The sequence below is a fragment of the Sinohyriopsis cumingii genome, chromosome 9 (assembly GCF_028554795.1).
Source record: "Sinohyriopsis cumingii isolate HCF-2022 chromosome 9, ASM2855479v2, whole genome shotgun sequence".
Lineage (NCBI taxonomy): Eukaryota > Metazoa > Mollusca > Bivalvia > Unionida > Unionidae > Sinohyriopsis > Sinohyriopsis cumingii.
In genome coordinates, this window is record NC_142969.1 from 32279906 (window position 1) to 32351994 (window position 72089).

At 35.3% G+C, this 72089-nt stretch overlaps 1 protein-coding gene across 2 annotated transcripts; it reads left to right on the plus strand.

The window, feature by feature from the left end:
- Positions 1-12009: 12009 nt before the first annotated feature.
- LOC149791505 (uncharacterized) lies at positions 12010-38710 on the plus strand. Of its 2 annotated transcripts, XM_089970030.1 has the most exons (14): positions 12010-12460; positions 13856-14386; positions 16797-17117; positions 22078-22113; positions 23476-23588; positions 25287-25351; positions 26904-27064; positions 28047-28161; positions 29415-29431; positions 29824-29956; positions 30642-30841; positions 32327-32379; positions 33426-33476; positions 38066-38710. In XM_089970030.1, the coding sequence occupies exons 1-14, from the start codon at positions 12250-12252 to the stop codon at positions 38081-38083; spliced, it is 2025 nt and encodes a 674-aa protein (XP_089826156.1). In that variant the 5' UTR covers positions 12010-12249; the 3' UTR covers positions 38084-38710. The 2 variants fall into 2 exon arrangements, with proteins under 2 accessions (XP_089826156.1, XP_089826157.1); XM_089970031.1 differs by lacking the exon at positions 13856-14386 and having other exon boundaries at positions 12012-12460.
- The last annotated feature ends 33379 nt before the right edge of the window (positions 38711-72089 follow it).

The following is a 72089-nucleotide window of genomic DNA, read 5'->3' on the forward strand; positions in this document are numbered from 1 at the left end:
TAATGTGCGCAATTATGCTTGACTTGCGTCTATATTTGGTTTAAATGTCCTATCGTTACATGAAGTTGGAATTAAGTGGAACGTTAATTTGTAATGATGTATGTGATATTCGAAATTTTGCAAATCGTTCCCATTAGTAGAAACAAATGGGTATTTATTGTCGTAAGCTTCTACATTCGGTTTTTCAGCTAATTAAATTAGCAATAAATATGTATTGGATAATGTTCTTGTGAAGTAAATGTGGTGGTAGATAAGTGCCAACTGACCGTCTCTTTTACAGCTTCTACAAGTACAGCAACGACAACGACCATCCAAAGCAGTTCTACACCAATAATGGGGCAAGACACTTCAAGTACGAGCGAGATATCTACCTTAACATTGTCAACCACGTCTTTCTCTACAACGATCAGTACCAGTCCAGTAAGTGTATCGGTTGAGGCCACCGGCACTTCTATCGCACAAGCTAGTAGCACTTTGGCGGCAACATCTAGTGCAACTTCCACCACTGTTGATTCGACAACAACGATACCTGTAGGTACCATTTCAGGGTCTATAACGCCAACCATTACACCTACTTTGGAATCCACAACAAGCTTGATGTATAGCTCATCTCCAGCATTAACGATATCTGAGAGTCAGACAACAATCTTGATTTCAAGTTCAAGTGTGTTACAGACTGCAAGTACATTTGCGACAGCCACTGCATCTGTTACCCCTGCAATACTAACAGAAACATTGATCCGTAGTTCCGAGGCAACATCGTCGACTCAAGGGACTCCAACTAAGACTGCAGACATTTCCTCAACAGGTAGGTTAATTCGTTTTTATCCCACAGACCTTTAAGTGCAATGTACACTATTTTATACTATCACTATGAGAGGTATTTACTATGTCAATTCTAATCATTTTTTTAACATATGATGGAAAAGTCGTTTTGTCAATACACGAGATTTCTGCGGTCTCATGTAATGGCGATAAATCTACTTGAGCGATTGCGTAAAGACCTACTCAAGTCTTACGAGTTGAAGAAAACTATTGCAAGCACACAAAGCAATAACAGGATTTGAAACTTTCTCAGCCAGCAAATTAGTTGTGTGTGTAAGGTAAGACGTGGGAAAGGATAATTCTCAGAGCAAATGTACTTAGACTGAATCATACTTTTGCGGCGCACTCGGTTTATTATTTTTGTCCCATGCCATTGGTCACGGAGGCATGAAAATATATATATTTTTGATGGCAATATTCACTAAGGGCTTCTACATCTACATTTGCAGATATAAACATAGAATGAATCTCCTGAATATTTTGTAGGAAAACTATATTATCAAATAGAATGTTGATATCGTAGGACCTGAAATTGGTTTGCAATATTGGTCAAATGCAGGTGAAGAAATTATTCTAGTTGAAAAATACACTAGTACAACCTTACGTCGTACTCGTGTATAAAGTGTTCGAAATCTAACAATCGTTCTGATACTTATATATGAAATGAAAAAGTATTCAGAACCTACACATGTACATGAGACGAACGTTTCCTCTCTTCTTCTTCATACCCTAGAGGACCGCTCGGTTGGCTTAGTGGTTTGAGCGTCAGTCTCTGATTCGGCAGGTCGTGGGTTCGATCGCCATCCGTGTCATTAAAAAGGCTTACAGAAATCCTACTAACAACTGCCGTCTTTGGCGCTCATCAGTAAGAGCTTAGTGCTCGGAGTGGTGGGCCTTGTGTAAGAATGATGTCACTGTGTGGGACATTCTTCTACGAGCCTGTGGCGTGATGGCCCATTTCTAGAGATTACAATATACTGCCACACTGGCGACATCGTAGCGATATGACTAAAAATTGTCAAAGTTACGTTCAAGATCCAACTCACACAGACAAGCACTCATAAACTGGAGAATAGAGTTCATTATTTGCCCGAGAGAAGTCAGAAAGATCGTTAAATAATGTGCGCAATTATGCTTGACTTGCGTCTATATTTGGTTTAAATGTCCTATCGTTACATGAAGTTGGAATTAAGTGGAACGTTAATTTATAATGATGTATGTGATATTCGAAATTTTGCAAATCGTTCCCACTAGTAGAAACAAATGGGTATTTATTGTCGTAAGCTTCTACATTCGGTTTTTCAGCTAATTAAATTAGCAATAAATATGTATTGGAGAATGTTCTTGTGAAGTAAATGTGGTGGTAGATAAGTGCCAACTGACCGTCTCTTTTACAGCTTCTACAAGTACAGCAACGACAACGACCATCCAAAGCAGTTCTACACCAATAATGGGGCAAGACACTTCAAGTACGGGCGAGACATCTACCTTAACATTGTCAACCACGTCTTTCTCTACAACGATCAGTACCAGTCCAGTAAGTGTATCGGTTGAGGCCACCGGCACTTCTATCGCACAAGCTAGTAGCACTTTGGCGGCAACATCTAGTGCAACTTCTACCACTGCTGATTCGACAACAACGATACCTGTAGGTACCATTTCAGGGTCTATAACGCCAACCATTACACCTACTTTGGAATCCACAACAAGCTTGATGTATAGCTCATCTCCAGCATTAACGATATCTGAGAGTCAGACAACAATCTTGATTTCAAGTTCAAGTGTGTTACAGACTGCAAGTACATTTGCGACAGCCACTGCATCTGTTACCTCTGCAATACTAACAGAAACATTGATCCGTAGTTCCGAGGCAACATCGTCGACTCAAGGGACTCCAATTACTACTGCAGACATTTCCTCAACAGGTAGGTTAATTCTTTTTTATCCCACAGACCTTTAAGTGCAATGTACACTATTTTATACTATCACTATGAGAGGCATTTATTATGTCAATTCTAATCATTTTTTTAACATATGATGGAAAAGTCGTTTTGTCAATACACGAGATTTCTGCGGTCTCATGTAATGGCGATAAATCTACTTGAGCGATTGCGTAAAGACCTACTCAAGTCTTACGAGTTGAAGAAAACTATTGCAAGCACACAAAGCAATAACAGGATTTGAAACTTTCTCAGCCAGCAAATTAGTTGTGTGTGTAAGGTAAGACGTGGGAAAGGATAATTCTCAGAGCAAATGTACTTAGACTGAATCATACTTTTGAGGCGCACTCTGTTTATTATTTTTGTCCCATGCCATTGGTCACGGAGCCATGAAAATATATATATTCGTGATGGTAATATTAACTAAGGGTATCTACATCTACATTTGCAGATATAAACATAGAATGAATCTCCTGAATATTTTGTAGGAAAACTATATTATAAGATAGAATGTTGATATCGTAGGACCCGAAATTGGTTTGCAAATTGGTCAAATGCAGGAGAAGAAATTATTCTAGTTGAAAAATGCACTAGTACAACCTTACGTCGTACTCGTGTATAAAGTATTCGAAATCTAACAATTGTTCTGATACTTATATATGAAACGAAAAAGTATTCAGAACCTACACATGTACATGAGACGAACGTTTCCTCTCTTCTTCTTCATACCCTAGAGGACCACTCGGTTGGCTTAGTGGTTTGAGCGTCAGTCTCTGATTCGGCAGGTCGTGGGTTCGATCGCCATCCGTGTCATAAAAAAGGCTTATAGAAATCCTACTAACAACTGCCGTGTTTGGCGCTCATCAGTAAGAGCTTAGTGCTCGGAGTGGTGGGCCTTGTGTAAGAATGATGTCACTGTGTGGGACATTCTTCTACAAGCCTGTGGCGTGATGGCCCATTTCTAGAGATTACAATATACTGCCACACTGGCGACATCGTAGCGATATGACTAAAAATTGTCAAAGTTACGTTAAAGATCCAACTCACACAGACAAACACTCATAAACTGGAGAATAGAGTTCATTATTTGCCCGAGAGAAGTCAGAAAGATCGTTATATAATGTGCGCAATTATGCTTGACTTGCGTCTATATTTGGTTTAAATGTCCTATCGTTACATGAAGTTGGAATTAAGTGGAACGTTAATTTGTAATGAAGTATGTGAGATTCAAAATTTTGCAAATCGTTCCAACTGGTAGAAACAAATGGGTTTTTATTGTCGTAAGCTTCTACATTCGGTTTTTCAGCTAATTAAATTAGCAATAAATATGTATTGGATAATGTTCTTGTGAAGTAAATGTGGTGGTAGATAAGTGCCAACTGACCGTCTGTTTTACAGCTTCTACAAGTACAGCAACGACAACGACCATCCAAAGCAGTTCTACACCAATAATGGGGCAAGACACTTCAAGTACGAGCGAGACATCTACCCTGACATTGTCAACCACATCTTTCTCTACAACGATCAGTACCAGTCCAGTAAGTGTATCGGTTGAGGCCACCGGCACTTCTATCGCACAAGCTAGTAGCACTTTGGCGGCAACATCTAGTGCAACTTCTGCCACTGCTGATTCGACAACAACGATACCTGTAGGTACCATTTCAGGGTCTATAACGCCAACCATTACACCTACTTTGGAATCCACAACAAGCTTGATGTATAGCTCATCTCCAGCATTAACGATATCTGAGAGTCAGACAACAATCTTGCCTTCAAGTTCAAGTGTGTTACAGACTGCAAGTACATTTGCGACAGCCACTGCATCTGTTACCTCTGCAATACTAACAGAAACATTGATCCGTAGTTCCGAGGCCACATCGTCGACTCAAGGGACTCCAATTACTACTGCAGACATTTCCTCAACAGGTAGGTTAATTCGTTTTTATCCCACAGACCTTTAAGTGCAATGTACACTATTTTATACTATCACTATGAGAGGCATTTATTATGCCAATTCTAATCATTTTTTTTAACATATGATGGAAAAGTCGTTTTGTCAATACACGAGATTTCTGCGGTCTCATGTAATGGCGATAAATCTACTTGAGCGATTGCGTAAAGACCTACTCAAGTCTTACGAGTTGAAGAAAACTATAGCAAGCACACAAAGCAATAACAGGATTTGAAACTTTCTCAGCCAGCAAATTAGTTGTGTGTGTAAGATAACACGTGGGAAAGATAATTCTCAGAGCAAATGTACTTAGACTGAATCATACTTTTGAGGCGCACTCGGTTTATTATTTTTGTCCCATGCCATTGGTCACGGAGCCATGAAAATATATATATATTCGTGATGGTAATATTAACTAACGGCTTCTACATCTACATTTGCAGATATAAACATAGAATGAATCTCCTGAATATTTTGTAGGAAAACTATATGATAAGATAGAATGTTGATATCGTAAGACCCGAAATTGGTTTGTAATATTGTTCAAATGCAGGAGAAGAAATTATTCTAGTTGAAAAATACACTAGTACAACCTTACGTCGTACGCGTGTATAAAATTGTTCGAAATCTAACAATCGTTCTGATACTTATATATGAAATGAAAAAGTATTCAGAACCTACACATGTAAATTAGACGAACGTTTCCTCTCTTCTTCTTCATACCCTAGAGGACCGCTCGGTTGGCTTAGTGGTTTGAGCGTCAGTCTCTGATTCGGCAGGTCGTGGGTTCCATCGCCATCCGTGTCATAAAAAAGGCTTACAGAAATCCTACTAACAACTGCCGTGTTTGGCGCTCATCAGTAAGAGCTTAGTGCTCGGAGTGGTGGGCCTTGTGTAAGAATGATGTCACTGTGTGGGACATTCTTCTACGAGCCTGTGGCGTGATGGCCCATTTCTCGAGATTACAATATACTGCCACACTGGCGACATCGTAGCGATATGACTAAAAATTGTCAAAGTTACGTTCAAGATCCAACTCACACAGACAAACACTCATAAACTGGAGAATAGAGTACATTATTTGCCCGAGAGAAGTCAGAAAGATCGTTAAATAATGTGCGCAATTATTCTTGACTTGCGTCTATATTTGGTTTAAATGTCCTATCGTTACATGAAGTTGGAATTAAGTGGAACGTTAATTTGTAATGATGTATGTGATATTCGAAATTTTGCAAATCGTTCCCACTAGTAGAAACAAATGGGTCTTTATTGTCGTAAGCTTCTACATTCGGTTTTTCAGCTAATTAAATTAGCAATAAATATGTATTGGATAATGTTCTTGTGAAGTAAATGTGGTGGTAGATAAGTGCCAACTGACCGTCTCTTTTACAGCTTCTACAAGTACAGCAACGACAACGACCATCCAAAGCAGTTCTACACCAATAATGGGGCAAGACACTTCAAGTACGAGCGAGACATCTACCTTAACATTGTCAACCACGTCTTTCTCTACAACGATCAGTACCAGTCCAGTAAGTGTATCGGTTGAGGCCACCGGCACTTCTATCGCACAAGCTAGTAGCACTTTGGCGGAAACATCTAGTGCAAATTCTACCACTGCTGATTCGACAACAACGATACCTGTAGGTACCATTTCAGGGTCTATAACGCCAACCATTACACCTACTTTGGAATCCACAACAAGCTTGATGTATAGCTCATCTCCAGCATTAACGATATCTGAGAGTCAGACAACAATCTTGATTTCAAGTTCAAGTGTGTTACAGACTGCAAGTAGATTTGCGACAGCCACTGCATCTGTTACCTCTGCAATACTAACAGAAACATTGATCCGTAGTTCCGAGGCAACATCGTCGACTCAAGGGACTCCAATTACTACTGCAGACATTTCCTCAACAGGTAGGTTAATTCTTTTTTATCCCACAGACCTTTAAGTGCAACGTACACTATTTTATACTATCACTATGAGAGGTATTTATTATGTCAATTCTAATCATTTTTTTAACATATGATGGAAAAGTCGTTTTGTCAATACACGAGATTTCTGCGGTCTCATGTAATGGCGATAAATCTACTTGAGCGATTGCGTAAAGACCTACTCAAGTCTTACGAGTTGAAGAAAACTATTGCAAGCACACAAAGCAATAACAGGATTTGAAACTTTCTCAGCCAGCAAATTAGTTGTGTGTGTAAGGTAAGACGTGGGAAAGGATAATTCTCAGAGCAAATGTACTTAGACTGAATCATACTTTTGAAGCGCACTCGGTTTATTATTTTTGTCCCATGCCATTGGTCACGGAGCCATGAAAATATATATATTCGTGATGGTAATATTAACTAAGGGTATCTACATCTACATTTGCAGATATAAACATAGAATGAATCTCCTGAATATTTTGTAGGAAAACTATATTATAAGATAGAATGTTGATATCGTAGGACCCGAAATTGGTTTGCAAATTGGTCAAATGCAGGAGAAGAAATTATTCTAGTTGAAAAATGCACTAGTACAACCTTACGTCGTACTCGTGTATAAAGTATTCGAAATCTAACAATTGTTCTGATACTTATATATGAAACGAAAAAGTATTCAGAACCTACACATGTACATGAGACGAACGTTTCCTCTCTTCTTCTTCATACCCTAGAGGACCGCTCGGTTGGCTTAGTGGTTTGAGCGTCAGTCTCGGATTCGGCAGGTCGTGGGTTCGATCGCCATCCGTGTCATAAAAAAGGCTTACAGAAATCCTACTGACAACTGCCGTGTTTGGCGCTCATCAGTAAGAGCTTAGTGCTCGGAGTGGTGGGCCTTGTGTAAGAATGATGTCACTGTGTGGGACATTCTTCTACAAGCCTGTGGCGTGATGGCCCATTTCTAGAGATTACAATATACTGCCACACTGGCGACATCGTAGCGATATGACTAAAAATTGTCAAAGTTACGTTCAAGATCCAACTCACACAGACAAACACTCATAAACTGGAGAATAGAGTTCATTATTTGCCCGAGAGAAGTCAGAAAGATCGTTAAATAATGTGCGCAATTATGCTTGACTTGCGTCTATATTTGGTTTAAATGTCCTATCGTTACATGAAATTGGAATTAAGTGGAACGTTAATTTGTAATGATGTATGTGAGATTCGAAATTTTGCAAATCGTTCCAACTGGTAGAAACAAATGGGTTTTTATTGTCGTAAGCTTCTACATTCGGTTTTTCAGCTAATTAAATTAGCAATAAATATGTATTGGATAATGTTCTTGTGAAGTAAATGTGGTGGTAGATAAGTGCCAACTGACCGTCTGTTTTACAGCTTCTACAAGTACAGCAACGACAACGACCATCCAAAGCAGTTCTACACCAATAATGGGGCAAGACACTTCAAGTACGAGCGAGACATCTACCTTAACATTGTCAACCACGTCTTTCTCTACAACGATCAGTACCAGTCCAGTAAGTGTATCGGTTGAGGCCACCGGCACTTCTATCGCACAAGCTAGTAGCACTTTGGCGGAAACATCTAGTGCAAATTCTACCACTGCTGATTCGACAACAACGATACCTGTAGGTACCATTTCAGGGTCTATAACGCCAACCATTACACCTACTTTGGAATCCACAACAAGCTTGATGTATAGCTCATCTCCAGCATTAACGATATCTGAGAGTCAGACAAGAATCTTGATTTCAAGTTCAAGTGTGTTACAGACTGCAAGTACATTTGCGACAGCCACTGCATCTGTTACCTCTGCAATACTAACAGAAACATTGATCCGTAGTTCCGAGGCCACATCGTCGACTCAAGGGACTCCAATTACTACTGCAGACATTTCCTCAACAGGTAGGTTAATTCGTTTTTATCCCACAGACCTTTAAGTGCAATGTACACTATTTTATACTATCACTATGAGAGGTATTTATTATGCCAATTCTAATCATTTTTTAACATATGATGGAAAAGTCGTTTTGTCAATACACGAGATTTCTGCGGTCTCATGTAATGGCGATAAATCTACTTGAGCGATTGCGTAAAGACCTACTCAAGTCTTACGAGTTGAAGAAAACTATAGCAAGCACACAAAGCAATAACAGGATTTGAAACTTTCTCAGCCAGCAAATTAGTTGCGTGTGTAAGGTAAGACGTGGGAAAGGATAATTCTCAGAGCAAATGTACTTAGACTGAATCATACTTTTGAGGCGCACTCGGTTTATTTTTTTTTTGTCCCATGCCATTGGTCACGGAGGAATGAAAATATATATTCGTGATGGTAATATTAACTAAGGGCTTCTACATCTACATTTGCAGATATAAACATAGAATGAATATCCTGAATATTTTGTAGGAAAACTATATTATAAGATAGAATGTTGATATCTTAGGACCCGAAATTGGTTTGCAATATTGGTCAAATGCAGGAGAAGAAATTGGTCTAGTTGAAAAATACACTAGTACAACCTTACGTCGTACTCGTGTATAAAGTGTTCGAAATCTAACAATTGCTCTGATACTTATATATGAAATGAAAAAGTATTCAGAACCTACACATGTACATGAGACGAACGTTTCCTCTCTTCTTCTTCATACCCTAGAGGACCGCTCGGTTGGCTTAGTGGTTTGAGCGTCAGTCTCGGATTCGGCAGGTCGTGGGTTCGATCGCCATCCGTGTCATAAAAAAGGCTTACAAAAATCCTACTAACAACTGCCGTCTTTGGCGCTATTCATTAAGAGCTTAGTGCTCAGAGTGGTGGGCCTTGTGTAAGAATGATGTCACTGTGTGGGACATTCTTTTACAAGCCTGTGGCGTGATGCCCCATTTCTAGAGATTACAATATACTGCCACACTGGCGACATCGTAGCGATATGACTAAAAATTGTCAAAGTTACGTTAAACATCCAACTCACACAGACAAACACTCATAAACTGGAGAATAGAGTTCATTATTTGTCCGAGATAATCAGAAAGATCGTTAAATGATATGCGCAATTATGCTTGAATTGCGTCTATATTTGGTTTAAATGTTCTATCGTTACATGAAGTTGGAATTAAGTCGAACGCTGATTTGTAATGATGTATGTGATATTCGAAATTTTGCAAATCGTTCCCACTAGTAGAAACAAATGGGTATTTATCGTCGTAAGCTTCTACATTCGATTTTTCAGCTAATTAAATTAGCAATAAATATGTACTGGATAATGTTCTTGTGAAGTAAATGTGGTGGTAGATAAGTGCCAACTGACCGTCTCTTTTACAGCTTCTACAAGTACAGCAACGACAACGACCATCCAAGGCAGTTCTACACCAATAATGGGGCAAGAAACTTCAAGTACGAGCGAGACATCTACCTTAACATTGTCAACCACATCTTTCTCTACAACTATCAGTACCAGTCCAGTAAGTGTATCGCTTGAGGCCACCGGCACTTCTATCGCACAAGCTAGTAGCACTTTGGCGGCAACATCTAGTGCAACTTCTACCACTGCTGATTCGACAACAACGATACCTGTAGCTACCATTTCAAGGTCTATAACGCCAACCATTACACCTACTTTGGAATCCACAACAAGCTTGATGTATAGCTCATCTCCAGCATTAACGATATATGAGAGTCAGACAACAATTGTGCCTTCAAGTCCAAGTGTGCTACAGACTGCAAGTACATTTGCGACAGCCACTGCATCTGGTACGTCTGCAATACTAACAGAAACATTGATCCGTAGTTCCGAGGCCACATCGTCGACTCAAGGGACTCCAATTACTACTGCAGACATTTCCTCAACAGGTAGGTTAATTCGTTTTTATCCCACAGACCTTCAAGTGCAATGTACACTATTTTATACGATCACTATGAGAGGTATGTATTATGCCCATTCTCATCATTTTTTTAACATATGATGGAAAAGTCGTTTTGTCAATACACGAGATTTCTGCGGACTCATGTAATGGCGATAAAACTACTTGAGCGATTGCGTAAAGACCTACTCAAGTCTTACGAGTTGAAGGAAACTATTGCAAACACACAAAACATTAACAGGATTTGAAACTTCGTCAGCCAGCAAATTAGTTGTGTGTGTAAGGTAAGACGTGGGAAAGGATAATTTTCAGAGCAAATGTATTCAGACTGAATCATACTTTCGAGGCGCACTCGGTTTATTATTTTTGTCCCATGCCATTGGTCACGGAGGAATGAAAATATATATATTCGTGTTAGCAATATTAACACAGGGCTTCTACATCTACATTTGCAGATATAAACATAGAATGAATATCTTGAATATTTTGTAGGAAAACTATATTATAAGATAGAATGTTGATATCGTAGGACCCGAAATTGGTTTGCAATATTGGTCAAATGCAGGAGAAGAAATTGGTCTAATTGAAAAATACACTGGTACAACCTTACGTCGTACTCGTGTATAAAGTGTTCGAAATCTAACAATTGCTCTTATACTTATATATGAAATGAAAAATTACTCAGTACCTACACATGTACATGAGACGAACGTTTCCTCTCTTCTTCTTCATACCCTAGAGGACCGCTCGGTTGGCTTAGTGGTTTGAGCGTCAACCTCGGATTGGGCAGGTCGTGGGTTCGAACGCCATCCGTGTCATAAAAAAGGCTTACAAAAATCCTACTAACAACTGCCGTCTTTGGCCCTCATCAGTAAGAGCTTAGTTCTCGGAGTGGTGGGCCTTGTGTAAGAATGATGTCACTGTGTGGGACATTCTTCTACAAGCCTGTGGCGTGATGGCCCATTTCTAGAGATTACAATATACTGCCACACTGGCGACATCGTAGCGATATGACTAAAAATTGTCAAAGTTACGTTAAAGATCCAACTCACACAGACAAACATTCATAAACTGGAGAATAGAGTTCATTATTTGCCCGAGAGAAGTTAGAAAGATGGTTAAATAATGTGCGCAATTATGCTTGACTTGCCTCTATATTTGGTTTAAATGTCCTATCGTTACATGAAGTTGGAATTAAGTCGAACGTTAATTTGTAATGATGTATGTGATATTCTAAATTTTGCAAATCGCTCCAACTAGTAGAACCAAATGGGTATTTATTGTCGTAAGTTCCTACATTCGGTTTTTTCAACTAATTAAATTAGCAATAAATATGTATTGGATAATGTTCTTGTGAAGTAAATGTGGTGGTAGATAAGTGCCAATTTACGGTCTCTTTTACAGCTTCTACAAGTACAGCAACGACAACGACCATCCAAAGCAGTTCTACACCAATAATGGGGCAAGAAACTTCAAGTACGAGCGAGACATCTACTTTAATATTGTCAACCACATCTTTCTCTACAACGATCAGTACCAGTCCAGTAAGTGTATCGGTTGAGGCCACCGGCACTTCTATCGCACAAGCTAGTAGCACTTTGGCGGCAACATCTAGTGCAACTGCTACCACTGCTGATACGACAAGATCGATACCTGTAGGTACCATTTCAGGGTCTATAACGCCAACCATTACGCCTACTTTGGAATCCACAACAAGCTTGATGTATAGCTCATCTCCAGCATTAACGATATCTGAGAGTCAGACAACAATTGTGCCTTCAAGTCCAAGTGTTCTACAGACTGCAAGTACATTTGCGACAGCCACTACATCTGGTACGTCTGCAATACTAACAGAAACATTGATCCGTAGTTCCGAGGCCACATCGTCGACTCAAGGGACTCCAATTACTACTGCATATATTTCCTCAACAGGTAGGTTAACTCGTTTCTATCCCACAGACATTCAAGTGCAATGTACACTATTTTATACGATCACTATGAGAGGTATGTATTATGCCCATTCAGATCTTCTTTTTAACATATGATGGAAACGCCGTTTTGTCAATAGACGAGATTTCTGCGGTCTCATGTAATGGCGATAAATCTACTTGAGCTACTGAGTAAAGACCTACTCAAGTCTTACGAGTTGAAGAAAACTATTGCAAGCACACAAACATATAACAGGATTTAAAACTTCGTCAGCCAGCAAATTAGTTGTTTGTGTAAGGTAAGACGTGGGAAAGGATAATTCTCAGAGCAAATGTATTCAGATTGAATCAGACTTTAGGGGTACACTCTGTTTATTATTTTTGTCCCATGGCATTGGTCATGGAGCCATGAAAATATATATTCGTGATGGCAATAATAACTTAGGGCTTCTACATCTTGATCAGCAGATATAAACGTAAAATGAATATTCTGAATATTTTGTAGGAAAATTATATTATAAGATAGAATGTTGATATCGTAGGACCCGAAATTGGTTTGCAATATTGGTCACATGCAGGAGAAGAAATTGGTCTGCTTGAAAAATACACTATTACGACCTTAAGTCGTATTCGTCTTAAAGTGTTCGAAATCAGACAACTGTTCTTATACTTATATATCAAATTAAAATTTATTCAGTATTTGCACTTGTACATGAGACGGACGTTTCCTCTCTTCTTCTTCATGCACTTGAGGACGGCTCGGTTGGCCTAGTGGTTTGAGCGTCAGCGTCGTATTTGGTAATGTTTGGGTTCGATCCCCGTCCATGTAAGAAAACTTCTTACATAAATCCTACTTATAGCTGCTTTGTTTGGCGCTCTTAATTAAGAGCTTAGTGTTCGGACTGGTGGGCCTTGTGTAAGAATAATGTGACTGTGTGGGACATTCTTCTGCAAGCCAGCGGGATGATGACCCATTTCTAGAGATTACAATAAACTCCCACACTCCCGACATCGTACCGACATGACTAAAAATTGTCAAAGTTACGTTAAAAATCCAACTCACACAGACAAACACTCATAAACTAGAGAAATTGAGTTCATGATTTGCCCGAGATAAGTCAGAAAGATCGTTACATAAAGTGCGCAATTATGCTTGAATTGCGTCTATATTTGGTTTAAATGTCCTATCGTTTCATGAAGTTCAAATTAAGTCGAACGTTAATTTGTAATGATGTAAGTGCTATTTGAAATTTTGCAAATCTTTCCCACCAGCAGAAACAAATGGGTATTTATTGTCGTACGGTTCTACATTGACTTTTTTGAAACTTGAATTAGCAATATATATTTATAGTAGTAAATGTGATGTTAGATAAGTGCCAATTGACCGTCGCATTTACAGCTTCTACAAGTACAACAACGACATCGACCATCCAAAGCAGTTCTACACCAATAATGGGGCAAGAAACTTCAAGTACGAGCCAGAAATCTTCGTTAACATTGTCAACCACTTCTTTTTCTACAACGATCAGTACCAGTCCAGTAAATATATCGGCTGAGGCCACCGGCACTTCTATCGCACAAGCTAGTAGCACATTGGCGGCAACATCTAGTGCAACCTTTGCTACCACTGCTGATTCTACAACCACGAACTTTTTAGGTACCATTTCAGAGTCTGTGACGGCAACCATTACTCCTACTTTGGGATCCACAACAAGCTTGATGTATAGCTCATCTCCAGCATTAACGATATCTGAGAGTCAGACAACAATCCTGCCTTCAAGTACAAGTGTGCTACAGACTGCAAGTACATTTGCGACAGCCACTGCATCTGGTACGTCTGCAATACTAACAGAAACATCGATCCGTATTTCCGAGTCCACATCGTCGACTCAAGGGACTCCAAGTTCTAATGCAGATATTTCCTCAACAGGTTGGTTTACTTGTTTTTAACCCACAGAACGTCAAGTGCAATGTACAATATTTTATACAATCACTATGAGAGGTATTTATTATGCCCATTCAGATCATTTTTTTAACATATGATGGAAACGTCGTTTTGTCAATACACGAGATTTCTGCGGTCTCATGTAATGGCGATAAATTTACTTGAGCGATTGCGTAAAGACCTACTCAAGTCTTACAAGCTGAAGAAAACTATTGCAAGAACTCAAACCTATAACAGGATATAAAACTTCGTCAGCCAGCAAATTAGTTGTTTGTAGTAAGGTAAGACGTTGGAAATGATAATCACTATAGCAAATGTACCCAGATTGAATCAGACTTCAGGGGCACACTCTGTTTATTTTTGTTTAGCCGTATGGGATTATTCATGGAGCCATCAAAATATATATTCGTGATGGTAATAATAACGTATGGCTTCTACATCTACATCAACAGATATAAACGTAGAATGAATATCCTGAATATTTTGTAGGAAAATTATAAGATAGAATGTTGATATCATTGCTCCCGAAACTGGTTTGCAATATTAGTCAAATGCAGGAGAAGAAATGGGTTTAGTTGAAAGTTACACTATTTTCCTTACATCGTATAAAGTGTTCGAAATCTAACAGTTTTTCTGATACTTATATATGAAATGAAAAAATATTCAGTATCTATACTTGTACGTGAGACGGACGTTTCCTCTCTTCTTCATACACTAGAGGACCGCTCGGTTGGCCTAGTGGTTTGAGCGTCCGCCTCGGATTCTGGAGGTCGTGTGTTCGATCCCCGTCCGTGTCATAAAAATGGCTATCAAAAATCCTACTAACAACTGCTTCCCTTGTGCTCTTCATTAAGAGCTTTGTGTTCGGACTAGCTGGCCTTGTGTAAGAATAATGTGACTGTGTGGGACATTCTTCTACAAGCCTGTGGCGTGATGCCCCATTTCTAGAGATTACTATATACTGCCACACTGGCGACATCGTAGCGATATGACTAAAAATAAGCTAACCAAACCATATGTGCTAGTATGAATTGCGACTGAAAATATAGACACTATTTATTATTTGTTTCGTTGGACATTGCCCATGAGTCCTTGATATCATTGACTCAGATGATTCAATGCACTATTGCAGACATATATTCTACTGGTTAGTTTACCCCTTCGCACGCCATTGATTTTACATTTAGAGTCTTGGGTTTATCTACAGACTTATGATTAGTGCATTTCGTATGTCACATTCAGGATTTTGTTTTAAAATTCACATATTCGTGAGCCACGCTTTTCTTTCCTTTTAGTATTATTTGATTGAATTCGTGAATTTTTCCGGACACGCTCATTAATAATAGTATATTTTGAAAATGGTAATGCTGTCTTTGAATATAGTTTTGATATAAAGATACCTCGTAACGTTGATGTTATGAGTGTTTTGGGATTTTTTATTAAAAGTTTTATTTTAAGTTCCCGTCTGCCTCTGTTCCTATGTGTTGTATATGTTTATAAGTTCCATATATATCTTGCAATTTATTATTATCAGCAATATATATATATATATATATATATATATATATATATATATATATATATATATATATATATATATTATTGAACGTTTTGAACGTTATATATATAATCTTACACACGTGAAGGGTATTTTCTTGAAGGATCTTTAATGTAGTTTTAATGTAAGCTATTTTGTTTTGCATGGCACATTGTAGGTATGAAAAGTACCAATTCATTTGGAAATAAAAATATATTTGTGTCCATGGGTAAAGTGTTAAACTCAAAAGGAAGTTCCTTCACAAATGAATGTTGATATCGCCCTGCCACATTAGCATGAGACAAACACTTTCTTAAAGACCTCTGTGTTGGTATTGTTAATGGTAAACATAAAGTCATGAATGTGTCAGAGAACGAACTTGCACGCTATTTTCATTCTTAAAAGATAATCTTTCAATTACAGCACGCAACAGTCAAAAACGTAACATACCTTGTAAATTAGAAAATTACAATACACGTAGATTACGGAAATATATTACGAGCGTTTGAAAGTTAGGACAATGCACTTAGAAACTCTGAATGTATGTGAAAACAAAGACCAAACAAAACGTTCAATAATTTGTCTTACCTGAAGAAGAAAATCAGATAGTGAAATATCTTATCTGAATTTGTAGATAAGTTACACAGAAGTTTGAAGAAACGTTCAGAAGCGAAAATGTGTGTTCCTTGATATTATTCCTATCTTAAGATCGAAGGAGTCATTTCAGAATTAGGTGTAAGTTTTTAATAATATATTATTGTCAGCAGGCTGTATGAGCTTCGCAGTTTCGGCCTTCGTTTTTATCTACCCAATGTTATCAGTTCATCAATGTTTCTCTTTTTATTGTTCGTCTGACAGAGCCCACAATAGTCAGAAGCACGACCATGTCCTCAAGCACTAATATCTTTGAATCAACGAAAATATCTACTACACCTCTGACAACTGCAAGCACGGTAACAGCGGGATCAACGACAACCAGTTCCACTACCATGACATCCACAAAGCCACAAACAGCAAGCACCACTATGGTATACAATACGTCTACTGTACAACCGACAAACTTTACCATTCCACCCGTTACCCCAAGCAATACCCAAGCAGAGACATCAACAACCAGCAGCGTACAACCTGGCACTACGACCGTTAGCACCACGCAGGGAACTACGAGTGATCCAAAAGGTATTCATGGAGATACTCATATGTCGAAATATTTAATATCTTTAGGACATTTCACACGTGGGTGTGCGTCGGAGGCTTAACTACATCTGTAATATTACAAAACATATAAACGGTATCTTCTGGAATATTTTGAACCTGGCTTCAATGTAGGGTATTTGAAATTGTTCTTCACTTAATGGGATTGAAAAGAGTAAATCTTGTAACAAAAGCAAATAAGGATATACGTGTTGTATAAGGAACTTATCGACTGAATAGGAAGTACCGTGGCAATTCAATGTTTAAATCATCCTGAACTGTTGGTGTCGACAACAACCCTTTGTTACATTCTTCTTTGTAGCCTTTGTAACGGACCTTATCACTTAAGAAATTGAATTCCAAAAAAAGCGTTTTGTGATTAGCAATCGTGCTTGAAAACATTTTTCGAAATAAGCATCATGAAAAATAAAGAAATTGACTTTTGTCAATGAAATTTGAAATAAAGAACACAGAGTATTTGCATGCTATGTTTGTGATAACGTTTGAGAGCTTCTACAAACCCTTGCGATAAATATTAATGCACCGATGTAGTGAAGAAAAATATAATACAAACGTAACCCCTGAAAAGAGAGAAAACAAGCTAACACGAATACTATAAGAAGACTTAAAACCGGGACACAATACTATTGCTTAGAAAACATGGCAGAAGCACAAAGGCTGAAGGTAGACTATCCAATGAATATATGCAAAACTTCACTGGATCATATGATACTGACTTTTCTATGTACAACTAATATAGTTTTGTATTCGCCATAACATGAACATGTTCGTAATATAAAGACACATGTGGTTCATGCAAACACTGCGTTGATAACATGCTAAATTAACAGTTCAAAGTTAAAAAGACATAGTTCAGAATTCGTATTCTTTGAGCGAACTTTTACTTTGGCTCCTCCATCCTAATTCTTATCATGCTAAATATACTGTTTTGATGCCAACTATCATCACATAATGAAATAAGACCTTCAGAACAACAACATTTTCAAGAATGTTATATTTCAATGGTCTTTGGGTAACAAAAACGAGAAAATTTCAATAATTATAACAAACGTCATCAATTAATGTTTTCACTGAATATAAAAGTGAAAATATAATCGGAACTTAACAATATTTTAAATTAAATGCCAAATAAACTCAAAAGTTATAACAAAAGTGCAATATAATATAAATTATTCAGAGAGAATTCCAGTGGTGATCCAAATAAATCCCAATCTTGGATATTTTAGAATAGTTTGGTACAATCCAGAAAATCCTTGAATGAATTCACAACAATTCGAGGATAATGATATAGTCTTGATAGGATCAATAATCGCTTTTGCATTCAATGAATAATTTGCATAAACAAATCCTTTGAAATTATAATTAAAGACAACCGAACGACTGATTCAACTACAGGTTTTAACATAGAAATACATATGTCTTACTCAAGCAAAATTATATAGAAATCCATTTGCCCTGTGTCGCAGTATTCATTTTCTGAAAATATTATGTTAACTTATGGGAAATTCATCCAGACTGTAAATAAGGTCGAGTCTAATTGCTGAGACTGAATAAACCTGACAAACAGCAGATAGGTCATTTATTTTCAAACTGAAAACTAATGTCCTGAACTGAAATCCAAGCAAACTTGTTTACATAAAATTCCATAAGACCGAATCCCTCCCCTCAATTATGGACAAAGATTAATGACACAATAAAAATTAAATATGCATAACAGAATGATAACATTTCCATTTTAGCATGCATCATTCATAGAAGCAACAAACCGTACCAATTTGGAAACTGTACTCAGCAAGAAGGGTTTAGTAATTGGATCCACCGTTTGAAAGAAAATATCTTTAAAATAAGTTCGTATCAGCGAACGTGTGGGAAACTAGTTTTCTTTATATGCATGTGAACTGCTTGCGAATTTATGTCTTCCCTTAAAATGAAAAGATGAGTTGTCAAACCTGCCACTTGCAAGAAGTAATTTATACTGTGCAATTTTCAAGCCATTGAGTCAAAGTATACTCTGTGTAAGTACAATATATATAATGAGACTCAGAGTTGAATTTGTTTAACTCACAATCGTAGTTTTGGAATTTTGTTCATGGTGGAATCCATCATAGCTACAAATAGTTCGGTGTTTTAGAGGGAAATACAATTAACCCATCATGATACATCTGATTGACTTCCGCTGTTGAATTTCATGAACGTGCAGAGGACGTTAGGAACGTCAAGCATTTTCGATTCGGGTCGGGTACTTCACCTAGCGTTGGGAAAAACCTGTAGATATTTGAAAGTTCGGAAACAGCGGCTTGGAAAATGTGATTAGGTAGAAAGAAAGAACATATAATGAGTGCATTAATATTAGTTTGTTTTTCCTCAAAATTAGAAATTGGGATGAAAGCATATGTGCATTTGTAGTATCATTGCCGTGAAGTGTGCAGGAAAGCTCAGACTTTAAACTGACCACTCCTTGAACAAATACCTATGTAAGATATCATAACTCAGTTATTATGAATTTTCAAAGGCTTCAGAGAATGTTGTATGTCTATAGAAAATGTTATTGCCAAGAAGATATATTCATTTCGCAACTTGGAGGCTCTGATAAATGTCAGCAGTTAATAATTTGTAATATTGATTTTGGTCTATCAAAGCCTACAACTACCAATAACACGATGATATTCCAAAGCAATACAATTTTGTTTTAGTGCTGCTAATAATCGCAAGCAAATTAAGGACGTCACAAAAGGCAACCAATTTCAAGATATCCACCGTTATCTGCGCCGATCATTTTATGGAAAAAAAAGCACGTTTTGTTGTTCTCAAGATGCCATTTTAAAGGAGCACGGAAAGCTCGGATCACTGAGGATAAATTGTTTGTATTACCTTTTCATAATTAAAATATGACGTTTCATTATAGCATACAACACTCACTAAGATAGCACACCTTATCAATTGGAATAATTAAATTAGCATTAAGTGTTTAGTGATTTGTTCCCCTGGCTGAAAACACATGCTTTTTATGTAACCATATATCAGGAAAATGTAGAATTCGATAATTGTTTGATAGAGACGCAATAGCTGCGTATGTAAACTGAAAATAGCACGAGATAATTTCATCATTGTAATGTTTTTGTCGTTGCAAATACGAATCCTTGTTTAAGACGAAACATATATTCAGCTTTGAAAACGTGTGACTCTGGTGCATGCCTAAAGGTCAATGCTATCCTTACAGTTCTTTATCGCTTAGAATCATTGGTTGCAATAGACAGGAAATAAAATCAGTCCTCACATATTCGTCTAGATGATCATTTTGTACTTCAAATGTATCCTGATGAATGTAGAAAAATGCGGTTAGGAAGGATGAGAATAGAAAGAAAGAAGACCATAAGTGGATTGGTTTGTGTTAATTCAAAAAAAATAATCTTGCGACAATGGCTTAATGTGCAAAATATTTACACTGAAGTGGGAAGAAAACGCAGAATAATAAGCTCCGTGAATTGATTAATATCTCAAAAACGGAAACAGAGATAGCGATTTATGGATGTTAAGCCTATTTTGTATGTTCTTCCTTATCTGGAAAACACATTAGTACCCAAGCTATATATTTATTTGCGAATTTGGACTTCTATTCATCTCCATTCAGTGTGATATATTTGTCAATATATAAGTCGTATTGTTGGGCAGAGAGAGCCCACATCAACCACGACGATGAGTATAGTCAGAACAACACAAGAGATGACACTTTCCAATAACAACCTTTAAGTGTATTTGCTTTTACAGGTTTTATGGCATTTGTTCAATGTATTTACATTATAGAACAAGATGAAACTGTTTAGTAAAATATTCAAGGGTTGACACAATTTTTAAAGTAATTTCTCCTTCTAGCTGACAAGGAAATTGAACAAGCCTGAAGCAACAGTGACACAAAAATTGAACAAACCCTGGTACAGTCTGAATCAATAATGACGGGAGAATCGAACAAATTTGTTACATTCTGACTCATCAATGACTAATGCGGAATGTGCAATGCTGGAAAAGTTTATATTGTAGAATAGATGCCGAGTTTTACCATTGTTTATCTCTCTTTAGTACATTTAGTTTAGTTATGCATATTTGTCACTATTTGGGAATTATTGTTCCATGAACACATTTTTAAAGTCTTTTCATCTTTGTATAATATGTTTCATTCTATTAAGAAGCAAATAAAGTCTGTTCCATTTATACATACTTGATACCTAGGGAAGGTAGTTTTTAAAACAATATATGCCAGGGTGCTTAGAATTTACAGAGGTCATATTAAAATGATAAAGAAATTCTAAATTAAATCTTAAAGTGAGTACCCCACTTAGAAAATGCGTTTATTTGGTCCCATGTATGTTTTAATGGAACAGACCTAAAATACTAAGCATCTCTTTTTAGTTTTACCAAAATAGTTAAATAATGATAAATTCATCCATCTCCATAAACAGAAACGTTTATGTCCACATTGCTGCGGAAAACATAATGGTTCACATGAATGACTTTTTTGAGCATATACAAGCTTTCTTCAACAAAGTTTGTCCTATTTCAGCTGAGTAGCATGATGACACTTTCCTGTCTTCACTCTCCTTCAGTTTCAAGTGGACAGAGCATTAAGTTCCTAGATAGGCCGAAATATAATATCTTATTCTGCCGTAAATGACTTACATTGCAGATAAATTGTTGCAGACCTTTGTTGAAAATGAAAAGTTTATGGTAACTTATATTACCTTTTTTAATTGCTGTATACTTCTCCATTAAATATAGCACTACATATTTATTTCTGAAGTAAAAAAGATTAAGAAATGCAGAACAGATATTTGTATATCAAAGTTTTGTGGACGGGGAAAAGAGGGATCTATGTATGTATGCAAGCTTAAATAAAAAAAGAGATGTCTAATTTTTTTTTTCTTTTTAGGCCCAACAATCACAACAACACAACAACCTGTTCCAAGTAAGTTTGTCTATTATATAATGTTATAGTAGGTATATTTTCCGTATTACTGATATTTATTAACATTTAAGTACAAGAATATTATTGATAGTTTATCTTGTTTGGTTTGCTGTTAAGCCTATTTTCCCATTAACTTGATTTCGCCTATTAACCTATGCATTATATGCATTCTACTATTTTCAGGTAAGCAGTGTTAAATTATATAACACTGTCTAGTCTGTCTGGTACAAGAAAGTAGGATTTCAGAAGCTGTTGAATTCCACACAGGACTAGCACATAGCTAAGCACTCTCCAGCAAATTAGGGGACATAGTATCTTAATTGATAGAATTGATAGATGTGTGCACTGTAATAAACGGGACACAAGGACACATTGCTTTCCACATGTCCATAAATAACAATCACAAAATGTGTTACTACATCCTGAACAGCCATGGACGTATTTTCAGTAAAGAAATATATATATTATGCATTTTATGCAGAAAGTGTTTATCAAATTCTTTGCTTGAAGATAACAACTATCCAAAGGGAAACCATAGATAAAGTGTCCATGTAAATATGATCTACTTTCCTACTTCACAGCACCTCATAGATCAGATTAAAACGTTAACTTTGTATAGCTAACCTGTCTTAAAGATATATGTTGAATTTGTTTCTACCAGCTCTAGCCAACAGTAAATGGAGGCATTAAAATGATCACTACAAAATTGGCATTCTGTGAGTTTAAACTGAGCTTTTTCATTTACAAGGAAATGAAGAAATGAAAAATGAAAGTTTGAAATTCTTAAATTTAATTCCTTCTTCGTAACAATTTTTATAGTGGTTATTGCCTTCATGCGTGCTAGAGTCATTTGAAAATCTTAGTCAAGCTTTTGGATACTGTTTTTATTTTGGTATTGTCAAATATCATGAATTCTGAGTGTTTTTGTTGTCATATATAGACTGGGGAATTAGGCAGCTTTGCCACTTGAAATCCATTCACCTGTATCCATGCTGTGACCCACAACAAGTTCAAGATCATTTGAAAATCTAGATCAAGTTTTTAGATAGATAAGCGTCTTCATGGATGCAATTTCCAAAACCTGAATGGACATATATAATTGGATGCTTTGATATTGACACAAGGTCAAGGTTGCTTTAAATTCTTTGTTTTCAATTAAGGTCTATGTATTGTCATATGTCCTAAACACAGAATTTGTAGAAAGTACTGCACTTTTTAATTTATGCATTCCTACCTTCCTTCCTTCCTCTTCCAGAACCCTCAAGTCATTATCATGGTATTTAAAACTTAAGATATAAGTATAAGATAAGAATATACCATGCCTTGAAATCTCATATATACATTTTTTCCTTTTTCTTTTAGTTGGCCAAAAGATCATTAAGACAATCATTTCTCTGAATTTTACATTCAGAGTAGCTGAAAATTTGGAAGATTTAGCAACGTATGAGAATTATAGCGTTGCAGCTTTCAATGTTGTAAGTATTGTTGATTACCTGTTTTTTCCATAATGTTTAGATTATCTTGCAGATTTAAATTTGGCACCAAATAACAGGAAATACATTTATCCTTTTCAAGTCAATTGCAATATATAACCTATTTACAAACACATAAACCATCTAGAACATTTTCCAAGCTGATTTTGATTTGTCAGATATTTTCTTGTTGATTAAAGTATTTTAGTAAGCTAATCCAATAGGGTGAATTTTGGAAACTGACAAAATGTTTGTTAATTTAGTTGTCATGTTATTTCACCTTAATCATTATTAATTAATAAATGTGTAAACAGATCAAAATAATTATTTGAAATCAGGGTCAGATGTGCTAGCTTTTGTTGGTGTTAATCGCACACATGTGTTATTGACGATAAAATGCTGAAGAAATGGAGCTAAATGCCTTCATCAAGTACATGCTGTAATAGCTACCTCTGACTAGACTTAGCTGAAATTGAACCCGTGACGCTTTGATTACAAGTCTGATGCTCTACCAACTGAGTTAACAAGCCTCCCTTTATCAGGGCTTAGTTGCTTTCTTCTCTTAGGTAACTAAATACTAGAGTCCTCATTGAATATTGAGATGGTTGGGACTTGAAGGAAAAGAAAAGAGGGTAGAGATAAATTATATATAAATTATATATATATATATATATATATATATATATATATATATATATATATATATATATATATATATATATATATATATTACCTCACCTGTAAACCAGATGCAAGTAACACTACAGTGTTGGTGGTGTAGTTGTAATTATTAGTTTTTAGTCATCAGCCTATTGATTTGCATTTAACTTCATATTATCTTCACTATGTATGGACAAGGATGAACCTTAAGGATAAATTTCTAAAAATGATACTACCTGCATCAGGAAGAGTAAGTAAAATGTATCTTCTTCTCGTATTTCAGGTCTTTTGTTTTGCTTCATCCTCATTTTGGCAAAACATAGTGCAGAGTGACCTAATTACAATCCCCACTGATATATTGTTGATAGATATCTTTCATTTCAGGACTTGTATTCGTTATTATGAAATGTAGAGAGAAGGTACTACCTTTTCATGCTGTATTGATCTTACAAAATACAGGGAAACCCTAGAATAACAGGCTTCATAAAACGTGAATTCAGGGTTAGCATAGTCTTGTCATTGTTTCTGAAACTTTGCAATAATTTATCCAATGTCCTGAAGTTGAAGAAATATTTAGTGCCTCAATATAGCATTTATTAATGTAACACTTTGGCAAGATGATTTATATTTTTGCAGAAACATTACTTCTCTTTTCATTTTGTTTACTTTTGCACCATGTTAGCTCCTTGAAATGATGACATTTTTTAATGAGATCCACTGAGACAAGCAAGATGAAACTTTCTGCAGAATTGTTTGTTTTTTTTGTTACCCCAATATGTCAAGGCTTTTTCATTAAAACAACCATTGGACCCAGGGAAGGTACTTTTAAAGCAGTGTACTCACCCATATGTGCAATTTATAATTTTCTATGATTTGAATATGAATTATGAAATCAACGTACCCTTGCATATATTATAAAAAACAAATGCCTTCCCTGGGTACCATGTATGTTTAACTGGAACAGTCCTCAGGAATGAGATGAGTAGTACAAAAATCCTCACCATAGAATCATTTCTTTTATGTTTCTTTATTTTTCTTTAGTTGACGTCTTACTATAAAGAAAAGCTGGGAGGTAATTTTATTAGAGTCAACATTATAAGAATAAGGTGAGTCGATCTTCATTTTGCTCATTTACTTTGACAAATTTCACCCAAATGTACATTCTTTTAAATATTATAGTTGCATAATGATGGAAGATGATACAATGCATGTAGCAATTATCCTACATTTCTGCTTTATAATTTGGTAACTTTAATGTGATTTATGGTTACAAAAATCAAAAGTATATCAGCAGTAGGTGATTTAAAACACATGTTATTAGAATGAGAGAATAATTACTTAACAAATATCAAGAATTAAGCCGATGAGTTTTTATTTTGATGGTAAGGATATGTTTAATTATTGGGTCTTTAGTGAAATAAACCTTGAACATACATGTAATATTCTAATGTTTATGTGACCTTAAAGTATGGTCATCTGTTTACTTATGCTATTGAATAATGCAGCTTTTATATTTGTTTAACTATACAGTCTAGAGAAATATTTCCCTCAAAAATCTTTTCACCACATAATAGGATAAAAGGAAAATAATACATCAGCAAGAAAATCCAGGAAATGATATCCGGTCCATAATGGGAACATGATTGAATAATATAGACAGTGATTTCCAGCCAAGCGTTTGATCATTAATTACAAAACATGGCCTTAACAACCTTCCTATACACACTGTAGCACATAAAACTGTAACTCTATATTACAAGCTGTCGGTACCCTTGCCTCAGGGAAAAAATCAAGTCTCAGTCAACTGGGTATCATTATAAATAATCCACGCACAAGCCATGTTTTCATATATTGTACTCTAAACAGATTTGGTACACAGTTTTGTAGTGAAGTTTAAAATGCAGAAAAAAGGTGTGAACTTTAGATCGATCAAATGAAAACTATTAAGTTATCAATTCAAGGCATCATGATGCATTGATCCTGCCTACAAACCCCATTCCCAATACATAATATAATACAATGGCATGTGGCAAGTATTACATCTGAACATCGCAAAATGGTGCCACAAGGGCTGTGTAAATAATGGTTACATATTATTATCTGGAAGTTGCTGGAGGGTTTGTAACAGGTACAAGAGTTGATGCCGCATTGGCTGGATTTAAGGGTATTTCTGTTCCTACATGATTATTGGACAGACTTAGCTGTGATGGTGAGAGGCCTCCCTCATTTTGACATCCCAATGGATATAATTATCCCAATGTGTTTAAACATATCTTTCAGCCCTGTAAGCATTTGCACATCCTTTTATCTTCAATTGTGATGATTTTTATTGCTAGGATTCCAGCTGTACCTGTACGTGTGGTTGAAAATCATCTATTTTGATTGAAGATCAGGTATCTATCAATTCAGCTGGCCATGGCCAGATAACATTCCTGATAGACAAATAATAAGCAGTTTCAATGTCATGGAATACTGAAATGATCAAACGTTACAGATATCCTACCACCTAGTGGTCCTTCCATCCACTGGTCTTTCGTCAGATTTTGGGGGGGGGGGGACTGCATCTAGTGAATGACCTGTTACCATGAGGTAGAAACACAAACTGTCAATTTTTACCTCCAAAGACCAGTTTGCTAACAAGTTAGCTTTCATTTCCAGGAAGGGTAGTATCATTATTGACTTCTCCGTGGTGATGAAAGACATAACGGCAGCTGACATAGCATTAGCAAAGGCTAATTTAGCTCTGGCTCAAGGTGAACCAATATTACTGGAAGGACAATATGTTAATACCCAAAATTTGACTGTTGAGGGCAAACAAGGTGAGAGTCAAATACTAATATTAGATGAATATACATCATTCTGCAATAGTTTTATTTCTGTTTCTTCTTCCATAGGCTTGACAAGGAAATGGCAGAAACTTTATCATCCTGTCAGTCCTATATAGTGGCTGCATATATATATATATATATATATATATATATATATATATATCTGTGTATAATCTTGTATATCTGGGTTATGTTATCACAAAAGCTGTTGCAGTTATGATCTGTCCTCATGGGAAGGGCTATACTTTTGGATGATGAAACTGTACGAACAGCTCTTGGGGACACATAAAATAATACTTAATGCAAACTATTGGATTGTGCGTTTTTTGCCATGAAACAGTGTTACAAAGGCAATAATTGTGGTTACTATCGTTCTTGTAGATGCATGAATTATTTAATTGATCCGATTATATATCCTACAATCTGTCAACATATACTTGTCTTTTGCATGAACTTTTTTATTGAGCATTATTTGTCATAATTAAAACAAATATTGTTTACAAATTGTTAATTATCAGTATTGGAAGTTAAGGCTGAAAACGAGGACCAGACTGTTGTCCCTCACGAACAAAATCTTTTTGATTCTTCATATTCATGGTGTGTAGCAGCCATAAAAATTCTCCATCGAATTTTGTGAATCACAACTAAATTTAAATTCATGATTACAGTATATGTCTTCCTAATTATTTGCCTGTTTACTGTGAAATCACTTTTTTACTGGGTACCAATTTCAATTGTTTCAAACAGGGATTGCACCTGGCAAAATGTGACTCATCAGTGATCACTTTGGTAACTTCTGAATCTACCACTAAAATTGACATTTTTATACAATCACACAAACTGTGACCCATATGAGTCAATACAGTAAAAATACTTATGTATCTTCTATGACAGTATATACATTCAGACAATTTAACATGCTTCTATGAAAATAGTTGAATAATCTATCATTCTTTGGTGTTATGCATTTCAGTCCCAGCAGATGCTAATTCTGATGATCAACTGTGCGTATTATACGTCGCCAACATTGGAGGAAGCTGCCCTTCTAATTATGAATGTGTCGTGTCAAGTGCAAAACCAGACTGTCAGTAAGTGGTTGATACTTAATTTTCATTTTTGTTATTGTTGTTGTAGGGTTTAACGCCATTTGTCAGCACACGATAGGCTATACATGGGGGCCAGTATTAATGGTGGAGGAAGAACCCCGGAAAACTCCGGAAAAACCACCGACCCACGAGAAGCTACTAGCAAGCTGTCTCACATACCCACATTAGCCGAATCCGAGACTTGAGCCCACTCAGAGTTGATATGGCAGTGATGCGTAACGGAGAGCGCTTTAGACCACTCGGCCACTCGGGACCCATACCTTAATTTTCATTGTTCATGTTCATATTTATTGTTGAAGTGATTTTTGAGGAAAAAGTGAGAGAATTTGATTCTGTCTGTAAACGAGTTAATTGATATTGTCGTAAGTTTGTTTCGTCATTTAGCTTGGATACTGCTTTAAACAGACTTTAAATGCACTATTTTTATCATCTGTTGTATAATTAAATGTAATTTTGATTTCTTAGCAAATCATTAGTGCCATTAATGCTAAAATTCTGTCTGAAAGTTTTTGAAAGTCTTAAACCTCATAGATTGGTATATAGATAAACTGCATTCTGCAGACCTGTATCTTGTATGAAAATATGTGGGTATGATTTTCTTGGTAACAATGGCAGCAGTAACATAATCATTATTAATTTCAGATGTATTTTTAAAGTTGAACACTGTTTTCTTATTCCTGTAAATCGTGTATATGGAGTACACATTATTGCCTCTGTAGCATTGCTTTCCTGTTCCTGAAAGTCGTGCATAGCAAGTACACAGTATTACATATGCAGCACTGTTTTGTTTACTTGAAATTTGTGCATAGGGAGTAGATACTACTTGCATATGTAACTTGTTTCTGTATTCCACAAAGTTGTGCGTATGGAGTACACATTATTGCATTTGTAGCATTAGACTGGATTGTAATGTATTGTAGAACCAGTGTTACAAATGTTTCTTCTCATCTCTTATAGAGTTTAGATTCATCCACTGGGTTGGTGTAAAACTATCAAGGGGATCATCTAATGTGGTCTTTATGATTTGTTTGACTGTAACAGCATTTTAATATTTTTATTCATATACAAATTTGATGTGTTGAAAATGGATTTTCTAACTGGTGTTTATATGAAGTGGCAGTTTAATTTGCTGTAGCATGTGTGCATTCAGGTGATATCACTTGGAAATGAATTACTGTGATAAGTCAGAAGGCAATTAAAATACAATGATATGGATTTTTTTATTTCTGTTCCAGGCCAAGAAAGACTTCAGGTATGAATCTTATCTTTTATATTTGTTTCTTACTTTAAATGTTACATTATACATAATTCATCACATTTTTTCAAGTGAAAATCAGATTAGGTTTTGTGAAAATATTTTTCTTTCTCAAGTTTCCACTCTTTGCAAGAAATGTAAGGCAGGTTTCCAATGCTCATTTTTAATCTTATGCTGTTATGTTTTCTTGACTGAATGCATTATTTTGTCAGTTAGCTCTTTGATTTATGCATGATTACGTGAACACTATTATTATGGTGTCAGTAGAGTATTTCTATTCTTTTATTATTAGTAGTGTTATCATGATTATTTAAAATATTATTATTATTAAATATTATTATTATTATTATTATTATTATTATTATTATTATTATTATTATTATTTACAGATAATTTTAACCTGGTGGTAGGCCTGGGTGTTGGAATACCACTGTTCTTCCTGTGCTGTCTCATAATAGTTGTCATTATAGTTTATGTCAGGAGAGCCAAAAAATGGAAACCTTCACATGAAGATCTTGAGAGGTTAAATTATTCAGCAAGTTATATATATATATATATATATATATATATATATATATATATATATATATATATATATATATATATATATATATATATATATATAGTTTATGATTTAATGAACATTGTTTATGACAAAATAATTACTGAATAGTTATGCAGCTAGGAATAGAAACTGAAATCACTATCATAGTAAATGAATGCATTTTGAACTTGATATGCATCATATTTATCTAGTTATTATAGGATGTATCCATGACAACAAAATGTACATTTCCATATGATTAGAATCAACATTAAGTAAAATTGTCATGCATTACATCATTCCATTACCATTAGGTACTTGCTAGGACGCGGCAGAATTTACATTCAATCAGTTATGATCACACAAGTATTGTGTATTAAATTATGTCTTATGTTTTCCTTCCATTTCATTATTATTTGTTGATGATACAAATTTGTGTGGATTTTATGGGTCATGTAAATTTTATCACCAAGCACGACTGCCTTTAGCAGAATTTCTGTCTATTAAACAAATCTGTGCAATGATCAAAATGCTGTTTTATTGCTGAACCACAAACGTTGATGCTATTAATAATGAAAAGCATAACAGCAACTCCTTTATCATTCCTTTTTCTGTTGCGAATTATTTCCAAAGTTACATATGAACTTTTATATTGATTTGTAGAACATCAATGAGTCAGGGATTCTTCCCATCTATGATACCTACAAAGATATCAAGTTGGGGACACAGTGGTGGGCCATTCTATGGCCCTCAGGTTTGGGAGGAAGACTCAAGTGCATCTAACTCCAGCAACAACAGCAGACATAAGCATAGTAGAAACATACACCATGACCTTGAAAACATGTACCAGGGAGGAATGAATGGTATGGATATTGGATAATATTTTCCTCATTTATATGATCTTGATCAGATGTGCGTATCACGTTTATGGTAGCAAATGCAGCGGCAGTGTTGTTGCTGTAAGTTGGAGGAGAATCTGGGAAAACCCCAGAAAGAACCACCAACCCACGAGAAGCTACTGGCAAGCGTTCTCACATAACCACATTGCCCAAATCCAATGCTCGAACCTTCGCAGACAGAGGTGAGATGGCATGCATCCGTAACGGGGAGCGTTTTAGACCACTCGGCTGCTCTTCTCCCTATCATTGTTGTCAAAATAATAATATATTTGTGTTAAGGTCTTTGCAAACAGGGTTAAGTCATAAGCATGTTGTCACACAGGCGAGATTAAGGTTAAACACAGGTGAGCTACTACTGAGTGTCATGAAATGCATGTTAAATTTTAACTTTCCTAGACTTAAGTGCTATTTGCTTTTGCAAGATTTTCAATTAAAGTTTTGAAAGTCATATACCTTCTTCAGTGGAATTATATTGATACATGCTTGGGGGGTGCATCCTGGTTTATTATGTATATTTGGCTACGATGGCTGTATTGACAGTAGCAATTACAAAAATATTAATTAATGTTGTCAGAAGTCATATACCTTGTTAGGTTTTTTATTAAGCTGATACCTTTGGTGTAATACTACCATACACCTAATGTTTGTACTGTGGTGTACTTTGAGGTTTCTTTCTTGCCAGCTTAAAAACAATGTTCTCTAATTATAATAGCATTCAGAAGTTAGACATCTTTTTCAACAAAACCGTCGTATAATCATAAGTTATATGCCTTGTTGAAAAAACATTAATTGCCTTACTGTCTACGTCTTGTTAGGGTTGGCAGGTCTACCTTGTTCCATATAATCCTTGTTTACCCATAGGTTTTACACCTTGTTGTACAGAATGCTTGTTAAGACATATGTTTGACACCATGACCACATAACCTTCGTAAGTAACATGCTACGTACACTGTACAATGAAATCCTTGTCTAGATATGTCTCACACTTTGTCCAAAAATCCATTGTTTAAAAACAGGCAAAATACCCTTTCCCATGACATCCTTGTCTAGGCATGGGTTTTATATCTTGTTCTACCGAGCCCTTGTTTAGACACAGTTTAGACACCTTGTTCGTGACATTCTTGTTTATACACAGGTCAGACACATTGTTCCATAAAACCTTTGTTGCTTTAACCTACATACTCTGGAAATTGTTTTATATTTGTATTATGTTCTAAGTCAAATTTTCGCAGCATGATTGATTCATTATCAGCAAATAGTACAGATTTGTCATCATTATTATAAAGTCACGTTTCCAATACAAAATTACAATGGGACTAATATTGTTTAGGAATTCAAAGGTTATTTTATTCTCATACTTAGAATTTAAGATTCTGGTCTTAATTTTTGTACAGACTTTTCATGTGAACAAATATCATACAGTTCCTGTATATTTCTTTTGATTTGTAGCATATGACAATCAGAGAGCATCCAATTTTTCATGGGATTTCATGTATGAAGAGGTGAGTTCTTTCATTACATTAGCAATAATATACAGTACGATTAAAATATTAGGCATATCATTGCATTAATTCCTTGGAATAAATGAAGAAAAGAAACAAATTATATCCAAGCCGTAATAACATTTATTCATAAACTAATAAAAAGAATATCTTTGCATCATCAAACAAAGTTTGTGTCCAAACAACCTTTCTGCACGCAGTTTTCGTATTTTACAATATCCTTAAATTTGGACGTTTTATCATTCATTTTCTATTATCACCTTTGTACAGTTGTTATATTTCATGTCGCAACTTTGCATCCCATAGCATGCATTGCTCATTTATTGTTCAAAATATCGAAATATATACAAACGTTTTCATGCAAGTACTGTCTTTGCATTGCTCTAAGAAGTGGAACAATTTCAGTCGTGAAACTCAGTTACTGTCTAAAGTATAATAAACGTTACTTCTCTTCCTAAATCTTAACACCACATCATCATAGGTCTGAAATTTATTATGTTGCCTTAGAAATCGAGAAAATTCATATTAAATTAGTATTACCTTTGCATATTCAGAAATTAATTTGGATCTAACCATTCTGATGGGTTACAAGCTTTTTGCTGGTGATCTTGGAGATGAGACCGTTATATTTATCAGTTGTTTATATATAAGCCCATTCAAAAATGAGTTCAATAAAGTTTGAACCTTTAAGTGTAGTTGTTTTGCGTATTGATAGGAGCCACTCACAACATAATCTGCATATATATTGATAACATAATTACAGTTTCTCTGTGACCATTGTTGAAAATTTGTTTTATAACATTACAAACTATGCAGAAAAAATAGCTTAACGTTTAGGCTCCACTGCCTATATAAAGCTCATGTTTAACTCATCTCTGTAAAATATTCTGGTTTAATTCAGACAGTTCTCATTCTTTATAATTGTATGTACTTATACATTACTGTTTTATAATTGAATGTGATTTGCTTTACATATTTATTTTGTAAATTAATTGTATTTCTTTCTTCACAACTGCAGTTGAATGTTTTTTCTTTCACGATTTCAGTATAAAATTAAAAGACCACAGCATGACACGAAGCCTAACCCAATGTTTGGGGTATGTATTGAGATAAATACAGCAAACTTTGTTGTTACTCAGTAAAGCTGGCTTTTATAAATATTAGGCATAGTTTGCTGAACATTGGGAAAGTTACCTTGCTGACATTAATTGCTTCTGGAAATATGAAAAAGATCTGTTCATTTCTCTTTACCGGTAATACTCTAGCAAAAGTAACGATATGTTACATATGGCATTTTATTTTGAAAAAAACAAAATCATCATATTTGGTATAGTATAAGTGTATTTGGTACAGTATAAACATCATATTGTTTGCCGTATTAACATCACATATGATATCATATAAATATCATACTTAAACCTCTTGATGCTCATATACAGACTTTTTCGAAGTTGGATCCTGTTGAGACTGGTCAGCTGATGCCAGGATAATGTGACTGGGTGGGACATGATGTTACATGTCTGCGGCATGATGCCCCAGTGTTATATATCACTATAAACTGTCACACTGTAGACATCGTATCGATATTACTGCAAAATTGTTATGCTACGTTACAAATCTAAATCACACACACACACACACACACACACACACACCGTTTTATATGCTCTTATATTTTGTATTTAAGAACTTGATCATGAACTGTTGACCCAATTCTTTGGCTGCACGTCAAGAACATTATGGTGTATACATTATGTCTTTTAAATGCAGAACATAACAATAAATTAAACTTGGTTTTGGACCGCTCCGGTCGACTAGTGGTTAAAACGTTCGCCTCAGATGTGGGAGGTTGCAGGTTTGAATTCCGGTAGAGTCCAATCAAAGTCATATGAAAATGATATTGACAGCTGCTTCGCTAGGCACTAAGCAGTAAAAGGTAAGTATTAGGAATGTAGGGTTGGTCAGCCTGGTGTCAGGATGTGACTGGATGGAACATGACGTCCCAGTGCTAGATATCAGTATAAACTGCCATACTGCAGACTTCATAGCAATACGACTGAGAAATTGTTAGGGTTATGTTAAACGTCCAACACATACATAAGCTTAGTTTGATTTGAAATAAACATAAAAGGAGATATATGAATGAATATACAAGTTACCACTCAGTAATGAATCAGGTTGAGTTGGACTGAAACAGAAGTTGTGAGTGCACTGTATAACTAGTAATGAATCAGGGTGAGCAGGACTGAAACAGAAAGTTCAATTGTACAACAAGTTGTGAGTGCACTGTATAATAAAATATATCAGTGGCATATCCGTGATAACGTCATAACAGGCGTGATTTTTTAATTGACCTGTATAAAGCAGGATATTGGCATTTTAAAACTTATGGTTATGGCCATCTATCCATCAGTTTTGTCTATATTCATCCATCCTTTTGTCTATCTACATGCCTGCATGCATGCATCCTTTGTCTATCTACATATCTGTAAATACATCTGTCCTTTTGTAAATATATGTCTGTATCCATCTGTCCTTGTCTCTATCTATATGTCTATACATCTAGCTGTCCTTTTTTAAATATATAGGCCTGTATCCATTTGTCCTTTTGTCTATATGTCTGTATCGATCGGTCACTTTGTCTATCTATATATATTTATGTATCCATCGATCCTTTTGTATATCGATATGGCTGTATCCATCTGTCCTTTCGTCTATTTATATGTATGGATATCCATTGGTCATTTGTCTATCTTTATGTCTGAATCCATCTGTCATTTTGTCTATGTATATGCCTGTAAATCCATAGGTCCATTGTCTCTCTATTTGTCTGTATATATATCAGTCCTTTGTATATGTATATGTCTGTATCCATCTGTCCTTTGTCTATCTCGAAGTCTGTATATTCATTAGTCCTTTGTCTTTATGACTGTATATCCATTGGTCCTTTGTCTATCTATATGTATCTATCCATCCGTCCTTTTGATTGTCTATATGTCTCTATATCCATCGGTCATGTGTCTATCTGTTTGTCTTTTTATCCATCTACCTATCCTTTTGTATATCAATATGTTCATATATCCATCTGTCATTTTGTCTATTTATATGTATGTATATCAACTGGTCTTTTGTCTATCTATATGTCTGTATCCATCCGTCTTTTTGTCTGTCTATATGTCTCTATATCCATCGGTCATGTGTCTATCTGTTTGGCTTATATCCATCTATCTATCCTTTTGTATATCAATATGTTTCTATATCCATCTGTCATTTTGTCTATTTATATGTCTGTATATCCATCTGAACTTTTATCTATTTATATGTATGTATATCTACTTATATATATATATATATATATATATATATATATATATATATATATATATATATATATATATATATATATATATAATATAGGTAATATTAATATTTTAAAAAAAATGTTGAAACTCCTAAAAATTTCTTTTTTTGTCCTCATTTATAATGAAAGGCAAGGTTTTAATGTGTAGTTTCAATTTAAAACTAAAATTATATATATGATCTGAGCATTGGTTTTCAGGAATTGTATTTTACACTAGTATGGATTTTTGAGAGTTGTTGTATTTTCAAGCGTAGAGTACAATTATTTTCAGACTTTTTTGTCAACAGGGTTCGATAACAAAACAAGCAAACATTCTGAATTTATTCTCCTTTTAAATAACCATTCTGCATTTTATTTACTACATAGATTGTGAAGATGTTTCGTATGAGTCAAAGGGGCGTAACTTTTTGTATTAATTCTATAAATAAAGCCGTTTTAAATATATTACTCGTCACAACGGAAATATTTTGTAATTGAATCCACATCTTTTTAAACTTTGAGTCAGTTGTTATGTACATTTTGTATTTTTGAATCAATTACTATTCAACAGAATGGTTGAGTATTAAGGTAGTTTTGATACAAATTCATCCTGTGGTTGACATTTATAGTTTATATCTTCTTTCGAGGCAAATTATTGTATATATTTACTTTAAAACAAAGATCCTGATCCGTCATATCATGTTGCACCTGCATATCAGTGTCTGTATTGTTTTGTTCTACTGATTGCTCGTAACAAGTCACTTACCCGGCTATGCCGTTACATTATGCGACGGCATACCTAGATATTTGCAGCTTGCAGTTTGATTCGCATTATAAGTGAGCGAATATGGCCGTTCTTGTTGTTTTGTTTTCTCAATCAGTATATACGAAATAAAATGATAATACTTTACAAGCTTTTAACATCCAGAGTACCAACGTTTCAGAAAGTTTATTTATTGTTTAATATTTCTTTTGCACTTCAGAATAATGTACTGATCTGCTTTACTCATAAAGGTGTGATACTGCAATATGATACCATTTCTACAGACATGGGAAATAGGTGGAGATAGAAAAGGGTCTTTCTAATATTCATGTGTTTACTTTGATTATATGAAACTTGAAAAATGTTGTTCCATATTAACAGATTCTTCAGGCATGGCAGACCTGCCACACTAATATGGTTTCTATGTTCTGTTGCAGAAAGTAATCTTTTATATCATGTACATCTGTGGAAAGTTTGCATGGTGTATGTGATTTAAATATGTATTTCTTACCTTGGTATGTCTTGTTGATATGAATAGCTCAATTAGTGAAAGGCAACCATGGAAAGCAAGCATCAATTTTTATTAGACCTAATCATGGTAATAACCTGGCCAAATTCATTGAGATAAGCATGCAATTTAAATGTATTGATATTCTTGATATTTACCAAGGGTGGATACCTGATTGTACAGGTATATTGTTTCTCTTCAAAACATTAGTTAGACACATGGTATTTATTGTAAAGCCAACACTATCTGTTTTAGAAATGTTTACTTGGATAATTTCAGCCAGGTTAAAGCTGGAAAGAATAAATATACCAACATATGCCAAGGTGTGATAAACAGACTGGTCTCTTACGTTCATGTTTACATTCGAGGATTGTTAGCTGCTTTTCCCGTTGTCGAGAACTATGGTTGTTCATTCTCTTTCGCAAACTGATTGTATCGGATAAAAAAGACCTAATATTGATTGTGAGACTTTTTTAACCAACAAAAATTAAGCAATGATTAGAACACATACTTGTGTGCTGATAGGTTCCCATAAAATCATGATCTTTAGAGCCGTGTTAGCAGCTGATGTATCTGATAAAGCATTGATCATCAACCATACGTGGTGGTAGGTTCCAAGAAAATCATGATCAAATGGATTTTAATAATTGATTTGTCTCATAAGGCATGCTGGGATTGAAACAAGTCAGTGCTGTTCGGTTCCCATAAAAGCATGATGTTCAAAGCTGTAATATCAGCTGATTTGTCTCATTAAGCATTGAAGCAGCATCAATGGGTGGCGGTAGGTTCCCAGAAAATCATGACGTTCAAGTTGAGTTTAGTAATCGATTTTTGTTGCGAAGCATGCTGTGATTGAGACATGTGAGATTAAGACAGATACAATTGTTTTTTACCTTTTACCAAAATATTTGTGCACCTATTAATGATGTGCGTGTATGTATTACTTCACGCAGTGATTATTTCCTTTAGGCTGCCATTATACATTAGTTTCTCGTTTCTCGAAACTATGTTTAACATATAATATTAACGTTTCATTTTTAGTCTCATGACAATTTGTTCTTTTATTTTATTACAGAGGGAATCAGCATCCTAGAAGGAAACAATAAGATGTTTCAATTCTTTGCTGCCAAACTCGAACATCTCAAGGATAGTTGCATAAAACAGACTACATGGAATACGTTATGTTTGTCAAAACAGCAGGAAATACAAAGTGTGTCATTCAATCTTGTGTTTAATAAGTGGTTTTTATTATTTTACTTTTGGAGCAAAAGGTATTCAACATTTTCCTTATATAATTCACTTGAAATTTGTCCTTTCATAAAACATGTTCAATGATTTATTTTCTTTTATTTATCTTATAATTTAGTCATGAAATTCCTTAATTTGTGTCTGATTTAACAAGAACAATTTGTACTGTATTTCTTAATTTGTATCTGATTTAACAAACACGATTTATATAGTGGTGCAGTTTATAATGCTGAAAATGTACATGACTTCATTTTAGGGCAACAAATCAACACAATAGATAATGGGGACCATATATTACTGGTCAGTACAATGGATTGTTTAGAGAGATTAAAACATATTTTTTAATTAATATGCCACATCTGCATATATATATATATATATATATATATATATATATATATATATATATATATATATATAGTTATATAGTTATGAAGTTTTATACTTACTTACAAATAAAGTGAGATGTTTATGTATGTTTCTTTTCTTTCAAAATATTTGCACATGGCTGAATATTGTATACATGTAAACCTCATGTTTTCCTCCTAAGATGAAGGGTACCTCTCCTCCCGTATTTCACTAACTGAAATACTGTGCATGCACAATAGTATTAACAACTTTAACTTAAATTATGTTCACACATTGCCGTCTATGTAGTATATTTACGGTAATGATGTGATTGCGTGACTGCATTGGCCTAATATGGCCAGAGAATTTGGTAATTTCAAGCAACATAAAACAATAAACATCGTGTGTGATTTTGTTGGCAGGTTCAGTTGGCATTCATGGGCTCAAGCCCAGAACAACATGAAGACATGCCACCCTTGATTAGTATTGAATTGCACATCAACATTCTTAGAAACCAAAGAGTCAGTGTTCTTCAAAGTTTGAGTGCCCAGACAATAATGAGCAGATTCCTTTTCTGGGGGAGTGTTGGACATGTTCAGGTGGTAACGTTTTCCCAGTATTTTCATTAAGGTGTTTTACCAAGTCAGCATTTTCACCCAAATTATCAAGCCGGGGTTACTCAGTGCATTTAATGTTCTTATCGTTGTTGTTGTAGGTTTAATGCCATTTTTCAGCACAATATGGGCTCTACATGGCAGCCAGTATAAGTGGTGGAGGAAGAAGCCGCGATATCCCAAGAAAGAACCACCAACCCACGAGAAACTACTGTCAAGTATTTGCATGTACCCACGTTAGCCAAGCCTGAGACTCGACCCAACTCACACAGATTTGAGAAGGCAGTGATTCGCAACGGTGAGCCGTTGAGACTACTCGGCTACTTTGCACAATGACAATGCATAATTGGATTGTTGTCATATTACAATCCACATCAGAATATTGTACTCTTCGTAGATTTTCATTGATTCACCAGCCTAAAGCAAATATATGATATTATTGAGCACCAGATATGTGGGTTCGAGTCTTGGGCTTGGACAGCGTTGGTATATGCGAAAGCTAGCCACTAGCTTCCCATTCGTTGGTGGTTCCTCTCTGGATTTTCCCGGTTCTTATACGAGTAAACCCGCCAATGTGTATGGCCACTATGTTCATACATACATACATACATACATACATACATACATACATACATGCATGCATGCATACATACATACATACACAGGCATTACGTAAAAAAGCCGTGTAATGCAATTCATAAGCAGTTCTTTATTACTATATGTGTCTGTCGTAACTTCAAGCTGAAAAATATACGAGTAACAATTCCCGGATTTCAAAGGTAAAAAAGTTGATTCCAATTAATAATTATTAGTGATGAAAAATATAGTGTAATTACAAACATTTTTATAAAACGTGCCACATTGTTTTTAATTTCTCAATTCGGACACATCTACCATAATAAAACCAGACCATCAAACGGGGTCGCGTTTTCATCATCAGTAATGTATCGCGTGTTGCTTCTGGGACTGAAATTCATTCTGATATTTCTTTTTTATTTGTGTATGTTTTTATTTAATATTTTCATTCTTTGACTGATTATGATTATGGTTGATACTTTTGTGCCACTAGTACAATGACGCAAATGACGGAAAAACGTTTCTTTGATAATCGATAAAATATTTCACTCTAGCTTCATTACCACCGAAATAAACTGCTTGGTTTTTGAAACGTGGCGGAAAATTGTATCTACACAGAATAATGAGTGGGTTTCAGGATGTGCGTTTCTTTTCTATGACACTCGTTGTAAACGCACCCATTTCATAAACACATTTGCCAGTCATCGCCCTCATAAAGAAGAATTAAATATACTATTTTATGTAAGCACGTTCAAATAAGTTGAGTAAGGATTTGAGAAAGGCTAACAGTTTTGATAATTTTACATCAAGTTCGAGTCCATCTCAGGAATTAATATAACACTCTCCCTCTGATGCTATGTGTGTTAAGATTCAGAGAGCAAGGATGCGCACACAACAAAGATATAGTTCGTCTTGGATATTAAGATGTTTCGGATGAAACCTGCACTATGTTGTTGAGAAATGATTTTAATTTATAATTATACCAGGCACCCAAACTGATCTACATCATTCTAAAGCTTCAAGACGGCGATTCAAGATAAGTATGATTTTGAAAAATGTCTCAACGACAAGAGATGTTGACTGTCGTGAAGAAAGTCAAATGTAACGATTGGGTAAAGGCAACTAATATTTCTAACACCTACAAAGTCAGTATATGTGCATTCACATCTTATATGGCGTATTTTAAAATATGATTGTCGATTCATGGTTGAAAATAAATACTGGTACAAAATAGAAAGTAATTTTCCCAAAAACCTGCCTAAGGATAAATTGAGCACATTAATACGCATATGAGTAATTCCATTTTTATTATATCGGTTGTCGCCGCACAGGTACTTCTGGAACTAAATTGGTGTGTGTATATGTGTATTTGTGTGTGTGTGTGTGTGTGTGTGTGTGTGTGTGTGTGTGTGTGATTTGGATTTTTGTAATAAACTAAAAGTGGAGATCTCGAGTTGCTGGATTTTTGTAATAAACACAAGCAAGATATTATCTGCCAGCAAAGCGCATTTTATCAATTTTATCATTTTTAATGGGTATTGATGAATAGAACATGCATACGATGTAGGTGAGATTTATCGTTCTTATCTCAATAGTATACTATAACGATACGGTGTATGGGATTTTTGAATTAGTTGTTTGTGCTCTATGTAACAGCTTTAGATATACCGATAGTTCAACCGGCAGAAATTTTAAAATAATTTCCTCGATAGCTAAAAGCGAAAGATAGCTATCTTAAGTGCAAACTAATTCAAACAGTACATGTTATTCTAAATTTAGGATGTTTAAAACTGAAATATGTGTGGATATAAAGAGTAACCTTCGCTGTTTCGAAAGGATGTCATTATACCCATCTATTTTGATGAAACCATATTTACTTACTTATCACATTTGCACGCCTTTATTAAAGTATATATGGCACATAAGCCATTCAACTTTTTACATGTTAACATGGCATTCCATCATTACATATAAAGTATATATTTCGTCGTAATTTCTGCGTGTTTTACCTCATTATAAGTATATATATATATGCGTGGGTATGTGTGTAAATAAGTGTGTTTATACATACTTTCGTGTTCACATACTGCATGATACATAATAGATGCTATTTGTAAGGAAGTTAATTTGTTAGGACAGTTGACGGGTGGGTACTATATCTTTGAAACAGGATCTTATATGAACGCTATTTTGGTGGTTGAACTCCAACAAACGTGTTTATTTTCAGTTTTATTTTGACTTGAATGATGTAACCTTCAATGTGTGATCAGTTCAATTTAGTGATTGCAACATAAACAACATGGTTTGTGGTGCTTAAGTAGTTACGCATGAATGTACCATTGTCCACTTCCCCGTTTCGAGTCTTTATACTTTTAATATTCATAGTAGCGCTCTCTTACATATCTTATGTTTTCGCCCTCATTTTTTTTCTGCCTTGTTTTTTTTTTTTTTCTATGCGGTCTTTCTGGCTTTGTTTTCGTTCATTCGATCGTTATTTCTTTTTCTCCTTATGTCTCATTGAAGTGGGTATACAAAGAAAGTTTGAAATGTAGGTTGCGTCTGCTTAACCTGTATAAACTAATTTCAGATTACTTTGCCTCTTCAATCTAAAATATTTGGCAGCAAAGAAAAATATGTTTTTCATTTTTTCTACCCCTGCTGCAAGAACTGAAAATACTTCTCAATGCACTGTCTGTTAAAAATCTTTTTGAATTTATTTTCACTAACATTAATATGGAAGGAAAACGATGACAAGACTGTGTTGAAAAAAATCTTAAAGGCAATTAAAAGCATTGATAAGCACAAACAAAAGACCGCAAAAGCAACAACACCCAACAAACATGCAATACAGCGTCGAATTCAAAGGGCGTAATAAAGAATGCATGTCTAATATAATTATTATTTATCAATTTTTATAAGTCACGTTTAATTGGTTTTGAACTATGATGATCAACTGACCTACACCAGACTGTTCAGGATGGCGACTTCTTTTGAAATATCAGTGGATACGTAAAAGTAGATAATATTAGCCATGAGTTCTGTTATTAACACTATGATTGTAAAATTAGAAATGTACCTCCTGCTGAAAGGTGATGGGATGTCAATGCATGTATCATTCGACATTCCAAAGTCTCTCAGTGTCATATATCACATCAAGAACACACATTGAAATGGTTAGATGGCAAGCAGAGCTTGACTGGCTAAATCAGTATGCGGTGTTGAGAACTTGAGAACTGCATTCATGACTTTTTTGTATAATATAGTGGTTAAAGGATTTATTACATTTGAACTAATAATTCGTGACATGCATATTATAGTCAAGTAGCTTAATTGCCCTTCCTAGGACGGGAATTATAAAAGTATTTTAAAAAAAGTAAAGAATTACTGAATTCTCATTCATTGTACCGAACGCTGCAGACAATACGACACTGGTTGTTGATTAGAGCTGTTGATACGGTTGATAAAATCATATTAAAGCTTAGATTTCTGTAACACCTGCGACAGTGAACAAAAAATCATTACCTCTTGAATCTATAATCTAAACATACAAGTCATGAACAGCGTTATTATTATTATTATTATTATTATTATTTAGGAAATTTGCCTGAAATGAAAAAACATATGAGATACGCAGACCAGAGGATATTTTTGTTCGTTTAAAGACGTAATTATTTTACATATTTATAGTGTGTTAAACTATTAATGTGATAATTATTGAAATTCACAGTGTCCCTTTATTTATGTATACATCACATACAATTCTGTAACAAGATAATAAGTTCGGGACGTACAATGTGCAGATATTGCCTTTTGCCTAAATTCTATCGGAAATATACACAAACTATTATCTAATGGAGACACAATGCGTTGCTTATATTCTCAGGCATGTGTATGGAATGATAGATAAATATTCATCACATATCTCATTGCACGTCAGCTGAATTTATTGGACATTAAAGCCCCAACGCCGCCGTTACATGCAAATGTCGTATATGCCAAATCTGGATAATACTGAAAGACATTGGTACTAAACATCGTTACAACCATATAATGTCGACGATTCATCACACTATGTGCAATGTAATGTCTCCACCGAGCTGAAAACCCAATCATTTTTCACATGTGTACGAATTAATCTGGTGTTGATCGGCCACATCCGTAGGTGGACCTAATAAGTGGAAAGATGGAACACAAGATTTGATGACGTCAGCGTTGTAATCATAAGAAAACACCATTATATATTGGACTGTCTTCATCCAAGTTGCACTCTTCAAAGCATTTCAGCGGCCCAGCTGATACTCACCGAGTCTTATTTTTATATAATGCATGCTGTTTCTTCTCAGATCCGCTTAAACAAAGCGGGCGTGGCCTAAATAGTAAGGGTGTCTGCCATTCGGTCTTTATCGACGGGAATTCTTGGGTTCGAACCATAGTCGAGTCTTGCCAGAAATATATAAAAATGGTACGAGCAGCTGCCTCGCATGGGCTCAGCACTTAGGCTAGTGTTAGGACTTGTTGGCCTGATGAGACATAATACTGTTACCTGGTGGGACATGGTGGATGACGCCCCAGTGTTTGACATGACTATTAACTGTACACTGCAGACATTGTTAGTGGTATGACTAAAATTGTTTACGCTACCTTATAAATCTGAAACACACACACACACACACACACACACACACACACACACAACCATGAATGATGTGTTAAATATGTATAGACTAAATTTTTAGAATAGCTGTAAACTATAAGTATTGTAAATGTATTATGTGGGAAACGAAATGCATGATATATGTAAAATGTGTTTAAGCTTTAAGTAGAAAAAATGTATAATCTTAGTAAATAAATATGATTTGATAGTGAATTACAGGACTGGAACATTACTTTTGCTAAGCATTGTACTGTTATTTTGGGTGTGAGCATGTACATCTAAACCGAACACATTTATATAAATTCCAACTATCGCTGTTTCGTTTTATATCTAACCAGATGCAGCCACTACTAGGATGTAGTATGCATAGCAGGCCGAACAACAGCTACCATCGTAGTAGTTCAATAAATGCAAAACACAAAACGCTTCAATTGTCGCTCTGTCATAGCGCCACTACTATTCCGAGCAATTTTTTATTTTAATGTTTTTAAGTTTTGTACATTAAATGTTATAGACTGGTACTGTTTTGCACTAGAGCACGATAGCGTAATGGGTGGGGGGGGGACTGACGGGACGGTTGCCACTTCCACCAGAGGTCATGGGGCGCTAGAACCCCTTTGGGTCTTCATCGTCGCCCCGTGCACCATTTACCCTTAGTACACCACCGGTTGTTCGAAGCACCCTGAGCACATTTATATGTTTCGTCTGCGACAGTTCCGCCAGTTGCTTCAGGTTAGGAATATCAATGTACTGGCTAGATGACGTACATGTTTTTGTAATTTAACAAGTACATATGATATAATAGACAAGACTGATACATTTAAACATATCAGTTTTATAGCCTGTTTTGTGAAACAAATAAATAGAGTTACAATTGAAATGCAGATAAATCAATGTCTGTTAGCAGGTAAATCTTGAAGAAGGGTACTACCACAGAAGACTGACAGTCAATAAAGATCAATGTAGCACAGAACAATCATTATCAATTGTAGCATACACATATATAACAAAATATAAATGGAGAGAACGACCGTAAAGAGGCAGCGAAATATGTTACAATTAGTTATAGGGGAACTGAGATAACTCGAAGGAAATGAAGCATGCATCTCAAATTAAAGACAGCGAAAACGAAAATCGCCAGAACGAACGGAGTAAACAGACAGTCAGACAATGCAAGAAAAGCCAAATATTCAGTACCTTGTTTGTAACTAAACTTCCTTAGCTAGGTCGCTACTAGCTAATGTATTTAAATATGATGAAATGTTTGTCTGTTAAAATCAGTTTCACCAAAAACTTGTTATAGACAAATTCAGCTCTCCTTAGTATCTTGTAACAAGCACATCATAAACATTACTCAACAGATTTAAACTTTCGACAATACAAGAAAGCAAAAAATGTTCCTATGGAACGTTAGAAACAACCCAAATGTCAGAAAATTGTCTCAATTGTCAAACCTGTTAGAGTTACCTTGTTCGCATTGGCCATAAATGTATACAAGTTATAAAGAGTCAAGAAATTAGATGTTTTCATCTGGGAGATACAAATAAAGAGATGGCGGATACTAATACCATAAACATTCGAAATTAAAGACAATATCCAATAGCGTCGAAGATTGTTTGGGAGATGAAATGTACCCTCTCTCCTAAATAAATACCAATATTTGTTCTTTCATACGTACTATCCTAAGGTGTAGGAACGTAGCTACTGAGGCTGGTGTTTTGCAAAGAAACAACAACAAATTAAAAGCTGACTTTGTCATCTACCAATAAGAGTCATCAACGAAACCTTTACAAATAGTCCATGCAAGCGTAGTCAATAAATAATGCAGATAAATCAATTAAACATCCTTGAAGCAGCTATTACAGTCTTGAAATAGTGTGGGTTTTGCAAAAGATCATACATAGAACGTGATAATGATCTGGGATGGGTAGTAGAGTTTTTTGTTTGTTTTGTAACTAGGGGTCAATCGGACTACTAGGGTATCTAGCAGTTCTGAGATATGCAGTAAATGTAATACTCTGACGCACTTCACATTTTGCTAAGATTAATTCTTGCCATCATGTGCAAAACATAATGTACTTAACTTTTACATGCAGATCGGTATCTGAAGTTACACAGCAAATAAACCATATTCCCAGGGGGATGACACATCTCATATTTTCTTTCATGTGGTGGTACTTTGTCCTCACTTTGGACTTTAATGTCTTCTTTTTACACACACACACACACACATACACACACACACACACACACACACACACACACATATATATATATATATATATATATATATATATATATATATATATATATATATATATATATATATATATATATATATATATCCAAAATATAAACCTTCGTTATGGACACATTTTACATTGTGGATACGAAAAGTTACACACAGCCAATGTGTGTAAACTCACCGCACGCACACATATTGCGGTTAGCAATAATTCAAATATCAGTTATGCAGTAGCGGCTGGGGAGAGAAGGTCGAAAGACTTAAAAAGGTAAGAAACAATTTTTAATAACATGTATATAATTAACTTATTTCTGGTTACTATCTTCGGAGAGTTATTATATTCATCGTCAAATCGGCGTAGGTACACGATTATCAATACAAGTTAGGCAATTATTCAAAATGTCGTAGTATGATATATGTAACCACCTTGTCGTATCTAAATTTCAATGCTTCCTTCTAATACGCAAACAATTCATGTTTTAAAATTAGTCTTATTCTGCAAAATAATTTTCGTTAAGTTATATCATTCTTCGCTGTATTAGAAAATAATTATGAATCTACAATAATCTATCAATGCATTACGCTAAGCACCATATCCATCTTGCAAGTGCATCTTCTCAGAGAATGGAAAATTCAACGCCACATGATAGCAGGGCATCAAAGAAAACACCAAATACTTTGATATATACAAATCATGAATATATTAGTACAATACTCTTCTTATGTAATTTTAGACAAGCGCTAAAATTATATGCTAGTGAGACATATGAACCGGGTTCGAATATCAACAGATGACGAATTATAAATTATATTGACTGAATGATAATATTCTTTCTCCATTTTTTAAATTAACAATAATTAGTTGAGTCAGGTGCAATTTTGTTCATTCAGATATACATACATACATATATATATATATATATATATATATATATATATATATATATATATATATATATATATATATATATATAAGAATAACATGATTATTCAAGCCTATTTGGACGCAATTTTGTTTTCTCTGGGAGTAAGAAAATCATTTACGTAAGAGGTAAGATTCCTTCGTAAGCGTGCAATAGCTTGGCAGCAAATTCAAAGGGTCGCCGGTCGTGCCGCAGCCACTTGCAGAGCAGGAACATGTGTTGGTCAGTTAATCATTTTAACTGTACTAATATTTACAAGGACATAATTGCGTTGCTGAAAGACCCTAAGATGTGCATGTTGTTATTGTTAAAGTTTATCAAAACAAGATGGCACCATAGCCGGTTGAGACTAAGACATGATTCTGTTTGCAAATTTGGATAAGCATTTTGGGGTTAAACACAAACTGACGAAGATTGTAACGAGATTCAGAAAAGGGATGAATTTACAAAAACTGATGGTTAGGATCGAACATTAGTCGAATTTAAGAAAGTTTGTGATTCCTTTCTTAGTGTTTAGATTAAGACCTTTCGCTTGATTGACAACGTTCACTCTCACTCTGAAGGAAAAACCAAAGATTTATGTCAGAGGTATAATGAATGGGGAAATTAAACTCAAGGGCAACCAATTGTTCTTCAAATCTGCAAATAAAAAAAAAATATGCCGATAACGTGAAACCGAAACCCCTAACTTTCCGAGATTCAGTTTTTTCCAGGTAAACACGGCGTTTACCCACCGTGACACATATATGTGGCAGCGCCCTCTCTGCTGCTATCAACTACATTTTTTTAATATCAAAACCAATTCCATATCGTGCCCGCATATCATGCAAGTGTATTGATATAAACCCACACGGCACTGACCTCACGCTGTTAAATAATTATTTAAACCAATTAAATTCCATATCACCGCTGCACCAAGTATGATAAATATGTTTTATCGTATACTTGTCAACTCCGTTAAACACCGCAAATACATTACAGTTGTCTCTGATCACTTTAGGTATTTGTGAGTACCGCTGAGTACATAAAATCACATCTGCGTTTTAATGCCTTCCTCGGGAAAATATTCTAGCATGATTTCCCTGTTTGTCTAGCATTTTGTCGTCTTATACAACTAAATTGTTAATATTCCTGTCAAGGTAATCTGCAGCGGGGCATCACTGATGTCAGTGATAAATTCAATGACGTTATCGTCGCTTATCGTCTTCGTGCTCTTGTTAAAAGCCTTAAGTATATTGTTACATCGTTGATCATCAGCTGACGGTGCTATCAAATACAACTTATCCCATTTCATCCACTTCATTATCAAATTAAGTAGTAATTGTGTTTAACCAGAATCAGACGGTCCTATAATAATCATTCGAATACAATTTGGTAACATTAGATGATGCTTCATCGGTTCGCGCTTTCTTGTTGTCGAAAAATCAGTGACCTCCGTGCTATATAAATATAATACATAATATTAATTTATATTGTGTGAAATGCAGAACACGTACTCGTACATGTGGACTAACAACCATCATAACAAAAAATAACCGATCAGCAGTAACAGGTATGTGTGAACAATGTGGTACATAAAATTTAAGTTTATTTCAACAGGCGGAGTTCTAAAAAAGGGAGGTGATATTGTCGCCCAGTTAACGAAGTTACCAGAAACTCGATGGGGGAAATTCCCAGGAGAAAAATATCTTCCAGGATATAATTACTGTAGTCCTGTCACTCGACTTGATATCAGGCTTGATAACGAAGATCAGCCAAAACTAGGTGAATATCCATTAAATGATATTGATAAAACGTGTCACGCTCATGGTGTAGCTCATAAAAGTAAAAACCTACAAGACAGACATACTGAAGATGTAAAATTAATTCAAGAGCTAAATTCCATACAAAATAAATCTTTCAAAGAATCATTAGCTAATTGGTTGTTGAGATCTGCGATGAATGGTAAGCTTGTATTAGGAGCTGGTAATTAATCAACCGATTATTATCATAATGGAGTCGATTTATTTTAGCCCAAGAGGATACCGGAAAGGTAGAGCAGCGATTAGTAAACTCGCTGAAGCAGAAGGTATCGAACGTGTTGCTGCTGAAAAATGGTAAGCACCACAGGCATTATGACAAATTTAACAACCACCGCCTAAAAGAATTCAGTATGTAAATGTTGATGTTAGCGTTCCTAATGAAGTTCGTTAGGCTGATATTTTATTTTTACCATATGATAATACTAAAATTGGTAGACGTCTATTAACTTACAAATACGCATTAACTCTCGTTGATGTTACAATTAGATGTAAAGAAGCAGTGCCGTTATCAACAAAGACATCAACTGAAGCAGCTTCTGCGTTTGAACGAATTTATCAACGTGGACCATTACAATGGCCACAGCTGCTACAAGTTGATCCTTGCAGAGAATTTCAAGGTGCAGTATCATCGCTGATGAAAAAACTTAATGTTAAAATCAGACGAGGACATACTGCAATTCATCAGGCAATAGTTGAACGATTTAATCGAACACTCGCTGAGCAGTTTTTTGGATATCAATACGCGAAGGAAATAATTCAAGACAAAAGATCTAGCGAATGGGTTGCAAGATTACCGAGTGTGATAGCTGCATTAAATAATGAAATTACTCGAACAACGAACATGAAACCTATTAGCGCGATCACAAAAAGACATATACCCCAACAACGACTTGTTTTTGAGTGCAGCCAGTATTAGGTAATGTGACTGTAAGATATGTATATGAACCCGGTGAACGTGAAGGTGGTAAAAAAAGAGCGACTGATTCTATCTGGCGTATTTCCACACACAAAATTTCCATTGTGGTTACATCTACGGGTAGACCCGAAATCTACAGGTTAGATGCATCTGCTCCTCAACGTGGATTTACACGTGAGCAATTACAACTAATTCCTACGGATACACAATTACAATCGCGATCACTTGACTAGCACCCCTACGCAAATTACACTCAAGACAGGTCAGCATCACCTTTTCGCGGGTATGACCAAGACTAATATCTTTTCTATCTACGGTAAATTGTCTTGGATCGTTATTTGAATATCGCCACAGCATTACTGTATTTCAGCTCGCACAATGATTATTCTGCTGCTGTTTTAGCGCTATGAGAAATTCAACATCTGGATCAAAGTCTCTTCTTTTCTTTTTGTCATATTGTTTATAACCAGCTAATTCTTTTCTTACTATATCACTATCATCGAGGACATCATCAATGGTTTCTGTAGTGTCTATGACAATTCTCTGCAGCTGAGATATTTGTCTGAATCGAGACACTGCGAGATAAACTAAGTTTGATCATTCGACACGATCATCCACAATCTAAACTCGATTATCAGAGATCGTTAGCCCCGATATGAGTGAATTGTCATCGCGTATCCCAGTGTCCAAGGGGATTTATCCACGCTCAGCGTATCCTCAACAACACTGACATCAACCAAAACAACATCATTTAATACGAGATTCTGTTTTGCAGTCTGTCCTGGTATTTCAACGTCGATATTCTGTCGTCGTGTATCAACTGGTTTATAACACAATGGTACACGTAGATCTGAAAATTTGTCTTTATGCAACTGAACTAACCGCTGTTGAAGTGTATCACGAACTATCTTTCTACTTGCCACTATAAAATCATTAGGTCTCCACGTTTGCAGAAAGTCGTTCATAGAAGTTTCTGAAATTATTTTACGCATTATTTCACACTGAATTGTATTCGGAAGTAGTCTGATTAATGTTTTAAACTCCCTTAATTCTACATCAAGAGATATATGATCATCAGTTATCTCCTCGTAAAAATCCCCCCGTGTGGAGATAGTTCAACAAACGGTAATGGTTGACCGTGGATGCCGCACATGACCACAGCTGTATTTTTCAATAACACCCAAAAGATAAACAATTTTAATATATATAGCGACACTTTAAATACCTCATCCAAAATGATGATCTTTGGAATATTTTTCTCTCCCATTCGATCCGGAGTCCATATGTCACCCTTGTATCGAAAAAAAGCTATGATAAGTACATGATCGCACACCTCGTTGTTTCATTTCTCTTGCGAGGGTGTGTGCAGGTGTTAAAACAACCATATCATCTGAATTCTGTCGAAATAATGGGATCACTCGCGTTGTTTTGCCAGAACCTGCCTGTTCGTTTAGATAAACAGTCTTCTGTCTTGATACTAGATCATACACAGATGCCGCAGACGATAATTCTGATATCTGATTATTTTTTTACTAAATATCTTTAATTTCAGCATCTGCGGATTCAGAATAATTATATAACATTTCTTGTTTTATTCTCCCTTCGCCCCATGATGCATCATGAGTAGTAAATTGTGTCAGTAATTCTGTATATTTTGTTCGATGTAGAATGAATCCGTTGCAACTCTGACTGCAGTGTCAGGGAATCTATTTATCATCGATACTAAATTTATAGAAACATAAGCGAGCATTGAGGTTCTTAAATGAGTAAACTGAGGTGACTCACCATCAATATAACCAACAATTGTACCTAATCGTGTTCCGTCAGACAAGTATGCGTTTACCCAACTTACAATCAACGATATTAATATTTTACAATCAAGCATATATCATAATAAAACTAATGGTGCCCACCGTTTTTCTGAAAAGTGCCTACCGAACCAAATGTAACACCATTGTCACGGATAATCCCCTCAGCGAAATCTGTTTCCGATAATACAAACAAACAAAAATTCTGAAAAAATATTTTTGATCGTTGAGATAATCGATAGTAGTTGTCGCTAGCTCACCGTTCATTGTATCATCAATGACTTTATCATCAAGTATGACCTTGAATGTCAACCTCGTGTGAGATGCCCCATCGTCGCGAAATTATTTCTTGGCATCCCAAATAATATTAATCAGACTATTAGTCGGATCTCCCAGAGTTTTCCTCTGCAAGTCAGGAGTTACTCTGCCAAGATCGAATCTGGATTCAAGAAACGACGTTTTCCAAGGCGTGATTGTAGATAATCTCCCAAACTCTTCCATATTATATTTAAAACAAGTATTTTGATAAGATATAATATATATGATGACTCAGAAAAGGAATAAGTGCAAGTGGTTGTAGGTAGGGTCTTTAACTCCTTGTATAAATGAATTTTGCGGACAACATTTACAAAGCGTGCGTCGGGTAAGTCTTAGTCCAAAACCGTGTTTACTGTGTGGTGTTTGAGTTGAGGGAAACCGCAGTTGTGTGTGCAAGTGGTGGTAAAAGATATAGAGAACTGAAGCGGTCTTATGATTATTAAAAATAAAGCCCTGACTCTGTCAAGGACTCCGCTCTTGATAAAGTTACAAGAACCCTTGAAAATTATATTGCTAGATTTGAAGACAAATTATAATTTAGACAAATAATATTATATTTAAATGGAGCAAAAAGAATTTGTGAGACAGCCTATCATCAAATATCATGAATCATCTCGTGATGGCATAATCAGAAACTGTCAGCGGCAAAAACAGTTGGTACTGCTGATAATACTACTGGGTATGTTAGATTCAACGTTGGGAAGAAAAGGTATCTATATCAGGTTCATAACGGAGTGTTACTTTGTGTGATCAAAGATGGTCTTGTGATTGACCATATTAACAGCAAAAGCACAATATCTCTTTACACAACCTTCAACACACAGATCGAAAATTGTTTATTCGGAAGCACTGGGAAGTGTGATAAATCTTTTGGAGCGGAGCCTTCAAATCTATACATATTGAAACCGCTGAAGAAATAATATTTCAATCGATGAATACTGCCAAGTATTTCGGTATCTGCATGCATTCAGTACAAAAGGTCGCAATTAAAATATATAAATCAGCTTTCTCACACAAGTATGAACAATGGATTTCATTTGAATACATCCCATTTTTTTAGATACCGACAACATCCTTGTTAAAAACAACGGAGACAACTCTGCCACGGATATGTAACGCGGTTGATAGAGTTATCGTTGTTCCCTTGACCCTGTCCCCGATTTTATCAACGGAAATAAATTTCAGAATATCTGTGAATACATATTTTTTTTTACCACATACAATTTAAATGTCTACGTGATAATTGACGGAAAATAGTTCACTTGCATCTGATGCCTGCACTTAGTCCAGAATGACTAGTAAGTCGCTCACTCCGTCTTTTAAAGTTATACACATCTATTCACATGTTTTCTAGTGAATCATACATGTGTATCTTCCCAGAATAACTCACCGGAAATAGTATGTGTATAACAGTGAAAAGACGGAGAGAGAGATTTCCTAGTGAATCATCCATGTGTAAGTTCCCAAAATAACTCATCGGAAATATTATGTGTATGACAATAAAAAGACGGAGAGAGCGACTTTCTAGTCATTCTGAACTGGGGGAGGGCAGCAGAGCTAAGTGAAATATTTTCTTCGGTAATCTAGAAGTTGCTTTTCATATAATTGTATTATTGAGAAATATAATTTAAAGATATATTATATACTGTATAATGAATTACGATAATATAAATGATATTATTTCTGCTAATAAAAACTAAGAAAAAGAAGGCTTAAATATATCTGTTGAACTAAATCCTGGAGAAAAATAATATTTCTGATTTTGAAACATTACAAGAACGAAAGGAAGAGGGGATATACACTACCATCAGACCACAAGTTTGTAAAACGAATTCAAACGGCGATGTTTCAATCGCTGGCCAAAGTAAAACAAAATCAAGTGAGGGAATTCGTCTCTCACTCGCATTAGAACAAAATAGGTCAGAACTATCTCGTGAATATGAAGCAAAAAATAAAATCAATATTCGCAGAAGACAACGAAGACAAATTGTGCCAGAAACTGTTAGTGGTAATTAAAATGAAAGTTAGACTCATTCGTGGGAATGAAAGGGAAAGTGTATCAGATTTTAGTATTTCTCTCACTGATTTTAATCGATTAGTCAATTAAAGAAACATCTACCCCCGATGATTTTACCAATGATAAAATTATTGGATACAAGTCAAGGACGGAGATTTTGTATTCTTTCTGTTGTAATGTGTATCACGCGTCAGTGGCATTTTTAAAGTATATAATTGTTCCCTTGCTAAAAGCAAGGGAGACAACACTCTACGATTAAAAATCCTCGAAAATTGTAGATTTTACATATAAATTCAGACTCAGAGTCAAGCATGTTGCCGGACTGATCAGTTAGTCTAAAGTTTATTCTTGATAATAGCGGATTATGACATCATATATAGACCCGGTTAATTGGTTCTTGCACAATCAGATATACGAATGGAACTTGCGGTGTAAAAGTATATAAGATATATCCTTGCTGTGCTTGATTTGATATTTATGTGTTTGTCTGATAGCTTCCATGAATTACGTCACATACAAGATTGACCGCGATCATTGAGGTTATATTTACAATTCCCGGATAAATATGACGGCCTTATCCGTATGGGTCATTATTATACCTGAGAATACTTGCCGGCGGTAGTGTTTTTCTCCATTGTTCAAGTATTGTAGGAAGAAAAGCATCAACGATAACATTGACGGATATTTCTTTTATTAAACTCAGCTGCGTTATACCCGGGAAAATTAAAATTCGGAAGATCAGCTTCTGTTATTGAATATGCATTTAAAAATTGTTATTTATAACGATTTATGTCGTCGTCAGTATAATTAATTATTACCTGAATTACTCTTTGGTTAATATATTCGATATCAGACACGAGGTGACTTAATAGTTCAATTTGTTTTATGATTTCCTTGCGTGAACTCGCTATATCAAAAATATATTCAGTGAAACTTTGCTGTAGTTTTCCTCGTATTTTATGTTCTTGATTAATGTTTTTAAAATAATTAATAATTAGTTCTAGGTGAATAGCTTTAGATTTAGTTGTTGAACCATCACGTTCATAAAAAAAATCCCACCATATATAGTCCTTACTACTGAAGCCAAATTCGCTACCCAACATTGCATTTGTTATATCAAGTAAACGATCTTTGTATGATGGAATAATCTCCCAATATAATTGTTTGTCCGAAGTAAAATCAGCCCGTGTAGGCTCAGGTATTGGCGGTGGTGCCTCTGGGGCAACTTCAGGCCATCCTAGTACTGATCTGATCGATTACTGATAGATATCCACGGCGTAATCCGGAGAATTTATCTCTATCGCGGTTGACAGTGATGGTTCATGGACTCTTATGGCGACCTTGGATTCTTTCCCCGTGATATTTTTTATTCTACGTTGAAATTCATCATTGATCTGTTCGATTCGATAACATCCTGTTGATATTCCAACAACTACCCATTCAGGTGTTCCATCTGGTTTATATTTTTTTGAAAATACCAAAGAGTTATTCGATTGTAGACCGCCGAATGATTTTGACCTGACATTTGGCCAACTGTAGTATACTCGCAACTGCTCAAGGGCGATCCCGCTCACTAGAATCGCGGTTGGAAATTAATACTAAATTCATGGTTTGTTGTATGTGCGACTATCTGCTGAAGTAGTTCTATATTTATTTAAATTTCAATTATATCAGCGACGACAATTTAGAGTGCGCGTTTGTGGTCGTGTGTAATTTTACAATATAATCGTGCAATATTGTACTCGTGCACGTGGATATCTTTTTCGAGATAATATTAAAACCCCCAGCAATTGTTGCTGATGATGAAACACATATCGTTTCTACTGCTGCAGTTAATGGTGTTAGCGCTGATAATACTACGCCGGTGGACGCAACGAGTGTATATACCGAGTATTAATATGACATCGATGGCAACTACACGTCTTCTGTATTTTGTTTACTTTCGTTCTATACTTGTTAACGGTGGATTTTAGCGATGTTTTTCATGCACGTACTTGATCATATCTAATTTTTCGAGCGTCCATTATATTTTACACAGTAACCAACAGAGGCGTTTCAGCAACAAATTCCAGACACCACCAATAAGATGTTGCAGTTAATTTCTTATCAGCTGCTTCCAGTGTAAACGTTTCTTCGTCGTTCCTATTTAACACAACAGACACAACCCCGGAAAACTTATCGGTTGAATGCCGCCAGGGATATGTAGTGTATATGCTAAATTTGTCAGCGCTGAACACATACAACCTGTACACACCTGTGACTTCCGTGGTATGTCTGATAGCATTATTTTGCTGTGACCGTGTATTGGTGATCTGTTTGTGGGGAATTTAATCAGATTAATTTTGGTAGCGATATCATGAATTCCACTTCCGACATCTTCTAGTGTTTTTAATAGTTTCAATATTCGTCTTGACATTAGAGAATTTCACGTCAGCGGTCAACGGGGTGCCAAAGAAATCATCTGCGATATCATTAAGTTTTCTAAAGTTCCTACGGAGATTTGTAAACACAAATACGTGGAGATCATACTCGGCTCGCAACGTGGATAATTTACCATCTACGGTGCTTTAGTTCACGTCTACATATGTTGTGTTGCGGCATCTTCGTCAGATCTTGAATCTCTGAGCACTACTATTTTATTTCCGTTCATGTTGAATTCACCTGTCATTGTGTCGCCGGTATTCTTGAAACGATTATCAACGCATCTTGCAATTTCATCGCTGATGGTTAGAAACGATATATTTGAGTCTCTGATTCTACAGCCGTCATTAAATACTGGAATGTTATCCGTGGTAGCAAAGGGAACTCTACAAACTATATCATTCCATTTGATATTGCTCGTTTCTAAAATACCGTATCCGTCCTGAAAAATAACAACTTCATCTCGGTCAATTCCAGAGAGGTTCATGATATTAGCGAGTTCGTCTTTAGTCGCATAATTTGGCAAATCTATTTCGTCGAACTTCTTTTACTTTTAGTAGTATCACCGCAGGATCTTCCGTAAATATATACGATAGTTGTTTTCATTCTTATCTAAATCAATGATTTCTCAAACTGTTGACTTGTATAATTAGATACGACTTTGTGAGGTGGCAACGATGGCGTCGCTCATACAGCGTCAAGTACAGCAATTGCTTCACGGCCGCATATAGGTGGATCGGTTAGTAATCGTTGTTCTTCAGCGATTGATTGAGTCATTGTTGGCATCCACAATGAAAGTTTATGTAGATTTACCTTACCAGCAGCAGCTGCGCCTGATCACCAAATAGCATCATCGTCGTTAGGTTTCGTACAAACACAACTGTGTGTTTACATGTAGCAAATCCAAGGTTGAAATTGTTGTTGTGAATATACGGCACCGAAAAGTTATCGGCTGGTCTAAGTACTCCCGATTCAGGTGGCTGTGGGTCAACCGAAGTATTTCGTGTAACAAGCATATTAAGAAATTGCCTGGGATCAGGATGATTAGAGTTATCTTTGTAAAACATCATCGACGGACCAGTTGATCATGAATAATCGACTGAGTATCGTGCTAACCCTACTAATGTTGTGGCAACATCAAGGTCCTATAGATTTGTTTCAATGTTTTGTCCATCAATCATGTAGGTGGCGCTGTCAAATAACGACATAATACCATTATTAACAAAACCAACCGTAGCGCCTATTCGTATGATGTATTATCAGGAACATTTGTTACAAGCTCGCCTTCTACTTCAAAGAAAGTCTCCGAGGGCAGAAAATATATACTTGTACCAAGACCGTGCAATTGAATACTTCCTCATGCATTAGGTACACATGCGTCATCAGAATACAACTGATAAAAAGGCGCCGTAAACGGGTAATCGTGAGTTTACTGCTCTGATCATTTTGTGTCTGCGGTGACCTTTGCTGTGTATAATCATCTTATTGTTTAGTTATTCGTTTAATCGCTGTGGTATCCATCCACGATTTCATCAATAAGTTCCCGATAAACATTAATATCCATGATACCACCATGAAATAATCGGTGACAAATATCAGCTGCTTCATTGATTATTTCCGGAGAATTATTTCCAGCTCGTCTTCCTCCTATGAGAACTTCTAATCGTTGCTTGTCATCGAGGATATTGCTAGGACAAGCAACAAGACCATTTCCTGTAAAACCAGTGTCAGGTGCATCGTGGCATTCTTCTTCGGGATAATACATTTCTTCTCTCGTTTGTTGCAGAGGCGGGTGAATTTGATAAGGCCCTTGCTGTGGAGTATTTTGTTTTAGCTCTTCTATTTGTCGTTGTTGTTCTCTCACTGAAGATTATATTACCATTCTCGGAGTAGGATTACAATTTTGCGGGGGTTGTTGTTTTCCCATTTCTGTTATTTGTTGTTGTTTTTCCTTTGTCCTACTCGTATGTGTTCTCGCTATAGTCGTCGTTGTTCTCTTTGTTGTATTTGTTGTTCTCGTTGTTGTAGCTGTTTTTCTGCTAGTTGTTGTTGCTCTTCATCATATTTGTCCACTCCGGATAAAAACGTTTTATAATAAAGGTCCTGTTTGTTTGTTTGATTAACATCTCGGTTTATCTTAAACACCCAGTCATTCCACGAATAGCGACTCACACGTTTAACATGTTCGGGTTTTAAAAAAGAACTGTTCTCGAAGGATAACGTTATGCAGCAAAATGTTCAAAATTAATCATATCATCACGTTCCTCTGATGGAACTTGTTTTATTGTTGCTATACTGGATTCAATAAATTTCTCTATAACACTAGTTCCTTTGGCCTTTTGTTGTTCTTCAGGCGGAGGCGGAGGTTGAGGCGGATGTTGAGACGGAGGTTGAGGCGGAGGTTGAGTCGGAAGTTGAGCTGCAGCAATATCAGCTGGAAGATCTCATAATTTTTTTTTTTTTGTTTAGTTCTTTCTACTGTTTTTCAGTAGCCGCTACGACGTTTTGAGTAATTGCTGTGATAGGCCTTAATAACTGTTCTGTACCTATAGCGAATTCAACTGCTGTTTCTTGTCGCGCTTGTATTTTTGTTAACATAATAAAATAATAGAATATATTTCTTAATTGCTTCTAGTCGCTCTCGAGCTAATCTAGCTGTGTAAGATTCCTGCGCCGGGGGCATTATTTGATATAATTTTATTTTAATTGATAGCATCAGAGAGGGCGCTGCCACATATATGTGTCACAGTGGGTAAACTTGAAAAAACACTGACGCGAGAAAAAGTAACAAAAACAACTAACCCGTAAGAGAGAATCACTCTCAGAAAGTTAGAGGTTTCAGTTTCACGTTGTGGTTTTTTTTTTGTTTTTTTTTTATTTTTTTTTTTTCGTTTTCGTATAAGCCTTAGATTTCTTAAATATACCAGATGAAAAGTGCTCTGTTTGCCCTACCTCTGTCGGACACCTTTATGTGCAGGGCAATCACCTTGATCGAAAAAGTCTAAAGGAAACAGCAAAGGCGTATACAGTGGAGGGTTCTGATAATCCCGGATTTAGGGTGAACTAGCTGATGCCAAAATAGGTAATACATTATTTTCCCTAGCTTTGGTGCACAACATTTACTTTAAAAATGCCTGTGACATGTTATTTTCTACTATCATGGCTCTCAATATTTCCACTGCAACGAACTCAATTAGGGCCATAGTATAATGTGCAAGTCGTAAAGACTTTGATTCTTGACTGAACTTGTCATAAAATTTATTAATGTCCCCCTATGCTAATTTCGTTTTCCATTGATACGACTGAAATATATATAACTTGTTAACTTTTTCAACAAAGTTCAGTGTAATGTATAAGAGCCGATTTTAAGATATTTATTATCCTTAGAAACACGTACAAGACTCTGCATATGTTACAGGTCGGGGAGTGTTGGCAACCAAAGTTTTTACAACAGGGGGATTTTCTGCTCGAATAGGCAGGAAAGACGTTTCTTGGAGAAAAGACAATTATAGTTGAAGATCTGAATTATACTTATAAATTTAGACATAAAAGCAAAACTAGTTTGTGAGTAATGCATTTTCACTCCATCAATTTAGATGTGTGTATCTTTGGTCATCGCATATAAAATGCTACTCAAAATGATATGACATGATGTTCTTTTTTAAATTAAAAAAGCTATGGTCACTATAAAGGATATGATAGTTTGAATTCCCGACCTACTGAAAATGTTATTGTTCATCCTTGTTTAATTCCTTATGCCTATTATACACATGTTAGTTGACAATTTAGGAAGTATCACCATGAAGTATACATTGCTAACTTTTTTCAGTGTGTGTAAACACTGTGAAACACATGTCAAAATTGAGTATATTTATTGAAGCCGTACGTATGAACATTCAGTTGAAAATATGTAAATGATTAAAAAAACAGTTATGTAGTCATTTATAGTACTTTCTCAACATAGTGTTTTACTTGGCTTACCGTGGACAAATAAGTTTGGCGTTTTTCTTTGAGCAAGTCCTGTAATACCGGTCAGAAATAGGCTGTTACCATATTTGCATTACCTATAAGCCATATCACTCGTATTTATATTCTATGAAGAAATATGTTTAAAAAAAATTCAAAATTAGGTATTGGTTCCAGAAATTGCATTGGAAGATATAATGTTGTAATAATGCAACTAAAATAAATGTGATTTTAGTAGGTATGTGTCCTTTTCATACTGGACTGAAAGTTTAAGATTGTAATGACAATTTATAAACATGTGACGGAATAATTCTTCAATCGCAACATTTCATGCAAGGGTTGATTTCTTTCCTTAATCTAACTTTTAAACGTTTGAAAGTGCGACACATTTAGAAATGTGTTTCAAGCTATTTTCAAAATTATTGTGGCTATCTATCCCGCGCATAAGTATTTAAATGTATCCGGAATACAAAGATAGTTGAACTTCAGATACACTGAGACAATGTGAATTGCGCATTTTGACACGGTGGAGACCATGTATAAAAACGTTAATTTAAGATAATACAGACAACATTTAAATGAGGAAGATGACTCAGTCTGATACACAATTGATTCTTTTCCTCCAGTACATTGCACATGAACTTAGTAATGTTTCAACCGTTTCAATAAATGTGCTTAGTTTTACGATGATTTTTAATATTTAAAATAAAGTACTGAATCGATTACTAAAAGTTCATTTCATGCCTATTATTTAGTTGTTGCAATTATTCCAATTATGTGGTCTCTCAGATGCGTAATTGAATGTGACCTGCAAACGCTTTGTATATTATATGTAGAACACAAATCGTTTATCAGCAACACATTATTTAACTGAAATTAGAACTTAAATAGTATGAATTATTGCAGTTCAGTTTCAAGTAAAGCAACTAAAATGTAATCTGCATATAAAGGGATCCTAACTTGCATTTGATGACTATTACAGTTTATAAAACCTGTCAAAGTTTATTTTAAACTGTCATATTATTAAAAAACAAATATAGATCAGACAAATGATAAGAAGAAACGAGAACAGCGTGTTCGATTTCAATCCGAATTAACATGGTTAAAAAAACGTCTAGTGCAATAATATTTCTTTAGATGCAGATTTGTACGTTAGTGTAAATTACATTAATTCTAATAAGATATGTAGCTAAACATTGTATCCTCAGTAAAAGAGCTATTTGTTTATAAACCCCTCACTATTTTCCACACCTTATCAAGTTCAAGTGTGAACTCACTGACACGTAATCTAAATATAAGGAGATGCTCATTTGTAAATATAGTCCATGCAAAAACTTTTACTCATTCCATTTATTTTTCTTTAGCTAATTATTTAAATAACGTAAAATATTATCCAGGAATCGTTAATATGATGGACCAAACGTTCATATGTGTTCACCAAGTGCAAACATTGTGGTCAATGTGTATAAATATATTCTTTTCATGCAATGCTATACATTGCCAGCTCGACAGCTGAGGTAGAGCCCAGATGTAGGAATGTTATACCTGAAGGATATATGGCAGAGAGGGTGAAAACTGACTGATGCAAACAAACTTACGAATAAAATATGTATAGTGTTCTCTCAATGTGTTTTTCTACAAAAATGCGTGTATAAACATTGTCGACAGCATATTAACAAACATTGCTGACATAATTCACACATAGGCAGATTTTTTAATTAAGAAATATTGTTTTCAAGACAACATTTTCAATATTCGTGTGTACTTTAAATCGAATCAGTAATGTAGGACGCAATTTCTAACAAAGCTGTGTAGCATTTTAAGACAATTTTACATATACGTTTTGTAACAAAATTAAATTTAAATTTTTGTCTTTAACCTAATGTTCGAAAATGGTAAATCACGTATCATATGCAGGAAAGAAACAAAATATTGTAATATATTCTTGTGGTGCACATGACGGTGTTATTTTCTAGAGGCAATCAGCAGCAAGTAAGTAGGAATGAAATTCATCTATCTGAATGTGAGGCTCATTTGAGTATTCGCGTCATCAGTGTTTATCTTCATCAGCCCCGTTATTGAATCATTAAGCAATATCCAGGAAATTCTAATTTGAAACAAAAATACGTCGTTATGTGTTCCAAGCGATTCTTTTTTATGTGATGCTAGGCATTGTCAGTACAGAGGATGAGAAGAAAGACAAATTTCGAAATATAATGTCCGAAAAGGCTTTGTTAATAGATAAATTGTAAAATGAGAAATAATATCATGTATGTGTTGTTTCTAATGATGTCTAAAAAGAAAATAAATTCATTCAATATTTAATAATTATGGACTGAGCCTCCATAAACAATGCACTTTATATTTCAACATAGGGACCAACGTAAATTGTAGAGTGCTAAAAGTTTGATTTGATAAAAGATTTGCTCTTTTGCCATAGGATATACTGAATTAATTTAAAATTGTGTCAATTATTCCTGGAGTAGGAAGAGTGCACTGCATATACGACCATTGGTTTAAATTTTAATATAAAGTAGTGAAATGATTCGTATAAATTCCTTTGTTTTTAACCGAGTACTATTCAAATACTGTTTTGTAGAATTAAGATGCCCAACTAAAAATATGAAATTTTAAAGAGTTTTTACCAATATATGCAGTTAAACATGCCCTGTATCTCAGCAATTGGTTTTATAAAAAATGAAGACCTATACATCACGCTGCAATGTTGCACGTCAAAAGAAAAACGATAATAAAATGTAATATGGATATAATATTATGCTATTTTTTATATAATGATGATTCCATCAGTTAACGTCCAGCAAGGATTTGTTTCATGCAACCGAATATTTAAATCCAAATAGGAAATAATAACAGCATGTTTGATTTCAAACAATTTAAGACCATGCACAAAGAGTCCGAACCGAGTTTCTTTCTCCAACGATACACATTCCTTTTGTGGTAGCTTAGATGGCGCAAACATAGGTATTCACTTGGAGATATACACAGTAAAGAAAGTTTACTATAATTTATAAACGGAACGTTATGCAAAATATAAGGTTTTTTTTTATAAAAAAAATATATTATGTTTTATTTATGCATGTATAAACATTGTATATCTTATATATATAAGCAGTACCTTATGAATTAACACACATAATGATTGTGTGAAAGTGAAACCAGAGACAATTTAAAAGAATAGCGTAATGTTATGCAACATTCAGCTACATTCTCCAGTGGCTATCCTCCTCATGATACATTTCTATTTTGTTTCTTGACTTTCTCGTAACGAATCGATATTTCATAGCGTCACATACAAATGATTCCTTTAAACACGTTGTCCAAAATCTTTTTCAGGCATCTTTCATGATATTTAAATTAAATGCCTTCGGCCAGGACAGTTTGATGGCTCTTGTCTACTTCAATGATAGATTAATTATATGCATTTATTTATATGCTGACTACATCTTTATTTAACCTTACGAGAATTTATACTAAAAATAAAAACTGGTGGAAGCCAAATGAATTTAAATGTATTCGTTTGTCTTCTAATAAATATATTCTTGAAGGTATTGTCTTTTTTCTGCAGTCGCACATTATTGGTTTGATTTCAAGCATGGAGAGTTAATGTTAAAATGTTATATAAAGAAGATTCATTTACCATTCCTGAGAGTTTTTTTGTACCAGTGTGTGTGAAAGTGTAATGCATGGCTTGTTCACACTGTGAACACAGTTGTAGATGCACGCATTGTTGAAGTTAAGACATTATATGAACAAAATAATCGTGTAACAGTACATTGATTTCTAACTTCTGAAGTGCACATTATTGGTTCGATAAAGCATAAAACACAAGTATTAAATTATAGTAGAAAGATTTATTAACTGTCCCTGCGATTAAATTTTGTACGAGGTTTGTGTGAGTTAAGAATCCATGGTTTGTGGTCATTTTTTGTCCACAGTGTTGATACGTGCGTTGTTGAATTTACGTATTGGGGAAAACATTAAATTAATGAAATAAACGGATGAATGGTATTTGGATGTCTGCAGTTTGAAGTTAGACATTAATATTTTGACTTAAAGTATATAGAGATAACATAACAAATATAATCTTCAATCATAATAATCGTTGTTGCAGGTTTGTGTGAATTTCATAAGCATGGTTTGTGGATACGGTGTCGACAAAGGTATTAAACTCATTGGTGAGGCATTATAAATTGAGAAAGCATAATAGGTACATCATGAATACTGCTCAATGTAGAAACAACGTTCTGCACCTAATATCATGAGGATAATTCCCATGTTTTTTTTTTTTAATTTCACCTCCAAATTTGGTAATTCCTACCATGACATATAAATAGTCTTTTCAAGCATGTTGTCTAAAGTATTCACTTGCTTTGTGAGTCAAATGAGCTCTCCTCATGTCATGATACTGAATAAATTTTCCTTAGGACAAGATGGATCTTAATTTCAACGCTGCTTCGATTATCAGTAGTTGTGTATATTCTGACTACACCTTACATGATTCTTTGCTTGATATTAAAATTGTTTTGGGTGCCAAAGCAATTCAAATCGAGTATTGTGTCTTCTCCTAAATATGCGTGTTGAAGTTAGTTTCATTTTACAGATATATCAAGACATGCGGCTATGCAGGAATAACAAACGAAAATGATTGAAACATTTCAGGAAATATTATTGGTAGCAAGTCTTTGTGAATTATAAAAGCATGGGTTGAGTCCATAGTGTTGAGATATACACTGTTGAAAGACATATATGGGGAAATCAGTAAATGAATAAATAATTGTATCAATGGTATGTTGTTTCCTTAGGTTTGAAGTTACACCGCACTGATTGTATTTGATGTGCACGGAAATAAGATAAAAAGTTAACCTTTCCTCCAAGTGATAAGGAAAGTGATGTGAATGAACGTGAGGATCTTCAGCGTGAAAAAATGTACGTGCTGAAATACAACACTTAGCCATGCTCATGGATTTGTCTTGCAATTCATTTTCGAATATCTTAGATGAGACTTTCTTGTGCAGTTGATAGTACGAACATTACTCAATTGTTCATGTTCACTACATTTCAGGACAAAGAATGCTGGGTGACAAAAAATAGTTCTCTGGGCAAAGAATGAAAATGCTGCAATACAGCATCAGTTTGAACCTTTTTTCAGACTTCTGAAAGTACCAGGAATAAGAACTGCGAGATAGAACAAGTCATTAGAAATAGTGACTGGGTAATTATGAAATAATGTGTTTACAACATAATACATGTATGGAGAAAAACAAATATATAAGGTATAAGCAATCGTTACAACAAATTTGGTTTGCAAACATTTAGATAGGCTAAAATGAAACACACAATTATGCCTTTCACGTACAAAGAACATTTTCTTTACAGAAAAAAAGCTTATCATGATTTGCATTCATACAAAATTAATTTTAAACATAGTAAAGTGACAATATTTAAAGGAAAAGTATGGCTGTATGTTTTAGAAGTACGATCAAGCCATATGAGAAGAAATTATTTTCGGAAAACGTATTGGTATATTTACGAGGATAAAAACCTATACAAATTATCTGTACTATGTTGCTGAAATTTACTGTTACATAATCATTTAGCCGTCAGTTGCATGTTAATGCCAGAAATAACTAGGCCTGGCACTTCCGTTTCAGTTTCGCCTCCAATTCTGATTTAATGTTATATTATATATGATGCAATTACAATTGGCAAATACCTATTGTGGTAATGAAAGGAATTAATATGTATGTAACCGTGTCCTTTCTATCTTCATACATGTATCCAATAAATCTTCATAAACAAATTATTCAGTGTTTCTGAGTGTTAATGCTAAATATATTATTTCCAAATATGTATGTTTATGTTTATCTGATTCTTTTTGAGGTCCAATAAAGTATGAGTTGCCCGTTTCATAAATGTAAAATCACTTAATAACTTCTTGTGCATGAATTGGAACAAGTTGCCTTCGTAAGAAAAGAGAACAAATGAAGCGTGCGATTATGGAAGCAACACAACAAAACTATATTCAATATTAAGTTGTTGTGGGACGAAAACCCTAATGGGGTAAGTAAAAAAGCTGACAAAGTAGAATAATTATAGAAGTTTTCGAATGTATCACTTTTCTGTGTCAGTGCTTCTATTCCCACAATCTTTTCTCATATTAGCAACCTGTGGACTAATATCACTAATACTACATGAATGTGAATTGCTTCAACCAGTGATTCACACAGTGACCATGAAAACTGCCATTTTACTTCACTAACAATCTCGACTGTAATCCACGTGCCATTTACAGATTTGCAATTAGTAAATCAGACAGTCATTGTTGTGCGATCTCATTATTAATTTTACCAACCGCAGCCTGCATTATTAATGTTTGTTGTAGCGCAACTACTTTTAATTTTGTTTGAGTCACTGATCCCCATGGAGGACATAGAAGTGGTTGAGCCACTTGTAATCCTAGTATGTTTTCATCCGATCCGATATTTTGTATACTATCAACAACTTGCACTGCATTATGTTTTGTGACTGGTGCAGCACACAATGACTTTACCGAAAGTACTTTCGGCGCACCTGTAAAATTACCAAGCACTATAGATATGCCCGCAGACGTCAGTAAAATAATAAATCAAGCCGCAAATAGAAAACTAGCAGCCTTGATGGATCAAAAATCTGATGAAGTACAAAGAAATATTACTGCAAATTTGATAGCAGGAAGTGGACTTCGTGTTCGTCGATAATTGATTTAAATCGAAAATATATAATAAAATGTTTAAACGTATATCCGACTCAGCATTTAAAATGGATGAACCGGTCCTCAAAGATGAATCGGTACGTGATTATCAGTTTTATTCCTATGATGCAAGACAACCAAATCAACGGGGGCGTATCGAACTTCAAGTTCAGGATACAAGTAGATATTTCTTACCCGCTGAGGCATTTATTGAAGAAGAAGGTGAACTTGTAAAGACAGATGGTACTGCATACGATGCCAATGCACGAGTTGGCTTTGTCAACAACGGGATCATGGCATTATTTGATAGCGCCACATACATGATTGATGGAAGAAATATTGAATCGATTTAGAAGGATGTCGATGTTGCTACAACAATAATTGGTCCAGCAAGATATTCTGATGATTATACAAGATCAGCTGGTCCATCAATAATGTTTGCTAAAGATATTACCAACCACGCTGATCATGTTCAATATAGTAAAGTACGGACTCAACAAAATACTGCATCTGATCCACAACCAGATGATTTTGAACACACAGCCAGACCAGGTGCTGCTTTTGATAATATAAATGGTATTAATGGAAATTTCAAATTGGGATTTGCAACACGCAGAGCAATGTTGTTAGGAGGTAGAAAATTTTCGTGTGCGATTCCGCTGTCTCACATCTTCGGATTTTGCAGAGATGTTAGAAAAGTCATCTTTGGAGTTAGACACACAGTTTTACTTGTAAGAAAAGGTGATGACAATGATGCAATCTGGAGAGGGGATGGTGTTGCTGATGCTGGTGGAGTAAATATAACGAAACTCTCATTGTGGATGCCGGTATTAACTCCATCGGTCACAGAAGAACAGAAAGTATTGTTTTTTATGGATCAAGGCGGTAAATCATTAATATCATGGTTAACAGTAACCACAGATGCTGTTCAAAGTACATTAGAGGTATATTTACGTGGCATATAGCATCACAGCAAGATGTTTCTGCGCCACGACATATTTTTATTGCGCTGCAAAATAATAATCGGTTAAATCGTCAGGAACGTTCACATATGATATTTGACAATTTCGGTGTTAGCGAAATTTCGTTGAGGATAAACGGACAACAAGAACTATCCGAAGATATATCATTAAATTATACCATAAATCATGTGGCACGCGCATATCATCGTTTGAAGACATTTATGGGACGTGATATGAACATAGACACAGGGCTGCAAATATCACAATTAGATTTTACAAAACTGTATCCGATTTATTACTTTTCGCTGGAGCATCTTGATTTATCCAAACAATCTGTCGTTGATGAACACTTCAGAGCTCATGTTAATACCCCACCAGAACTCGCAGCTGGTCCACCAGTTGTTTATGGTCCTTACAGTGCAATCGCGGTTATACTTAGTGACAAAACCATGTTACTTGAAGGTGGTAGCGGTCGAATGAGAATCGTTGATGCACCAGTAGAAAATCTATAATCATTATTTGGAGCGTGGCAAGTATTTATCATAAAGTGTCATACTGTCATGTTAACGTAAACTCTGACTCCCGGTCAGGTGATAAAACTTCAATCAAATTCAACAAAAAACTGCGGAACAAAAATAACGTTAAAATAAGATCAGATTTCTAGTGGTGGTCCAAATAAACTGTCACTAACCAAAAATCAGATTAAACACTTTAATAAAGCACTGAAATAAAAAACTGGAGTTCAATTTGGTCGTTCTCCGAGTGCCATTAACAATATGGTTAAAACAGGTGGCATTGTTCCACTTTTTGCAGCAATACCAGCGTTAATAGATGCTGCCGCTCCAGCCGTAGCAAAAGCAGCTGCGTTAGGTGCTGTTGGAACAGCTGCTGGAAAGGCTCTAAAGAAAGCAACTGGAAAAGGATATAAAAAAGGGATCTGGTCTAAGATTACCGTGATCTCATTGTGGAAGAGGTCTGAGGCTTCCAGGATCACTTCGTTAGACGCTCCATCATCATATTTTGATTTACTCGATGCTGCTAAACGATGAAAATTAAAAAAACTTCAGAGGTGTTTTTATGCGAGATCAATTACTGAAACAACCAAACAGTGTTGAAACAGGTATTATTAATCTCGACTCGAATTCAGGACCCGGTACTCATTGGGTATCATACGCGGTTGATCCACGAATAATCGTTTATTTCGATTCATACGGGTTAACTCCACCGCTTGAGTTTATCAAGTATGTTTCACCACTTCACGCGCAGGTTTGGTATTCAACGCTACCCACACAAAGAATGACAGATCCGCCAATATGTGGCCTTGAAGTAATTAATGTACTTAACGCTATATCAAAATCATCCAAACCGCCACATAAAGTCGCGCATGATTATACAAGTAACCGATTCGTTTTAAACAGATCTTAAATTATAATGGCTGATATTTACGGCAGAAGATCTTCTTCTACCGGTGTTAAAAAAAGAAAGATGACATTGATTTCTCGAAGCACGCGACTAAAGATGAACTCGCTGATATTATGAATTTTGCTGGAGTTGACCCAGATGAGGTTGTTATTTTTCAAAAACGATATGGTAAACTAAAAACTAGCAATATCAAATGGAATGATATAGTTCGACGAGTACTCGGTGCGGTCACGGATAATGTCCCTGTGTTTACTGACAGCGGAAAAATCAGGGATTCAAGTGTATCGTTTACAACTATCAGAGATGAAATTGCAAAAAGCATTGCTAATCGCGTGAAAAATACCGGTGACACAAACACGGGAGAACTCAGCATGAACGGGAATAAGATAGTGGTTTTAAGAGATTCAACATCCGACGAAGACGCAGCAACAAAAAATATGTAGATGTTAACTACAACACCGTAGATGGTAAATTATCCACGTTGTGGGCCGAGTATGACGTTCACGTAAACGCGTTCAAAAATCTCCGTAGAAATTTTAGAAAACTTAACGAAACCGCAGATGAATTGTTTGGTAATCCGTTGACCGTTGACGCAGAACTTGTTGATATCAAAACGAACATCGACACGATTAAAACAAACAAAAGAAGACATCGTAGCAGGGATTCCTGAGATCGTTAATAAAACCAGTTTGATTAAAATTCCACCCGAGATAACTCCCGGGCATATTACCAACATCGTATACACAGTATCATCAGGATTCGCAACATGGTCTCAGCAAAATAAAACTATTAAATATACCGCAACAGTCACTGGCGTGTACAGGCTGTCTGTGTTCAGTGATGCAAAATTTGAAATACTTACAACGTATCCATGGCGTCATTCGACTGATGAGTTTTCCGGGGTTGTGTCTATCATATTAAATAAAGGAAACGAAGAAACGTTTACACTGGAAGCAGCTGATAAGAAATTAACCACAGCATCTTACTGGTGGTGTTTGGAATTTGTAGCTGAAACACCTCAATTATTTACTGCATAAAATAATAATGAATACCCCAATCGACGTTCAAAATTTTAGATATAATCAAGCACGTGAATGGCAGGCAGCGTTGAAAGATATCGTCGAACAATATACTGTAAAAATAAAAAGAATATCGACGACGACTAGTTATCGTCGACGTGATTGTTTATTCAGTATCCGCTGCTGTTGCTGGAACCGGCGTATTATTATCAACAATGACAATGATGGCACCAGTATCAGAGAGTCTCAGTGATGGAATTATATCTGATTTCGAGTTTTCAGAGATGATTAAAATATACAACTGCGCTGGTATTAAAGGTACGAGTATTAATAATGACATCAGTCGAACTACTCCAGCAGATCCTGACGAACACAACCCCGCACAAGACCACGATGATCTCAGTAAGCTCGACTAATCCTGAATTTAACATCAATTTTCCAACTGCAATTCCAGTAAAAGAAATTGCACTAGCGCAATTACGAGTATATTATAGTTGGCGAAATATCAGATCGAAATCATTTAATGGTACACCAGCAAACAATTCGCTTGTATTTGCTAATAAAAACAAACCGGATGGAAGACCTGACTGGAACGTTGTTGGGATACCCACTGGAAGTTATGAGATTGAGCAAATCAACGATGAATTTCAGAAGAGAATAAAATATATCACCGGAAAAGAATCAAAAATATCAATTAACGTTCATGAACCAACACTGTCTGCTGCAATCGAAATAAGCTCTCCTGATTATGTCGTAGATATTTATCAATCTTCGATCAGAACTGTTTTAGGTTGGCCAGATGTCGCCCACCCCCACCCCCCGTGCATGAAGGACCACCAGAACCGAAGTTAAATGATTTTATCACGGACGAAGCCAAGTTTATAACAACTCCAAAATATCGAAATTTGTATCCATGGGGTGGGATAAATTATTTTGCTTATTTTGGTCCTGGTTAAAGATATGACCTACCGTTTTCCTTGGCTGAAACCAATATTAAAATTAATGATAAAAACTTCAGAGAAATAGCTAATATAATTAAAACTGAGTATGCAACTACATTAACAACATTAGTACAGTTATTTAAAAATT

Excerpts from the sequence above, each read along its gene's own strand:
- LOC149791505 (XM_089970030.1), top strand. The coding sequence starts at position 12,250 with ATGTATAGCTCATCTCCAGCATTAACGATATCTGAGAGTCAGACAACA. Across the intron at positions 12,461-13,855 it reads TGCATATATTTCCTCAACAG|CTTCTACAAGTACAACAACG; the intron begins GTAGGTTAACTC and ends TCGCATTTACAG. Across the intron at positions 25,352-26,903 it reads GTCAACATTATAAGAATAAG|GAAGGGTAGTATCATTATTG; the intron begins GTGAGTCGATCT and ends TTTCATTTCCAG.